Source organism: Ostrinia furnacalis, unplaced genomic scaffold (genome assembly GCF_004193835.3).
Source record: "Ostrinia furnacalis isolate ACB-3 unplaced genomic scaffold, ASM419383v2 OfSCF5921, whole genome shotgun sequence".
NCBI classification, from domain to species: Eukaryota; Metazoa; Arthropoda; class Insecta; order Lepidoptera; family Crambidae; genus Ostrinia; species Ostrinia furnacalis.
This window is the reverse complement of record NW_021136160.1, coordinates 105,791-177,879: the sequence shown is the minus strand read 5'-3', so window position 1 is coordinate 177,879 and position 72,089 is coordinate 105,791. Positions and strand designations below refer to the sequence as shown.

At 38.0% G+C, this 72,089-nt stretch overlaps 3 protein-coding genes across 8 annotated transcripts; 1 reads left to right on the top strand and 2 right to left on the bottom strand.

The window, feature by feature from the left end:
- Nucleotides 1-3,998: 3,998 nt before the first annotated feature.
- On the top strand, nucleotides 3,999-8,219 carry phtm (cytochrome P450 enzyme phantom). 2 transcript variants are annotated; one of them, XM_028316836.1, is made up of 8 exons: nucleotides 3,999-4,118; nucleotides 5,088-5,412; nucleotides 5,519-5,664; nucleotides 6,328-6,527; nucleotides 6,606-7,053; nucleotides 7,252-7,398; nucleotides 7,493-7,667; nucleotides 7,986-8,219. In XM_028316836.1, the coding sequence occupies exons 2-8, from the start codon at nucleotides 5,094-5,096 to the stop codon at nucleotides 8,165-8,167; spliced, it is 1,617 nt and encodes a 538-aa protein (XP_028172637.1). In that variant the 5' UTR covers nucleotides 3,999-4,118; nucleotides 5,088-5,093; the 3' UTR covers nucleotides 8,168-8,219. The 2 variants fall into 2 exon arrangements, with proteins under 2 accessions (XP_028172637.1, XP_028172636.1); XM_028316835.1 differs by lacking the exon at nucleotides 3,999-4,118 and adding an exon at nucleotides 4,414-4,520.
- A 1,479-nt stretch (nucleotides 8,220-9,698) lies between these two features.
- Cyp18a1 (cytochrome P450 18a1) lies at nucleotides 9,699-12,950 on the bottom strand. The gene is made up of 6 exons (XM_028316829.1): nucleotides 12,578-12,950; nucleotides 12,191-12,312; nucleotides 11,875-12,099; nucleotides 11,585-11,789; nucleotides 11,139-11,403; nucleotides 9,699-11,030 (listed from the first exon to the last, which is right to left on the bottom strand). The coding sequence occupies exons 1-6, from the start codon at nucleotides 12,948-12,950 to the stop codon at nucleotides 10,613-10,615; spliced, it is 1,608 nt and encodes a 535-aa protein (XP_028172630.1). The 3' UTR covers nucleotides 9,699-10,612.
- A 38,718-nt stretch (nucleotides 12,951-51,668) lies between these two features.
- On the bottom strand, nucleotides 51,669-55,789 carry LOC114361706 (THAP domain-containing protein 4-like). Of its 5 annotated transcripts, none has more exons than XM_028316841.1 (8): nucleotides 55,442-55,789; nucleotides 54,686-54,812; nucleotides 54,038-54,233; nucleotides 53,894-53,959; nucleotides 53,664-53,747; nucleotides 53,301-53,369; nucleotides 53,109-53,192; nucleotides 51,669-52,885 (listed from the first exon to the last, which is right to left on the bottom strand). In XM_028316841.1, the coding sequence occupies exons 2-8, from the start codon at nucleotides 54,808-54,810 to the stop codon at nucleotides 52,811-52,813; spliced, it is 699 nt and encodes a 232-aa protein (XP_028172642.1). In that variant the 5' UTR covers nucleotides 54,811-54,812; nucleotides 55,442-55,789; the 3' UTR covers nucleotides 51,669-52,810. The 5 variants fall into 5 exon arrangements, 4 of the variants coding, with proteins under 4 accessions (XP_028172642.1, XP_028172641.1, XP_028172639.1 ...); XM_028316840.1 differs by having other exon boundaries at nucleotides 53,298-53,369; nucleotides 53,897-53,959; XM_028316838.1 differs by having other exon boundaries at nucleotides 53,298-53,369; nucleotides 54,686-54,813; nucleotides 55,443-55,789.
- Nucleotides 55,790-72,089: the final 16,300 nt, after the last annotated feature.

The window sequence follows — 72,089 nt, the reverse complement described above, 5'->3', positions numbered from 1 at the left end:
TAATATCAAATTGTGTACATATTGCCACATCTTTTGGTAAGTTCATTGTTTAGTTTTAAATAAATAGGACAGTCTACAGAACCCTTTGTAAGCGTATACTAGTTTAATATCGCTACAAGGATAAAACATTTAAAACTGGTCAAATATTGAAATGAAGTAGGAAACATTGCGGTTGCTATTATAAAAATGATATTTTCTCGGTATTATCTTACTTGAGCGGATTTTGGTGTATCCTGTTGAGAACGATATCTGAACAAAAGACTACTTTGTTGTAGTAGTAGTGCTTAAAATAAAAGTAAAGCTGTAAAATAAAATTTCCAGAACAATCGTTCAACGTTATAAATTCGTATCGTATTGTATTAATGATGATGTTTTGTTTAGCTAGGTACCTACTCGTATGTCAGTTTAATGTTTCCGAAAACGCAATAAAATTTTGTGTAGCAGTAAGGAATCCGCCGATATTATTTATTTACAAATGAATAGTCCTCTCAATGCGACTCAGGATTAGGTTTAGGAGGCTGCGCGGGGCCCAAATTCCAACTAATATTTTAATAATAATGAAGTTAAAGGTTGTAATTTTTTTCTTTATCGATTCTGTTAAATATCGCAAATATTTTACTAAAATTCTGAGAATCTCAGAGTCGTTACTCAGGCTTAACGGCCGAAATCGCTTAGTGGTCGTTATCAGAGGTAGAGACTTCCTACCCTGATCGGCTCAATCGATACGGTGTCCTTTCGAGTCGTTCGAGGTGCGCCAGCGCCGGGCGTCCACCTCGCGGTAACCTTGCGTTGTGTCAGTAACACTGGTCGCGGTATAACTGTACGGTGACTGAATGAGAATAGCAAAAACTTGGCCGCTGCGACTCATGAGCAGAATTTCTTCTCCTTTTTGTCGTTTTGCCTTTTTGCGTGCTCTAGGGCGACGGTTATCCTCTGGTCTACTGAACAATAAGATAATCTGGATTCAACTGTTATCGGATTTATTCCAGGTTTTTTTTAGTCGGGCAACTGTCCTTAGGGTCGTAGTCAACCAATAGGCATTTTTAACTTAAGTGACATTTATGCATATACTTACTCGTAAGAATTCCTGAAACAGACATGGCAGTTCATTTCTTTCACGATCTTAAGTAGGTTTATTTCAAAACCTGTAATGCTATTCTTAAAGTTTCCTATATCATGTTACAGGATTTTGTTTATGTAGGTAGGTACCTAACTATAATGAAAAACATAATGCCATAGCTTTTGAAGACAGGTATGATAAGTGAAAAAACTGGAAATATGGAAAATATGATATAAATTTTGTTGGATTTACGAATATAATAAACCTTCAAATTGCATTTACCTGTTCACACATCAGATAAGAGGTTTACATTGTTCAGTACCTCTAGTACGAAAAACTTTCGAGTTCGTTTCGTTGCGTATTCAAAGTGTCATCGAAAAATTTTGTATGAAAAATTAAACAGCGCCCCCTATATTATTAATTTTTCATACAAAATTTTTCGATGACACTTTGAATACGCAAACGAAACGAACTCGAAAGTTTTTCGTACTAGAGGTACAGGAATGAATCACGCCAAATCGAGCAAAAGTAAAGGCAACTTTCCGCTCAACCTAGTCTAGTTACAAAGTATTTCATTAATGTCACCAATCAATTAAGCATAAACTCCTGTGGGTTGGATTATAATATTGTGAGTGGCGATGACGGCATGGTCGTGGGCGGTATACAAATCGTTTGTGGCAACTGCGTTGTAATTAGTAATCGGTGGCACGTGGACAAGTGGATGCTTACATTATTGGTAGTAGATCGTTACGATTGGCCCGATAAGACTGCGCGGACGATGACCGGCCTTCACTCGCGCGCCGGCTGCGCCCGCGCCGCGCTGCCAGCGACCTCGCCCGCTCGTCTCGCACTCCGCCCAACCTATTCTGCGCTAGAACCATTCAATGTTTTTTAGTTCACCAACACTACCTAACTTTAGGGTCCCTAGCTCCTTACTTTGTACCTACCTAGTGAGGGGTTGTAAAAAATAGGAATACAAATATTTAGCCTCACAGGCATTTTTTCAGACTGCTTGATGGACATAAATTGAAATCAATTGAGGATAAGCTACATTTATTTTCTTTTATTCTTTTTCTTTTCTTTTCCTACAAAGTTTACCTACAGGAAACCTACCGTGTACTTAAATGTTTCTTTTTATTTTCTTATCTTTTAACTTTACCTATACATATTTATTGCTTTGTACATTTTAAGTACTAAATGTGCAACGAACGTGTGTAACTCACACTTGACAGTTTGTGCTCGTGCAACTTTTTATACAGATATCAAAAGGATTTTTTTTTTGTTTCGGATTAATTTATCAACAGCTTAATAAAAAATAACAATTCATTAGAACGAATGACAGCACATTAAGCTAAGCACATGTGAGTGAGCAAAAGGGTATCCCCACGTAGTTGAAAAAGCAGTTATTTTGCTATAGAAATATACATAGTGCTAGTCTGAAAATTTTAAATTTCATCGTTTATTCAGTTTCTTTTATTTTCGAATAACGTTTTGAATTCATTCGCATAATGAAAAATCATACCTAGTTTTTTTTATATTTATCTGACTTAGTCGAATATCAATCCAAAACATTGAAATTGTTGGAACCATCATTTATCATTCTATTTTTATTCGGCTCATTTTTTTTAGACTTTTTTTTTACAGAATTTCTACTTTATTAGGTAACTTATACCCCTAACGTCTTACATTCGAATTCTTCAGATTTAAAAAGCGAGAAAAGAGATCCAAAGCTTTTTCGAGGAGCAAAACACATTTAGTACAGGGACCCCAGTTTTACCTTTATTAAAACCTATCTAAGTAAAAGCTCCGATGAATCACAAACCCTTTACAGAGAACCTGAACTGGTCAAACCCTTGTGGAGATAAATAGGATCATTCGTTTTCGTGCCCCAAAAAACATCTCTCCCTGAAGTACGCATACATCTTCCCATCGTTGGTAAAAGTATTGGTATCAATTTAGCTAACACGCCTTGGTTTCTGCTGACATTGTAAGTAATTATTGTCCTTCTTACTGAGGATATCAAATCTAAGGAAATAATGTCAATCAAGTAAAATATTTGGAAATGCCTGAAAAAGTCTACTGGGTGGAATTTTGTAATGCCACCTGGAGGGAAAATACACTTAATACTATAGATAGAAAATTATACTCAAAGAAAACATTCCTTTATTTTTGAAAAGAAATAGAGCTGCATTCAAAGATTTCCGATTTTTTAATCGAAAATTCTCTACCATGCCATACAATTTTTAGTAAAAAAATTAAAATAATGTAAGATTTCATGGTTTTCCTTTCATTTGATTTATCAAGTTTGTTAGAGAGATATCATTCTTATACTTCACCCTTACGATCGACTCGAAAAATGCAGGGTGTAATTTTTAACAGATTTTAGTTGGTTCGAATCCTGGGTATGGCAAGCAAATTTTTTACCCCGTATAATGCTACGCAAAAACTATGAATGACTCTCAAAATCAGTTTAAAAGACATACTAAACATCAAATCATTCGATTCAATTAACTTAATAAAATTATAAATATACAGATCTACGTATGTGGGTACTATACACATATTGAATGCTCGATAGATATCATCCAATTTGCTACAAAGGATAAAATGAATTATACTGCTCGCTGTTGACAAACGATCGAATACGTAAGCAATTTAAAATTCAAATATTCGGACTACAGTCCAGCTGAATCAAAGCAAAACTACCTGGGTTTGAAGCGAGGTTTCTCAGAATGTGCATTGTGCTTTGACAGCAATGAATGAGTGCGCTTAAGCAAAATATTCAGACGCACCTTAGTGTATCGCTTTAAGTGGAGTCACGCAACGCCATTAATCGCCCCGGCAGTATTCTGTAACGAAAAAACATAAATTTTAATGCAATTTGAAAAACAAATTCATCTTGGGTAGCGGGATACGATTTAATTTTTGGAGGAGCATAGGATAGTCCACTGTGGAGGACAGTCTGCGTGCGTCTGGCCGCTTGAGCAGTAGTCTGTGATTACATCATATTATTATCAAGGCCTACAAACAAAATTGTTGCTGGTCAAAAACTTCTAAGGTAAGACTTCTGTTTTATTTTTAGCCTGTAGTCATACAACTAACAACTTAAACACATAAGTTTATCTCTGTAGTGTAACCAATGACGTATTAGATTATAAACATAATAGTATAGTTATACCTACGCGACATGATTCTAAAAATAAAGGCCGACAAGGCTTATCATCGACCGGACCATTTGGCGCCAATATCAAATATGTCTTGTACGCAGGTAAAATTTAATATAAAGATTTTTATCGCGTTTTCAAGGTGAGGATAGGTTAATTGATTAGATTACGGTTAAACATGACTGTAATAAGCGTAATATGATACTCGCACGATGATGAAGACAATGCTTAACAAATCACGTAGCATGCTTGCAAGTAGAATTTAGTTCTTGAATAGAGAAGGAAAATATAAGACTGTAAGTACTACACTCATTTATTTACTTTAATATTACCTATTATCCTAGCTAGTACAAGGACGTAATATAGTAACAATGTTCATTGTTTGCCTCAAAATAATATGGTTACGTTCATACGTGTAGGTAACTGCTGTAAAAGTTACATCAAACAGCGAGTCCGATGACATAAGCCTAATATTTTTATTGAATTTATTTATCGCTCCGTTCACTCATGGCCACGCTCAATGTTGTTCAGTCGTATGATTGAAGTCAGTCTGAATGATTGAAGATAAAATATTATGCCACCATCACCCTCGCTATTTGACAGGCGCATTAGAAATGCCATTTATCTTTTACCTAAGATTTTCTTTCTGATCGATTTAATGTAACAACTGTACCTTTATTCACAAGGTTATTTTATGAGTATTCGTGTGTGTCTATTCCACAAAATTAGTTAACTATAATTTAATCAAGTTATAAAATAATTTTTCTCCTAAATATTCTTCTTCAAAAAATAAAATACTTATGTTGAAGCAATAACATTACAATTATAAATAATTATCATTAATCAGTTTTTTTTTCTTTTAGGGTGCCATGGATTTGTTCTTCTTATGGCTCATAACTTTGGTTTTGGGTTTTTGGATATTTCGCAAAATAAATCAATGGCGGAATCTGCCTCCAGGCCCCTGGGGTCTGCCAATTTTAGGATATTTGCCGTTCATCGACCGTCATCAACCACACTTAACTTTGACTAAATTGTCCAAGACGTACGGTCCCATATATGGAATAGGGATGGGCAACATTTATGCGGTGGTTCTGTCGGATCACAAGTTGATAAGAGATGCATTCGCCAAAGACGCTTTTTCGGGAAGAGCTCCGCTATACCTGACTCATGGTATCATGCATGGCAATGGTAAGTTACTTTAACATAAAAAGTTTCGACAACAAAATTACACAATTTATTTATTTTTTCAGTTGTTCAGTCGATATTATTCATCATTATAAATATTTTTCCGCAGGAATTATTTGCGCAGAAGGACCGTTATGGAAAGATCAAAGAAAGCAAGTTTCAGCGTGGCTTAAAAGTTTTGGTATGAGCAAGCACAGTGTATCTCGTGACAAATTGGAAAAACGAATCGCTGCTGGAGTCTACGAACTACTTGAAGTATGGAAAAGCTTTTAAATTATTAGAAATACAATGATTAACATACTTATGTGTAACTTTGTACTTCTGTAGCTAAGCATACGTTTTTGATCGTATCAAGGTCTACATTACCGGTCAAATACTAAAAATGACCTTTAACGTACTTGACGACCTTCTATTTACAGTGAACTGTACAAAAACAATAGGTACAATAAGGTATTTTAATAAACACAATTAGTTACATTCACGCTTCGTTACATTAACACAAAGAGTCTACCTGCCCGACAAGACGTAAGAAACTTTTAAATTAATGCCTCTAAAGGTGAAGGTGGATGAGAGCGATCAAATTTAAGCACAAATTCAAAGTTTTTATCATAAGCTCAAACCCACATATTTCTTGAAAGTGACCTTTTAATGTCACTGACAAATGTTGCCGTGGCACGGGCAGCAAAAGGCAAAAACACGATCTCCAACTTTTGGTTTTGTTTTGTCTCACTTTTTATTCACAACCTGTGTCTTAAACGCTGAATATCTGTATACCTACTCAGTCAGTACTGCCTACTTTAGTGTCCTTAAATTATCATGTTAACTATTTCATTTAATAAATGTCTGTTACGATTTGTTAGGTAACTTGTTATATTTTGTATTGTTATTTTTATAATTAAACCTTATTCATGATTCTAGAATGTGGAAAAATCTTCTGGATCTCCATTGGACCTAGCGCACATGCTCACAAATTCTCTTGGGAATGTCGTTAACGAAATTATATTTGGATTCAAATACCCGCCTGAAGACAAAACCTGGAATTGGTTCCGACAAATTCAAGAAGAAGGTTGCCACGAAATGGGTGTAGCTGGTATTGTTAATTTCCTGCCTTTTGTTAGGTTTGTGTTCTTATAACTACTTTCAGTCATTCTTTTATTTTTATCGCTTACATTAACAAGTTAAAATTATATTTTCAGGCATTTTTCGTCTTCAATCCGAAAAACATTTGAGGTGTTGGTACGTGGACAAGCTCAGACGCATAGACTGTATGCTAGTATCATAGCAAGGCGACGTAAAATGTTAGGTTTGGAGACACCAGCTGGAGCTGAGTATTTACCTCATGCAGATCTGTTCGACGATCACCCAGAAGGTCATATTAGATGTGTTACATACAGCAAGCACGCTTCCAATGCAGAACATTTCTTCGATCCTAACATTTTAATCCCAATGGAAGATGAGTGCATATTAGATAACTTTTTAATAGAACAGAAAAAAAGGTATGAAAATGGAGACGACAGTGCACGCTTTATGACTGATGAGCAACTGCATTACCTTTTGGCTGACATGTTTGGAGCTGGTCTTGATACTACATCGGTCACCCTATCCTGGTTTTTGCTTTACATGGCGTTATATCCGAAAGAACAGGTATCAAACATCCTTTAGTATATAATTTTGATAGTTATTGACGTTCCATCGGCAACAGTGATAACTATCCATTGCCTGTCATGTCGTCTCGTTCTATCGCAAAGAATCACCATTTCATGAGAGCGAGAGCAAAAACAGAAAAGGATAGTTAACAGTGTGGCCGTGTGTACCTGTTACAATAATTTTACCATTTCGCAGGAGCTAGTTCGAAAAGAAATTTTGGAAGTGTATCCAGAAGAAGGCGAAGTGGATGGATCAAGATTACCATATTTGATGGCAGCTATATGTGAGACGCAGCGGATTCGATCCATAGTGCCTGTCGGAATTCCTCATGGCGCTTTGCAGGTAAATAAGTAAATATTTATCACAATTAAGTAATGTTTGGAAAGTTCGTCTTTAAGGGCATAAGATTTGAATTATAATTTATGAATAATTGCAGGACACCTACCTTGGAAATTACAAAGTTCCAAAAGGAGCTATGGTGATACCGCTGCAGTGGGCCTTGCACATGGACCCCGATGTTTGGGAAAATCCAGAAGAATTCAGGCCCAGCAGATTCTTAGCGGATGATGGCAGTTTGTTGAAACCACAAGAGTTCATACCTTTCCAAACTGGTAAAATAGTGATTTGTTTACAGAGTTTTACGAAATAATTCGCTCTTGTACTTATTAAAATTTTCAGTTTATGTTTATTAAAGATTTCTTTCTATAAATTACCATGACTCAAGAGGTGTCTTTTGGAGGTTGTTAAAAAGACTAAACAATAAAATAATTGTGGCTTCAGTTAACCAAGACATTGTAAACTCAAAGAGTTTTAATTACTCTCATTAATATCTTATTACCTTCGTCCATAATCACTTCGGTTGGTCAACCAGATAGCAAACCTGTACCCGCGCAAATTACGGCTTCTCAAGTTTTGTACGTTATTTTCAGGCAAGCGAATGTGTCCAGGAGATGAGCTCTCGCGGATGCTGTCATGCGGCTTGGTGGCGCGGCTGTTCCGTCGCCGGCGCGTCCGCCTCGCGTCACAGCCGCCCACGGCAGAGCAGATGCAAGGAACAGTCGGTGTCACTCTCGCACCGCCCGTTGTGAAGTACTATTGTGATGCCATATAGTGTTGTAGATCTTATGAGTATTTCCAGATTCCAGATCAAATTATAAGTAGTTGTATTAATTTGAGATTTTGATACGTATTTTTATAGTGAATTGTCATTAAAGGTTTTAGATAAAGTAATTTTTAGTTTTTACTCATTACCCCAGTAGTATAGCCTGACCAGGAACATAAAAACCCTGGCATAGAGGCGCGTCAATTGCATTTGATAGTGCAACACTGAGTACAGTCGTACCTGTGTTAAATTAATAGGCTAACTTTATGTATCAGGATTCAGGATTACGGGCTAATTTGATATTTTCATAAATTAACGAAAAAATATTATTATAGGTAACCTGGTTTAAATAAATTAAATGAAACCATCAATCGAGCTAGTAGGATTTATTTTATTATTCATCAATAATCAAATTCAGAACTTGAATATTCAACTGCAATGTCTGCTCATGAACGCTTCAAACTCGGTACTTCTTTCCCAATTCCATAAAATTCAACACTTAGAAAGTGACAAAAAACTTTAAAATAGGTAGTTGAAACAAACCACAGCTAATTTTCATAGTGGACTGTACTATACGATAAACATGTCAGTCAATTTGACAACCTTTGTCGGAAACATTATTCAATGAAAATATTGTCCGAACCCTTAGTATTTCTCTTCGACAAATACTTTAACACATTGTGAACCACTTTTCTTTCACGACTATAAAAAGATTTTAGCAATTTAATTCACAAAATCAATTGCGCACATTTAAAATAAAGTTTGTTTACACTTTGACAGCAATAGACTGACATGCAAGGTGACATGTCAATGAAGTTTTCAGTTACTGTTGCCATTAAAAGAAATTAGTACCATTAGTTTTCCGCAACATGGCGAGGGTTTTTATGTTCCTGGTCAGGCTATACTATCTATTTGACAAGTTGTTATCTATATATATAAAAATGAAACCCGTTTCGCGTTGTCACGGCATCACGTGTGAACGGCTGAACCGATTTCGATAATTCTTTTTTTTAAATGTTTGTGGAAGTCCAAGGATGGTTCTTACGGAAAAAAATATTAAGAAAATCTCTACGCTAAGGCGGTACGAAGTTCGCCGGGTCAGCTAGTAAGAAATAATAATTAGGTATAGTACTCTTTACCTATTTATTACGAAAAGTCGGAAATGATACAGCCGGCTATGTTCTGTAGGCTGATGATGATGGTGAAATAGTACTCTTCATTAATACGTCTGGTGTCAGATTTTATGAGCCTCTATAAACATATGTAATGCTCTGCTTCTAATTTAAATTTTCACCATTCGAGTTAAGTGATCAAGATGATTCAACATGTGAAAACAGTCATTAATTTTTTGGATAATTCACACAACATTATTAATGTGAATTAGATATCTTTAACTAATATAATGAATGAAGCTACATCTCAAAATAAAAAGTTTAAAGAAAGCCAAGAAAGGGTATAAATATGTAAACAAGAAATAAGTTTGAATCAATTAATTTATTTTCAACTAAGACCTTCATTTAGTAACTAATGCATAATTATGTACAAAGCTTGGTAAATAAATGGTAATATGCCTACACTAACGGTGAGTTGAAAGTAAAAATGACTAAAGTAAACAAACTGGTGGCAAAAAAAACAGTAATAATTCAGGATAGGGGCACATATTCTCCACCTTCTCCAATGTGACATCGAGTCTAAAATCTTGAGTCACCGATATCTACTGAATCTTACAGACATGGCGACGATTCCACGAGACCGTCTTAGTCTTGACACAAGTCCTCATATCTCATTCTTCAAAACAATCATAATTCAGTATAGACTAAACTTACACAAATTAACAGGACAGTATTTATTTATTTGTAGTTAAAACCTATCAACTCACTTAAGACTAGCTGCAGGTCAATTATGTTAGGGATGTTTCAAACCAATATTTCTTTTCTCGTTCAGAAAAGCTAGATATTAAATACCATTCATTGTACAGTCATACGTACATCCTTGAAGGCATGAGATCACACTCAAAATACAACACTCAAGTAATACCTACTAATAAATAATGATCTAGAATAAACTTAATTTGGTATAGGTACTAGAGCTTAATCAACTTATAAATTACTACAAAATAACGTTTAGTGATGTGTCATTTGCGCTTGAACTAATCTAACTAAAATCTATGAACATAATACTGCAAACACACATTAATATAAACATTAATATAATCTCAACGATGGGAATTTTCAATTCGTTAACCTAAAGCTACAGTTCACATTACAAATATTGAACACTTTTTTGCACAGCCTCGACTATCGTAACAGCGATGTCTTTAATAACTTAAAACTAGACTTAAATAAATGGTTGTCGATGCGCTCTAAAACGAGTGATCAGTGAATACTGGTGGGTGGGTAGCGGCGTTGGGTGCGCGTGCACCGGAGCCTACTAGTGCGCGTGCACCGGAGCCTACTAGTGCGCGCCGACGTGGCGCAGCAGGGGGTGGTCTGGGAGGGGCGCGGGGGGCTCGGGCTCCCCTCGCGGTACAAACTTGACTCGGAATGCCTTCGGCGCTATCGTTGCCCCTACAATGCCTTCCAACGAAGGCAGGGAGTCGCCCTCATGGAGGCATACATCAAACTGATGCATGATGCTCGAAAAGAACATAAACATCTCCATGCGGGCGAGTATGTCTCCCAAGCACATTCGTCGGCCGACTCCGAAGGGCATGAAGTACTCCGGTCTTCTGATCTTGCCGCTGTCATCAATAAACCTGCTTGGATTGAACTGCTTAGGTTCTTCCCACAGGTTTGGGTCCATGTGCACGCAGTTGATGAGCGGCACGACTTGCGACCCAGCCGGGATCTTGTAGCCGTCCAGCATAACGTCCCTGTAAAGATAAGATACATTGTAAAATCCAAAAAAACATAAATATAGAGGTGAATAAATGTTTAACTTACGAAATGTTATGTTTAAGCATGATAGATAGATAGCTTACCTAGTAGGAGAGTGTGTGGTAGCCAAGGGGACGATGCTGGACATGCGAAGCGTCTCAAGAATGGTGGTCTCCGTGTATGGAAGATTTGGCATATCTTCGATATTCGGGAGACGATCCCGGCCGACGACAGCGTCAAGTTCCTCCTGTACCTTCCTCTTCACTTCTGGATTCCGCAGCATAAAAACGATCATCCACAGTAAAGAAGATTTAATCGTTTCCATGCCAGCGGAAAAAAGATCGCCCAAAATTTGCTTCAGTTGAAGTTCTGAAAAGAAAAATAAATAGTTAGAAAATGTTTGCATTTTAAAAATTTGAAATTATATGGCACAGAAAGCAATAATATTAAATTAATTCAATGATATCGTGTAAGATTCAATTCAAAATTTCCCTTAAACTTGTAACTGTAAGCTGTTTTAGACTTGATAAAATTAGTAAAATCAACTTACCGTGATCACGACCTTCAAATAATTCCCCGGCTCTGCCTTCTGATTTGGCCTTCTCGATCTCAATCAAGTAGACGTCAATCAGATCTCTAGCATTGCCCAGGTCCAAAGTCTGGCGATGTTCATCAATTAGGGTCTGGTAAAATTCAAACATCTCTGCGCGGTTCTTAGCCACCTTTTCTTTGGCTTGAGCTTTCCCCGGCAGATACTGCAAGAAAACAAAATTCTTAGTCATCTTAAAGATTCAAATTTAAATATTCAAATTTCAAGTTTTTTTTGGCATTAAAACTTACGTTGTATAGCGGCACATATTCCCCATAGTGTACCTCACCGAAGAGCCGCATGCCTTCTTCGATGAGGAAATTTAGTCTTTCGAATCTTGCGTCACCATGGCTGAATCTTACAGACATGGTGATCCCGCAGATAACATTAGACACAGCTAACGCGAGAACGGGATTGGCGTCCACTGGCGAAGCTTCGGACCGTCTCAGTGTTGACACGAGTCCTAACACCTCGTCCTACAAAAAGAAAAGTATAATTAGTTTGATTTTTTTTATTAAAAAATACAAATACTGCATTTATTATTGTATTTTTTAATTATTAACATACCAGTATTCTGCCTTCCATGATTTTTTTCCCGTTTCCCATGTATGTCATCCCGAACTCGCGCAGCTTGTCGTGCAAAAACCGACGCTGACTCTTCCAGAGTCGTCCGTCGCTGTTGATGATGCCTGCATAGAGAGGGAGGCGTTTAGTGAGAGTCAGAGTGGGAGGGCACGCCGGCCGGCGGGAGGGTCGCGCCGCCCACATGCCCATGTGCACTGTGTTATCATACCGGCGAAAATTTATACACAAACGTTATCTAACAATACTAACACAAATGCAATTCTAAGATTGAGTTTTTTTATAGTTTTTAATATCATTATGATTTCAGTTATTTCATTGTGATTATTCTGAACTTATTTTAATTAAATTTTCTATAAAAAAATTACTTACCCAGGCCATCCAAAGTGTGCATGAGCGGAGTGCTGGGCCGCCCAGTGAACTCCTCTCTTCGGAAGGCTTCCCTGATGAGCTTGTAGTCACTTAGCACAACAGTCAGTTGATTACCAAGCCGAGCGGAAAACAGTGTCCCGTAATGGCGTGCGAGTTCCAAAAAAGTCTTATGCCGCACGCCAAGAAACGGAAGGTAGCCGACAACAGGCGGGCCCCACGGGCCCGGCGGCAGCTTCCGTATCTCCCGCAAAACCAGAGCCAGGCGCAGCACCAGTAATAGAGCGCCAATGGTCAGCAGGAGAGGTGTCGACACACTGTTTAACACTTGGTACAAGCCCCACAGTATCTTGGATTCAGCGACGAAGGAGAACATTTTTAAAGTTTATAAAGTCAATGAAAACTAGAACGAGTGAAAAATATTAAAATATTTTAAAATATCTTTATAACATTAACACACGTAAGAATACGATGAAACGATCAGTTACACAGAAGTGTGTATGTCGCGTGCGACCGTCGTTTGCGCACTGAGTTGCGGCTGGATGGCCTTGCGAATAAATACGCGCCGGGGTAGTGCGCATGGCTCGCCCACTGGCGCGGGCGCACCTCTCTCCGCGGCGATTTTCCGCCGGCCGTTGCGCTACGAGTTTCGTAGCACAGCCGCCGTAGCTCGTGTTTTTTAATGATAACGACTTTAATATTTTCACAGTTTAGTCTTCATCCTGGGTTTCCATTTTTTCTAGTAACACGTGTAAGTGTAGAATGGTTCAGAAAATCGTGTTAAAGTTAAATAGGTATTGCAGTGCTGAAAGTGCAACGTAAGTTTATATTGGCAAGAATTCAAGAGTGTTTTTTGTTGTGCCTGCATTGCGCTCATCCTGAATTTTAAGCGTAGTTGTCTTTGAGAGCAACCTTAGCGTTTGTATTGATGTCAGCGTGGTTGAATTTCGGCGAGGGGTAAGAGGGGCTATCGAGGTCGCGCGGGTGCGCATGCCGATGATAAGATTAACAAATTGCGTAAGTTGAGGCAAGGTGACGGCGGGTCGACGACTCGCGAGATGGAACCTTGAGCGAACATCGGCCACTCGACCTCTAACACCCGAATTTTCAATAGAAAATGCTCATTGGTATTTTAAATTACGAGCGATTCGGACGTAGTAACAGCAGTAGGAAACTTTAAGTAATACCAGAATACAAAAGGCACACGAAAATTAATGAAGTTTGATAAACGGCTAAGGTATTTAAAAAGGTTCGTCATCTATGGTGCCGATAAACTAATTGAAATAATATTAAGTTATTAATATTGTAATGAATGAATACTTATAAGTACTTTCTATTCCAAAGTTCAGTCATGTATGTATATGTATAAAAGTTGTGCAACTAATTATTACGTTTCTGAATGAGCTATCAATCAGCAAGCACTACGACAACATATTAAAAATAAGTAATTAAATGTAATTAAATTGGTACTTTTCATAAATCATTCTTGGTTAAAGGTCAATAGATAACTACGTGGCTGCTAGTTATTTCTTATAATACATATTTTTTCCTACAATTTTATTAGTAGCTACTTACGTAAATAAATATTTATAAGTAATTAAGTACCTATTTATTAATTATACAAACAAATACTGTGAATTTTATTGAAAATATTTAATATCGACAAGGAAAATAGTTAATAAGGATTTAACATTACGGTCAAAACCTACCTACATACTAACTCGCCTACATAAGTACTTAATAGTTATGGTAAAATTAATTAAATAGAAAAATTTGGAGGGGAACATCTATGTATTATGAAAGATCTGTAGATTCTTAAACATAAGTTTATATTATGGCCACCATACCGTACAAGTGCCGTGATATTAAAAAAAATGTAAGCTTTACTAGGCTAGTTAAAACGTTGAACCTGAAATATTTTTCAGCGTTCCTTGTTTGAGAAAATAACCGATATAATCATTAAGTAATTAAAAACGAACCGTAATAACTAATTCTGAATTCATTATGGCTTATTACATTCAGTTCTAAGATAAATGCAAAGTAGCAGAAGTGAAAGATAGTGCGCATGCGCGTGGAAGTACATACCGAGAAACAGTTGGTTTCGAATAGGAAAAAAACCGTTTGACACACAAACCCTTTTTACCGAACATTGCCCATTGTAAAAGTCTGTTCGAGATACACGATGAAACGACATTCCACTGCATCAAAATAGTGTCAATGAATCTCAAAAGCTGTTTAGTTTAGAATCTTCTCGAATGAATGAAATTATTTGTTTTGTTACTTTATTGTATGATTTATTCTTACTTTGTATTGTAAAAGTAATAAGACTATAGTATAGACATTTAACGAATTCTGAAACTTAGAAAAAAGCCTAAAACTTTCAATCTACAAACCGATAAAACTTTAACACGCTCAAAAGTTTAAATACGATTTTTGTATTTCATGCTGTCTTTAAGGTTCGTGCCTATTGCATCATTGCGTGGTCATTAGTAAAATAGAAGACATAAATTCACATTGGCACGTGCTTGGCGCATGGCATGCCCTGTATGTATTTTTTTATGAAACAAATACTTAGTGGATACGCAGGATTATCCTCGGTCTCAAAAATACACACATGGGAGCGCACCCACCCTGCACGCCTCATGGTGATGTAAGTATATCACAATAATGTAACAAGGTGCAACGTAATTATTGTGGTTATTATAGTATTCAATTATTATTTAAACGTACTACGTGACGTGACCGCTAAGCGAGTACGTTCACAAAATAAGCACAATTCAAAGCTTTAACGTATATTTACATGGTCACGTGGTGTGTACATGACATACCCTTTAAATGTGCGTGGACCACGGTCTCTTCAAATAAGCACAAGGCTCCGTACACACCACGTGGTGATGAACCGAACAACTATTTAGAGACTTCTACGCAAGTTAAACACTTGGAAACCTTTAAGGTAATCTCCACGTGGCCACGTGACGTGAGCATGGCATTCCCTACACGTCCATGGGGCACAAAAGTACTTGTGCTGGCCTCTCTGAAGAGAGATACAATAAAAGACGGCCACAAGGCATCCCACACACGCCATGTAGCCATGTGAATTTAAATTAACGACCACGCTATGGCACAATGTACATAACCTTAAAAAGTCATGAAAAATATGGAAATGCAAATGGAAACCAAAAGGATAAAGATTGTTCTAGTTCCTAATATTAATCCTAATATTCCCTAACAGGGGCCGTACCATTAACTACAAACTTGCTGTAGCTGTGAACAAAATTATTAAAATGTCATCACAACTCCTTTGAAAACTAAACGCTATGATTAACAAATTAAAAAATCACTCACGGCTTAGTTTAGTTAGTCGCCTTTATGCCACGTATGTAAAAAAATCTTCACTTGGAATTTGTTAACGTCTCTTGTGAACTGCTATCCTTGATGACTGCTCGTTCCAAAAAGGACGATCTACGGGACGATCCCCGCTTTTATATGGACCGCACACCATAAACTATTTTTGACCCACCGTCAATATTAATAAAAAATCTAATACCGTATATTTTAATAACGTTAAAGCGATATTCGTTATTTTAATTCGAAGGGATATTAAATTGCACATTGATTTTAAAATAATGTGAACTGATTTAAACTAAGTATACCTATCAAAATATTCTAGTTTGAAGCCGATGATACAGTTACCTGGTATGCAAAATTTGGATCACCGACAACTTAATGCATTAGGAAATATTTCTTGAAATATACCAACAGATAGCTGAAAGTGACCGATAAAGCATTTTGTCCACACTTAGTTTATGGGTGCTGTAGTTGCGTAAATAGACAATGGCTGGAGTAGGGCCACTGCTGGGGGCATATCTTACTAAACAGCCGGCTAAAAGCTTATTTCAATAATGGCGTTTTGTAGGCTATCTGCCTTGGGCGACTTATTCGTTTCTATTGTATTTACTTCCATTATAGCGAAAGCTGCTTTGAAAGGCCCGTTTGTAGATAAACAAATAATTTCTTAACTTTAGCCCTTTGAATCGAGTTTTTCCTAAAACTAGTTAAGTTCACACAGGTATTCCGTCAGTTGCAAATATTTTCTTTTTTAAAATATTTTTAATATCAATTTGTATTTAGTCTGTTGTTACAAAGTCGGTACTTAATTTATTTTAATAGTTTTTGTTATTGATTGAATGGAAACTTGTTAGTGCATCTGCAAATTAATTAGATTTGCGATAAGAGTTCAACAATGAACGGGATAATGAGTAGTATTCAACCGGCCGGCAAACTTCAGTCGCATGTAGGCCGACAAATCTAAATTGGCATTTGGCACAATTTGGAACTACACTTTGTCTAAGCAATTTGGGCTCTCTACGACGCCAGTGGCGCCCTCAATGCAGCTCTAGCGGTGCTCGTGTGAACGGCGATACTCGGCTAAAAGTCAATGACCGTCCCTTTTATCGGCTATGCACCGATTTATTGCGCTCATTATCGTATTTGACATCTAGTTGACCAACATTTGACAATATTTGGTTGGCCTAACGATTTGTGTGGCGACTGGTTTGAACCGAATGACCGATACATTTATCCACCTAGTTAAATCGTTTAGTACACACTAATACCTACTCTTGTTTAAGTTTATTAGTCGCATATTCGGGTCAAGCAAGTTAGGGAAAACCGTTAGTGGCAGCGCAGTACCTAATTTGTGTCGATAACAGTGTGCTGTTTTTCTATGGCAAATGCCGAAAGTTTCATTTTCAACGAAAATTACCAATAAAATCAAAATATACACTAAAACAACATCAACTTTTAAAAATTAATGCATTAACAGAACTCATCGCACATCAGCGCCCTCCTTCACATTCACAAATTAAGTTGTACAGTGTCACGATTACAATGAATTAGGTTGACCCACAAACAACCTAACATAAAAAATCGTTGTCACATAATTTTACTTTAACTATTTTAATATTTAAACTTACTTTTAATCATACTGTTATTTAAATGAAAATGTTTAAAAGCATCGATCCACAGCCGATTACTCAGTAGCACTAGCGCCCTCTCTCACATTCACAGATTATGTTGTAGTACAGAGTAGGTACGGTACCTACAACTACCCACAATTAAATTATGTTCGCGCTTAAACAGTTTCAATATAGAAATGAAATAAACAATTTGCGTTGCGTATCCAATACGTATTTTTTTAAAATGTCATGTTAAATCTTCATAGTTCAGTTTGTCTACGTCCACTTCAAAATTTTATGCATTAATTTCGTAGGTACCCACATCGTAAATGTTTGGATTCCCATTTCACTAAAATGAATACTTTATCCTAATGTAAGTCTAGTTTAGGCACTTGTATTATTGAATCATCAATTGCATTAGGTACCTAGTGTTACGCTGTCACAGTATTTAATGCTGTTGTGACATTATTTGTTTAAAAGCTTTTGTCACGTACCTACCTACCCACAATTTATAAGATTAGACATGTTCTTTTTTTTCGATACGTAGTCAGAGGTGGAATTGTGTAAAGCAATCGTAATCATTTGACAGTTCATAACGTACGATTATTCTGTCAAACGCTTTGTTTAACTGACTTAATCGTACGTTATGAACTGTCAAATGATTACAATTGCTTTACACAATTCCACCTCTGATTATTATCATCTGAGGTAAATCGTTTCTCATGTTTTCAGGTTATAAAAAGCCGTACATATTTTAGCTATTATAAAGCTACTTATTAAAAATTTTGTCTATTTCTCGGAGTTGATTTGAGTTGTACTACACTCGACAGCAAATAAATCGCACCACCCGCGACGCGAACTTTATTAAAGATTTTCTTTTGACACAATAATGGTGCCCCAACAATATTGGTGTTATTTGAAAGCCCAATAAATATCCTTAAAGAAAAACACATTTAATTTCTTAATAAATGATTAACATATACCATAAATGTGACTTGAAAAAAGACCTCACTTTGGGCTCACCTCTGGGATCAATTAGACCAAATTTTATGGTTATAAAACCAAATAATGATCACACGTGTCCTCTTTAACAGATGGATAGCGATTAATCCCAACTTAACAGTTTTATAGTCATAAAAAATGGCTATAGCGTAACTACCTATTTTTTGAAGAAGTGACTCTGGATCCTTGTAAAGACACATTTTTGGGGTAAAAACCTTTTCTTTAATAAAATGAAGTTTAGAACTAGGCTTTTAAATGGTGCCAATATTGGTGGGAAGTAGGGATGCATACGTTTGAAAATGCTTGTCGCGGGTGGTGCGATTTATTTGCTGTCGAGTGTATTGGTGACATTGAGGTGTCCTCTCCCGACCAATACGGTGCAGGTATTTCCCGAAGCAACCATGCCCGGTCAACACCTGCACCATGCGATATGTGAGAGAACCACTGCTCCTCTCTACCCACTGTCGTAAACAAGGTTGTAGAGCGGCGACTGTTCGATGCCCAGCACTGGGCTCCTCCAGCCATTCTGCCCACTCATCTAACATCAAAACACGGGCCTCCTCTCGCCAGTGCTCGATTTCGCGGGGGGCAGGAGGGTTACCATCGCGCCTAGCGGCAGCGGTTCGGTAATATACCTCTGACAGCACCTTGGCCTCGAGCTCCCACGGTGGAGTGCCCGCGAGTGCACATGCTGCTTCCCTTGAGGTCGTGCGGTATGCCCGTGCAATCCTCTGTGCCATTGTTCTTTGCGGCCTCCTCAGTGTTGTGGTATTGTCGCGCCCTAATGCATCAACCCAAATGGGGGCGCCGTATAGGGCCATAGATCTAATAACCCCTGCAAAAAGGCGGCGACACCCCGTGCGTGGGCCTGTCAAATTGGGCATAATCCTACTCAAGGCACCGGATGCCCTCAGTAGCTTGGGTGCGAGAGCTTTAAAGTGGGCCTTAAAGTTCCACCGGCTGTCAAGGACCAATCCTAAGTACTTCATGGTACCCCCGACACCGATGGAGACGCCACCCACAATAAGTTCCGACCCCACTGGCGGTCTCTTCCGTGGCCCATGGAAGCAAATCGCTTCCGACTTTTCTAGTGCTACCCTAAGCCCAAGTCGCCGAATGCGACTTACAATATGCGCAGCTCCAGCTGTCGCTACAATGGCCGCCTCCCTAAAAGTATTTCCCTTTGCCGTGACTAGGGTATCGTCGGCATAGCACACAACATCCACGCCAGGCATTCCTGGGTCACGGATGGCCCAGTCGTAGCCAATGTTCCACAGGAGCGGCCCTAGGACCGACCCCTGCGGGACACCGCACTCCACTGGCCTCCTGCCCCAGCCGTCGCTTGTTGGGAAAACCACTTCTCTCTCTCGAAGGTAAGCGGTTATAATTTGCCGCAGGTATTGAGGAACCTTATGATGTTTCAGGGCCTCTTCAATACATTGGTGGGGTAGAGTATTAAAGGCATTGGCGATGTCTAGAGACACCGCCACTACACATCCCCCTCGTGCCACTTCTCTTCCGGCTAGCTCCTTTACTTGTAAAATCGCGTCGATGGTAGACCTGCCTCGCCGAAAGCCATACTGGTTATTTGCCAAGTCCGGGCCTATGTCTCCGAGATGTTTGTTGAGACGGGCAGCGATAACCCGCTCACAGAGTTTCGCTGCCTCGTCAAGAAGGACGATAGGCCTATAAGCTGACGGCGAGTCTACTGGACGTCCCTGCTTCCTGAGTAGGACGAGTTTTCCCGTTTTCCATCTCTGAGGAAAGACTCCTTCGCGTAAACACGCTGTAAGTAGAGCACGGAATCGCGGTTCTAATCCGTTATTTAGAGCCAACACTAAAGCTTTCCCAGGCACCCCATCAGGCCCGGGAGCAGTGTTTTTGGCTCGGAGTCGTAAAATTGCCGCCCCTAGTTCTCCCTCCGTTACGACGGGCGCCTCTCCTGTGCAGGATCCGGCTGCACTGTATGTGACAGGCGGCGTGAAGTCCAGCCTGGCTGGGAACAGAGCCTCGACTACGCTGCCCAGAAGGCCAGAATCCATTGTGGTGGTGATAGGGGGAGCCCAAGAGCGAAGTTTGCTCATGACGAGCTTGTAGGGCCTCCCCCACGGATCCTGGTTAAGGGTGGAGAGGAGCTCCTCCCAGGCGGCTTGTTTAGCCGCCCCTATCGCACCCCGTAGTTCCTTTTTTGCCCGCTGGTATTGTTCATATAGAGGGGCGTCCTGCGCCTCATCCCTTTGACGGCGCCTGCGATGCCGAGAGTATCTGCGTCTGGCCTCAACGCAGTCATCCCTCAACTGGGCCAGCTCCGGAGACCACCAATGCACTGCTGTGCGAGATGGTAATGCCTTGACTCTCGGCATCGCCGAGTCGCACACATGCGACATGGCTTCCCGGAACCACTCAGCTTCTCTAGACGGCTCCACTGTTTCGGGGCATCGAGCCCAGCTTTCGATTTCCGATGCTAGAATGAGGCTCTCCCTATCCAGTTTCTTGATTGCCCATCTTGGGCCGATAACTTCAGGGAGTCGGCTCGGGCTGCTAAGGGCAGGCTGAACGGGGGAGATGTCGAAGCACACATACCTGTGGTCCGACAGTGTCTCAACCCCTTCCAGAACCTCCCAGTTCCAGATTCTGCTCGCCAGGGCGGGACTTGCAAACGTGATGTCTACGACAGAACCACCCTGCATACGCACACATGTCTCTACCGTCCCGCGGTTGACAATGACCAAGCTGTTGGTGATCAGCCATTCCTCCACAAACCGACCTCGAGCGTCTGTAAAACGAGATCCCCATGCGGTGGACTTTGCATTTAAGTCCCCAGCAACAATGACACCACGGGGGCGGCTCCACCCTGATAGCAGAACACTGACTTCCGCCATGAAGGTCTCGAACTCCGCGAGTGACCTATTTGGTGAAAAATACACCCCAATGACAAGTATGTCTCCAACCAGCCCTGCCACGCATCCACGACCTCTTCTGATGTTGCCGAAAGGGGGTGAGTTTGCTGCTATGTTTGTGATAATGGCGGCCTTTTCTTCCACGTCCCCTGCCCAATCGTCACGATCATAGACGAGGTATGGCTCTGTAACTATACAGACCTGAGTCGACCACTGTGTGATGCTCTGATTAAGAAGATCTTGAGCCCTAGCACAGTGGTTGATATTCGCCTGAAGAAAGCGTACGGCCATTCTTATGCAGCGATTTCCATCTCCTCCATCGTGCCTAGCTGGGGCGTGGGCGTAGCGGCTGAGTCCATATTATTGGTCCCCCGTTTGCCCTTTCCGTCTCTGCTTTTTGGTGGAGAACAGCTCTTACTCCCCACTTTGTGCTCCGAGGGAGCACCCGCCTCAGCACATAAGGGACAGTGCGGCGCTGCAGAACAGTCCCTGCTCTGGTGACCGGGCTTTCCGCAGCGATAACATAGACCGCTGCGATCAATTTCGGCCGAGCACATGGCGCTAACATGCCCCTTCTCCAGACAGCGGTAGCATCGCTGGGGCTTCGCTGGTAGGATTCTTACCTGGGCGGACACCCATCCAACCAGGAGCCGGCCCTGCGAGATCAAATTGGCTACCGACACTGGCACCTTCACTACGGTGGCCCCAGTCCCCATGAAAGATTCTCTAATCGAGCCTACACGGATACTGTCTGTAGTACAGTTACCGACTTTGGCGATCGCGGCTGCTACCTCTTCCTTCGTCGCTGAGTCATCCAAGCCCGAAATCCGCACGTCTACGGTTCTGATGGGCCTGGAGACCCGTATGTCACTTTCTGGTAGTACCTCACGGAGTTTCTCCGCGAGGGCATCCGCTTTGCTCCCACTTGATGCCCCTGGGACCTCAAGCAACTTTGCTCCCGTTCTGGCTTTACGAAAACGAACACCAGAAATCCCTAGCTCTTCTATATTAATACGAGCCTTCGCGTCTCGGATCAAAGTGTCATACGACGCACCTCTTTCTTCTGCTCCGGGTTGCAACGTCAACATAATAGCTGCTGAGCTCGGTGGGCGGAGTTTTGGGTTCGGCCTACTCTTGGGCCTCTGGCTCTGCTGCTGCTGTTGAGGTTGCGGCTGAGCATTACGCTTCCCACGCTTTACCACAGTGGTCCATCCTTCATCCATCGACACAGGAGGGGGTGGAAGCGGACGCGGTTCCTGTACGAGTTTTGGGGCCTGACGTACGGCTCCCCTCCTTTTCTTGTCCCTCCTTGTGGTGGGGGTGAGTTCTACAGTGACAGGTTCAGACACTGTCACCGGAGTGTCTTTCGCATTCGCAGCTGTCCCAGTTTTGGCTGTTGAGGCTTTTCTGGGTGCAGGTTTAGGGGGAACTGCCTCCGAGTTATTCGCTACGACTTTGGGTGTTTTTGAGGCAGCCTTTGGAGCTGCTATAGGTACCACCACTGGGGCCGTCACTGATTTGGATGAAAGGGGTGGAAAGTCTGCCTTCTTGCGTCTGTCTGCCGCTAGTGGGGGCCGGAGACGCTCTTCCGGCATAAGCCGAGGCTGCAACGCCTCAATGCGCGCATTCACCATGGTTCCAACTTGAACCATTATGTCACGAGTCAGCTCTTCCTTGTCCGGTTGAGTTTGTGTTAGAGTGGAACCGGAATTACTGCCGGTGCTACGCTCTTTCAGGGCTTGGAATTCCTTGCGGAGTTCCTCAAGCTCCTGTTTCATCTTTTTATTGGCAGCTGTTAGCTGTCTTATCTCGTCATTTGGAGATGATCTTTCCAGAAGTGCGGCAATGGCCCCCGCAATGTTAGTAGCGGACTCTTTGAATGTCCTTTTGAAGGGGCCTGATATGTTTTCGCACCTTTTGTACGCAAATACGACGGCATCCGCGCTGGTACGAATGTGCTCCAACACTTCCTCCGTCGACAGTTGACTGGCCTTGTACTCCGCTTGGGAGCGCATCTGAATCAACTTTTTGGTCCAGATTTCCGCTTCTTCATCTGCCTCCATATATTTCGGGCGTTTACGCTCTTGCACCACCTGATCATCAGCGAACGCGCGTGATGTGCTCGCACCTGTCTTTGCCGGCCTGCCTGGCCCTCTGCGGGCTGTGTTTGGCGTTTTCGCTACTTTTGCTGGCGAAGCAACAGAGTCAGAGCCTTGTGTCTCATCTTCTTCTCTCCGCTTTTTTGCTGCTCGCTGCAGCTTAGGTCTCAACGACGACCTTGAGCAAGTGCGCGAACTAGCCTGTGAAATGGGCCGAGATGAGGCTGACGCGATCGACGCAAATGATGTGTCAGAAGCGTTGCCCTCTTGGTCAGTATCCTCTATGTAATTACGACTCGCGAAAAATCGGGAGTCGATTCCACCTTTGTTTTGGTCTGCGGCATCGCCGCATTCGTCTTTATGTACAGTGTTTGTACAAACTTCCATATTTACACTACCACTATTTACAGAACTACTATTTACAATATTTATATCGGCATTGCCGCTCTCCTTCTCCTTTAAACTATTTACATAAGCAGCCACAGAGGACTGTAGAACAGGCTTGGCCTCCCCGTATACATGAGGCCGACTACCCTGAGGGCAGCCACGGGATTCCCCAGCTTGGCTGGGACCCGCCCGGGTAACATTATTCGTTTGAGCACTGTCCATTATATAACTCTGCTTGCGGGCGCAGCTGCCCCACCTTACTCCCGGGAGCGGTAATGGCCGACGTTACTCCGCTGACCATATCGAGCCTATGAAGACCCAATATCGCTCTTCGGCCCGCTCCACACCTTGGCGTTTGAGGGTTTTAGAGACTTTTCCTTGTCTTGGCCCCAGCTTCCGTAGCCGGGACCCCCGGCCCCCCTCCGTTGGGGGGTTACGGGTTGCCCGACAGGCCCGCCGAGTTGACGTAACCTGCCGCGCAGGTGAAGAGTCAGCCGCCCGCGTGACAGAACACGCGGACGTTGCCCAGGGTGCACCACGTGGAGGTCCCTCACCATCACACCCCACTCCAGTGTGCCTACCATGAGTTTACGTTAGGTGAGCTCGCTAGCGAATACGTCAAAAAGTTCTATGAAGATTTTATTTCTTGAAAGTAGCCGCTAGGGGCGCTGCACAATATGTCATACATTTGAATGTCATTTTTTTACGCAGTCGCTAGCGAGCACACCTAACGTAAACTCATGGTAGGCACACTGAAGTATCAATCATGGTATACCTACATAAATATTAATTCGTCCTAATAAATAAGTAGGTTATTAGTAATTATTTTTCTACTTTTTAATGTAGGTTTTTTGGAGTCGGTTTTATTTTTTAAATAAACGACTTGAAAAAATCGAACACTCGACGGTTTCACCCAAAGTAGCTCAGTTGGATGAGCAGTCGCCCGGCAAGCGAAAGGTCGTGGATTCCATTCTCGCCTTAGGAAGTTCGATTTTCTCAAGTTTTTATTTAAAATTTAGTTTGAGAAGCGACTCTAATCGCTAAGAAATTTTAATTACGATTAAAAGTACTAGTGTATAAAATACTACAATATTTTAAGTGTTATTTGACGGTACATAGAGAAATGAGCTGCGTACCTAATTATATAGAAACCTCTCAAAGTCACAACACAACCTGTACCGGGTCGCAGGTAGAATGAATTAATGCGAGAGAGCATCCTCGCTAATATTGCCACTGGTAGTTTGGATGTGGTATAATAACAATATTATATTTTTTACTTATTTACTTATACAACTTGGAGTACAAGTGTGGTTGTGTTTCCCAGTCGACGAAGCACATGATGTCGTGCCCTGCGTGCCCAAACAACTGCACGCAGGAAGATTTCATGAAGGCTACTGACAACGCCACTCTTGTAGCAGAGTTTTGGGCTGACGCTGTGTAGGTTTGTTGTCGACACGACAAGAAGAAGACACATAAAAACCTTTGACCTCACAAAAGCATATGAAACCTCAACGCCAAGAATCATTAATTAAATTCCTCAGTTCCCTTTCTGAATTCAAAAAATTCCAGATAAAGCAAGAACGCTTTGGTACGAACAAAAATAAAAGTAAACTGAGTACTTGGGACGGAATTTTAAACAGGCAAAAAATACGTCTGTCCATCGAACAAAGGGAATGAAGACAAAGAACAGTGGAAACACTTTGATAATAATAAAATGAGTAAGGAACACGACGGGCACTTGTTCTTGCCTTTTTGACTTCTAAATGTCTACACTTCTTACATTATTTACAGATTTACTGATCTAAAATGTACATTATGTGATACATGTCCCGATAGATAAAAAAAATATTGGTATGGCAATTGAAGACTTTTGACTTGTCTTTCAGTACAGATTACCATTATTTTGCAAGAAGTTGTCCATTTAAAAAAGCCCTTTATTTGCCCATTTATGCCCGTTTTCACCATCAATCCCTAATTTTTAAGTGACCTGTAAAACAAACAAAATTCCTGTTATGTGTTACCATAGGGGTCACTTAAAAATTAGGGATTGATGTTGAAAACGGGCATTAGTCTCCTGAGAGCCACACAAAATCTTCTTCTTCGTCTACAACGTATCTTAAAGAAAATAAGCCTATCTAATTAAATTCAACAAGTAAACATGGAACTCCATCTCGTATAAACACTTGAGAATCCAACTCGCACTACTAATATTATTCCTCCAACCAAACTCAACTGCTATTTTCAGATTCCACACTAAATTAAGCCATAGCAATATAACTGTCAACGCATACCGAATGTTCTGACATTAAAGACGTCAAATTACCCTATCCAAATATGGTAGACTCTCCATATTGCGAGCCTAATCTGCATTTCGTTACGGCCTGTCTCGACTCATCCATAATTCACATAATAAGAACGGGGTGGTGTGGAGTCGCGGATGTAAGTACGCGACTATGTTAAATTCCTGCCAAAAGTTTGCAATTGGTGTGGGTAATTGTGGGGTAATAGGAATGAAGTTTGGATGGCTGTTAGAAAAGTAGCCAAAAATTAAAAGAGCTTATTGATATCCTGCCAAAATTAAGTCATTGATGTAAGTGATTAAGATGTAATATGGACGAAATTTGGAAAGCAGAGGTTAAAAAGAAGCTGATGCCCTTGGGGTATGTCTATGGTCAAAAGGGAACTGACATCGAATAGTGACTTATAGAGGACTTTCCCAGGGCATTCGCCGTTAAGATAAATTACTAATTGTAATTTTTTTCAAACCAGACAACTTCTATCATCATCATCATCATCATTATAGGAGGATGACCCTCTATCACGGTAGATGGGCAAATGGGTTTCAAGCAGACAGGTGGGGAAGGATTGATGCTCGCATACTTCTCCGTTAATAGCCTCTTACGAAGTATTAATAAGTACCAGATTAACAAAATAAGTATGTAACCGAGTCGACTCTGAATCACTCCCTGTCCCTCTCCCAACACCAAGGAGACAAATCAAAGGCGTTTGTATTGCGGTGCGCCTGCATACATTATTAAGCGCGTTGACAAACCGGGAAATTCGCACGACAACAAATTTTATCCCGTTTCTAAATATAATCAGACCTCCTTAATTTTGCTCCCTTAAAAGCCTTGAGAGTCGAGTCGAAACTCGTGTATCGTTTCTAATTTTAACGCGGGCAAAGTTTGTACTTTCTATTTCCATCTATCTATCGTTTGTGACTGTGCATGTCTTACTAGCATACCGAAAGCCTGGATAATGACATACGATACTATTTAGTATTTCCCACTGCTTTTAGTGATCCGTTGTGTGGACTGTGACATAGCCTTACTCAATTAGGTATTAAAAATGCGAAAGTAACACTGTCTGTCCTTTTCACATTGAAACCATTTAGAATTTCGATCTAATGATGTGTCACAACCCTGGGAAAGTATAGAATAGTTTTCATCCCGGTTTTTGAAGGCAGAACAGACGCGCGATAGTCCTTCAGTGGCAGATCGAAGTTAAGTGAAGTGAAAGAAGTGAAGTTAAAGAAGTTAAGTGAAAGAAGTGAAGTGAAAGAAGTGAAGTGAAAGAAGTGAAGTGAAAGAAGTGAAGTGAAAGAAGTGAAGTGAAAGAAATGAAGTGAAAGAAGTGAAGTGAAAGAAGTGAAGTGAAAGAAGTGAAGTGAAGCCCCGTTCGTAGTGAAGCCGCGGGCAATGGTTAGTTATCAATATCACTATAGTTTACTCCATCTATGTATAGATAGACTCACTTGACCTAGAAGTCCAGGGTTCATTCGCGTTTGTAACAAACCTTTACTCAGCGTATTTTTGTTGTGCTCCCGCTGATTGCTTTAGAGGAAATGAAATCGTCCAAGTTTCGTATTGAGTGTGGTACTTGTGATTTTGAACTTGTACGAGATTTGATTCGAGAATATAGGGAGTATAGGGATTTCGGAATTTAAGCACAAATCTATGAATGTATTCGTCATCAAAGATTTAGGATAAAATCGACGAACAGATAGATTAGAATGGTACACCATTATTAAACCTAAATACATAGAAAGGAAAAATAACTTTCTCAAAATACGCACTGAAGTATTTTACCTACGTTAGAAGATATTTATGGAATTTTTATGACTGCTTTTTGTTTTTTTACCCAATTCCCCCAGAATGAGGGTTATGTTTTATACGTTGGATTTTAAATTTCCATCTTAGTATCTTGCAAAGATTGCCTTTTGGATTGGAAAGATATTTTTAACATACATTTTTTGGAGTTAAACTTTTGGATAATTTTAATACTACTTTTAAATTATAGATAGCAAAAAAAACAAAATGGCCGCTACTCTCCTTTACCAATTCACTCCTTTCTTGTCAATGAGAATGCACTCGTCAGTTTTTACCGGGTTTTTTCTCACTCGCTGGTTTCAAACAGCCAGTAAAGGCTTTTATACCGAGAAGTTAGAGTTTCCAATACTGTCCCAATGTAAATAGGTGTGGGACATAACATAAGTAGGTACAGATGTAGCGGTTGTAAATAATACCATCAGGTGAGATACAGGCCAAGATCTTCCTTGTTGTAGATAAAAAAAAATCGTCATCTCTACCTCTAGCATGAACATTTTTCGTCTTCGAATCGTTTGTATCTTCGACAAAATTCGATACTTAGCCTTCGAATTCAACGATAGTGACGATCTCGATTGTCAGAATTAGTTTCGTGCTACCATTTCTCATACTAAGTTGACTTTACGTCACGTTCACAAGGGCGCTGTGTAGGTTTTCATACTAAATCTTTTGATGGCGATTGGAATACACAAGTGATTCGTAGTCGAAAGTTTTTCGTGCTAGATGTCATTTATGTAGTCTCCATTGCAGGAGCACGACCCTTTCTAATTCCAGCATCGTCATTTCAACCATGCTGAACATAGGCCTTCCCCAATGCTTTCCATGTTACCCGGTTGGTAGCGGCCTGCGTCCAGCGCCTTCCTGCTATCTTTATGAGGTCATCGTACCTTTTTAATTTGGCCTCAACTCCCCACTCTAGCCAAGTATGTAAGGGGGCCTGAAAGTCACATGCAAACATAAGTAAGGGAAACTACATAATAGAAAATGCATGATGTCGAATCACTTGGTGGTCGGACTCTGTTATCGAAATAAACCTTAAAAGACATTTAATTCCAGGTTTTCAATAAACAGTTTAACCAGTCAGAATTAAAATATTTATTAGTCAGAGTTAGAATTATTGTAAGCTGTATTTACCTATAAAGACACGTCATCTTTTGGTCTTGTCATCATTGCATGCATTACTTGTTTGTGTAAAGATGTGTTGTTGGTAGATCTTTATCAATAAATAAATAATAAATAAAATAATAAATACAATAATTAGACGCTTATAATGATAAATTAAGTCTGAGAATACAGAATCTGGACAAAAAACCAACAATATTCTGATCCGTCCAGTAGTCTCGTCTCTACTGGATCAATTTCCAGTGTGGTATGTAGACCGAAGCGAATCCGGTGCTAGAAAAAAACTAACTTGAAACTGTCAGACAAAAACGTCCCAGTTCCACTGAATTGCTTGATACACACTGCTAATAAGATTGGCCAATAATACGACTGGGTTCTATCGTCTTGAATGGCTTTATATGGCTTGCATGTCTTTGTTTAACTGTCTAGACACTAAACTTGCCGTCAAGCCGACATAACTTTTGAAATATTGTCAAAAGTCATAGAAAGTTTGTCGTTGACATGGCTCTTGTGAAATAAAGCCGCCGACTTGTGTGTAGAGTCCTTAAGCAAGTGTGAATTTCACTTTGCTATAGCTTGTGATACTCAGGTATGTAGCAGTCGAATGGTGAAAGAGTTTTCAAAATCAGTCCAGTAGTTTTAGAGTTTACTCGTTACAAACATACAAAAATACAAATCTTTCCTCTTTGCAATATTAGTTACTAGCTTTCCGCCCGCGGCTTCGCCCGCGTGGAATTTTGTCTGTCACAGAAAAACTTTATCGCGCGCGTCCCTGTTTCAAAAACCGGGATAAAAACTATCCTATGTTCTTTCCCGGGACTCAAACTATCTCTATGCCAAATTTCATCAAAATCGGTTGCGAGGTTTAAGCGGGAAAGCGTAACAGACAGACAGACAGACAGACAGACAGACAGAGTTACTTTCGCATTTATAATATTAGTTGGGATGATGCATTTATTTATTTATGCATTAAGTAAATGTGTTTATTCAAAACCTACTTTCAAAATAAAATGATTATCATTAGTTTCTTTTTTACTTAGAACAAAATTGTTTCTTATTATTATTTTACAGTTACCGTCACTTTTCTTATGTATTATGTTTCTCATCCTATCTCCACGTATTCTCCTTTATTTCGTAACTTAAACAACTCCATTTCAATATTCCCTTTGAAGCCATTACGTGATTCCACTCCAATTTGGCGGTCTTTCGCTAGTGTACAGTCTTCATTAAATTTGTAAGTGGGTAGTAGGTTCGAAGAACGGCAACACACATTGACCAAAATAAAGGTTAACAATGCGTTAATGTATTCAAATTATACAGGGTTATTTGTAAAACACTTAAGTCATTCATAAGTAGAAGTAGGGAAGAGCCTGAATGCTGGCAGCGCAGGACCGTTCATTGTGGAAAAATTTGGGGGAGGCTTTTGTCCAGCAGTGGACATTATTTGGCTGAAACGAACGGACGAACATTCATAAGTAACAACATTTGTTTTAAAACTTTTAAAAATTACTTACTTTTGTTTCATTGGGAAATAAAATATATATTACTGCTCTTGTTTAAAAATAAAAAAAACAAGATATTTTGTTTATGAATGGGACATAGGGCTACAATAATGTTACCTACGACATGAAAGTTCTGAAAACGAATAACTATTTTTAGTTGAGTTTGTTAAAACTCCTAAAGTAGTATTATGTTATCACTCGCAGAACAACGTTGTTGTACAATGTGGTGTCAATTTGTCTATCCCTGAGGTGATTTTTCAACATTGGATATTACCTACTTCTTTCAACAGCAGTTTTTCTTTTCAATGAGCGTTCCCAATTTTCAACCCTACTGCATAATCATAACCAGACCCATCAAATAATACCTCTATTCCCAAGGATTAGAGTACAATTTATAAATAGCTTAACATCTGTGAGTAATCCCCAGTGGTTTGTAAAGGTATTTGTATTAATTTAAAGGCATGTAAGGATGTATCTATAAAATGTATGTTTGTCGGTCTTGAGGTCTCTGGTTTTCCCTCGAGGCTTAAAATGTATCATTGTCATTTTGTTAATAAGATGTATTGTTTTTTGGAACCAAAGCTTATGTTAATTAACCTCAGGCTAAATTAGAATACAGAATTTTGATTTCACTTGTGCTAAGTTATTATCTAAATATTCTGAGAATTATCAAAGAACTTATTCGTACATCATTATGACGGAACAGATACAAGTTTCATAATAAGGATTAAGTTACATTAAAATGTAACACCAAGAAACACACATCACAAATTATAGATAAACATTTTTTCCAGCAGTTAAAGGTATGCTAATCTGTTCCTCTGTGTTTGAGGATTCCGGGAGAATCTCGCTTCCACGCTTGACTTGACCATCACTTTCCATGAGTTCCTCGTTGTGGATACAAAATCTATTTATTTCTAGTGGATTGGTTTGGCCATAATCCAAGAAGCAAAACAAAAACTACGCCCACTACACCTCCATTAATTCAGGAGCTTTGTCTCAAACACAAATTGTCTTTATTGTTTTTTAAATTCTCAATTACCATTCGCAAGCACCGACAACAATCAAGAACATTTTATGGCTCCCACTAAAAAAGTCATTGGCGAAAAATCACTCTCAACCGCAATTTCGATTTGAAATCACAAGTGGCGGTGACACAGTGTAAATAATTGCACAGGTTTATAAGGTTTTATTATAATTGTTTACTAGCAACCCGCTCCGGCTTCACATAGGTGCTAAATATAGTTAAAAATCTTCCCCTTGAATCACACTATGTATTAAAAAAAACCGCAGCAAAATCAATGGCGTACTTTTGAAGATCTAAGCATACATAAGGACAGACAGCGGAGCGATTTTGTTTTATACTAGTGATGTTTATTTTTTATGCGGAATCATGCAGGTATATAATTTTGACTGCAATCACCCTTATGTTAAGTGAGATCCAGTCCAGTCTAGGATGGTACAGGATGGAAACGATAAGTGATCTCACTCGATTATTTCTAAACTGATTACTGATCCTGAAAGTGCTTCACGTGTTTTTACAACGATGTCAATAAAAGATACCAGAATTAACTGGATCTATCCTATTCACTTTCTCGTCTTGAAGATGCCTAGATTACTTATAGTATTCAGGAAAGACAGCAGCAGGCAGCGAATTCCAGTCCCTAGCTGTTATTAGATTTCACTATTTGCACAGGCTAATAAGTTTCTTATCAGGTTTTACTAGAAATTCTTAACTTTTTTTTAATTACTGGCTAAAAAAGGTGATTTCGATACGTTGCGCTTGAGTGACGCGTTGTCCTTTACTGTGCACGAACGTGCAGTCTTCAGTGAACACACATAAGAATGTACATTTTTGACGTAAATGGCTAATGGCATTTTTTATGTTTCAGATGAATTCCAGCAGCCAGAAGTAAGGTAAGAAATAAAGCCATGTTATAATAATAACCCTATGCGCTGGACCGACCAAGTGAAATCAGCAGTGGGAGACTGACTGACTGACTGCACCAGACAGTGAGACAGACGAACAGAGAGAGATAGCGGGAGATCGTGCGGAGAGTTGTATCCGCCTCTACAACCGATGTGAACAACGCCTGAACGTGACCACGACCGCTCTGCCAAGAGCGAAACGAATTAGAAGATAATAAAAACCGTATACTTTCGGATTAAGATATTAACATTACGGGCGAATAGCCTCCAATAAACAACGAAAACAATTTCCAGTCTGTGGCTCGCACTTAAGCCCTTTATACAGTATTCAGGGCTATTCCTTAAAACTACATAGACTTATTCCAGCTATTTTTATCTCCAATAAACACTCCAAACAAATTTCCAGACTGTGGCCCGCTTAAGCCCTTAATAGGCTGTTTAAATTCCATCGTCCTGACCGATAACAAAGGCAATAAAATTGGCTCCGAAACGTCAAACGATATGGTAATGTAAGGACTGGGTATTTTACATTCGGCGCGCGCCGCCGATATTTCACACTGAGATCTGCTCAAATTCAGATAAAAGGCTCGGGAGTGTGGAGAAAGATTCCATTGTGGATTCAAAAGATGAGCCATGGTCTGGAAATATGATCGATTTGCCGAGGAACTTACCTAAAGAGGAACAATTCGCCCATGACTATTAACATAGTCGGAACTGCAAAATTGCCATTTTCATTTTATTTCATAATTTGTGCGTAAATAATACAAGCTATCATCAGGTGAAACAAAAATTATGATTTTATGCATAGTTTTTGAGATAACTACATTAAAAATGTCGGATATTGCCTAGATAGTCCGTTAACAATGCCGGATAGTTGTTCCCGACGTATTTAGCGGTGCGCGGAGGCGGGTGAGCGCGTGCGATCTCCCACTTCTGGCTATGTTAGCGGGATGAACGGACGTCGTGTTGTCATTTGTTTTTTACGGCAGTTATATTAAATATAAATAATTTTGAATGTAATACCAACTTGCATTAGCATTTCCTAACACATAACTTAAAATTGTAGGATGTACCATATCCGACATTGTTAATCTTATTTTTGTAACACTTTATGTCAGTAGTACCACATACGACGTTGTTAAGCTTTTCTTTGAAGGGGATAAATGTCAGAAGTACCATATTCGACGTTATTGAATGTTCCTTAAATAATTTAAAAGTCGGTAGCTCCACATCCGACATTATTATAACGTTCTACAAATGGGTTAAACTTTCGGTAGTAACTTATTAGCCATTGTTAGTTGTTTTGTAAAATACTAAAATGTCGCTAGTATCTTGTATGACGATGATTGACTGACTGTCTGACTGACTGTAAAATAAAATAAGCATGTTTGTTATAAATATTTTTTGTTCGCACGCATTAATTTGCAAATGTCTTTTTATGCCTTCTTTTATTTATATACTATACTTTTTTAATTCGGGCCTTACATAATTTAAATTACTTATACACTCGACATCAAATAAATCGCACCTCCCGCGACAAGCACTTTCAAACGTATGCATCCCCACTTCCCACCAATATTGGTACCGTTTAAAAGCCTAGTTCTAAACTTCATTTCATTAAAGGAAAGTTTTTTACTCCAAAAAAGTGTCTCTAGAAGGATCCAGAGTCACTTCTTCAAAAAATAGGTAGTTACGCTTGAGCCAACTTTTATGGCTATAAAACTGTTAAGTTGGGATTAATCGCTATCCATCTGTTAAGGAGGACACGTGTGATCATTATTTGGTTTTATAACCATAAAATTTGGTCTAATTGATCCCAGAGGTGAGCCCAAAGTGAGGTCATTTTTCAAGTTACATTTATGGTATATGTTAATCATTTATTAAGAAATTAAATGTGTTTTTCTTTAAGGATATTTATTGGGCTTTCAAATAACACCAATATTGCTGGGACACCATGATTGTTTCAGAAGAAAATCTTTAAAGTTCGCGTCGCGGAAGGTGCGGTTTATTTGATGTTGAGTGTAGTTTTTATAGTTATTTTTAGTTCGTCAAGAGTCTCCTATACCGGCGAGTTTTCAAGAGGAATTGATTCAAATGCAGGAATTACTTAGTGATGTATTCAATGACGATGACGAAATATTATCAGTAAAGGAAGTTAATGCTACTAGCGCCGTTAAAACATCGGTACCGTCACCACTTCCACCACCAAAGAAACTTTTATGCTCTAAGTCACATATCAACCTCGACGTGGGGTCTATGATTTGAAATGCTCCGAATAATATACGTGGCTACGTGTCTAAGCTCCATTTGCTATGGTGCACCAGTTTGGGCCAACAGAGCTACTATAGGAGCCGCTCGACGGAAATTACTCCAAAGTCAACGCCTTGCACTGATTTTTCTTTGCAAAGCTTACAGAACTGTGAGCACGAAAGCCCTGCTAGTCCTGGCTGGTGTACTGCTGGTCGACTTAAAGGTACAAAAGCGTGCCTCTATGTACTTCGCATCACGGGAAAATATAACCTCCAAGTTCTTCGATAACGCGATCGTTCTAAAATAAGCTGATTATTTGATTCCCGACAAGTCGTTGAAGAGGAATTAGTTACTGAATCGCAAAAAAGATGGGATACGTCACTCAAAGGGACGCCCTTTGAGTGACGTAATAAATGACGTAATTATATAAATTCTTCCCGAATGTACGCGAACGTATATCTAGGCGATGACTAGATATCGACCATTGCTTGTCGCAGTTCCTTAAGGGGCAAGGCAACTTTAAACTTAAGTTTCACGAATTCAAACTAGTTCCGTCTCCTTTTTGTGAGTGTTCTTCTGATGAAGTCAGTCATGAGCAGTCTGGCCATCATATCTTGTGGGAGTGTGATCTTTGGAAACATTATACGTGACATAAAGCTTAACTCAATAGCTCCGAAGCCCAGAGGTAGAGCATCACTAGGGCTATCCAAATCACCCCCATGTATGTTCCGCGATTTTTTATAGTCTTCGAGTTATGATTGTTTTAAATTTCTGTGCTTAGGCACTTTTTTGGTCACTGTGGCTCAAATAGTCAAGTTACATGGCTGATATTTTAATTATTATTAGATGAATACTAGGCCTAGCTAATTCAGAAGTATTTACATCCATAACACGAATGAAAACTAAAATCCTGTATGTTGTAAAAAAAATCATAACTCGAAAACTATCAAAAGTCACGATGATTTGGATAGCCCTAGTGATGCTCTACCTATGGACTTCGGCTTGACACTACTTTTTGGGACATCCTGTATATAATTTCTATAGATTTTTTGTGTTTTTTTCAGTAATTTTTACATACGACATACGTATAATCATAAATAAATAATTAAACAAGGACGTAAGTGGCATTTCCGACAAGTAATCACTAATTTCGTTCAAGCAACAATGTCGGTTCTGGTAGGTATGACAAATCAGCACTAGTATAACTCCGTTAAAAAGGTCACAAGTGACTTTTCTCATATTTACACATTAAATACCGGGTACTCATAATATTGTCCTAAACATAAATAACTTTCATAGTAATACTCTAAACTTTCATAACCCTGCCTAAAATAAGTACAAAAATATGAGCATTTTAAACTTTGAAACGCTCTCCTGTAAAGTTGCTGTTTTTCACATACGACATTGTTAATAGTCATGGGCGAATTTGTTCAATGTTAATATTATAAGGCTGAGTTGCATCATCTTACATTGACTTTGACAAACGTCAAAAATCTGTCAAACTCCATACAAAAAGCACCAGTTAATGTTATGGTTATATTAAGGTGGTGCAACTCAGCCTAAAAATCAAAAGAACTGAATAAGCTTTTCTAAAATAATACTAAAATGTTTGTTTGTCTAGTATTTTTTAAAATAAAATACGTGTCCTAGTTTTTAGAAGATAATTTAAAAAATCGAAACCAAAACTTCTTTATATATAATCCGTTAATACAATAAAGGTGTGATAGTAACAATCATTTTAATGGCTATAGTATTTTCCTAACACTACAATACAAAATTCCTGCTAAAAAACAGAATCAAGAAATTCCCAACAGAATTTCTCTTAAACTAAAAACTACGTGAAAACATTCCAAATCGAATTCAACTTTACCGACTTCGAAATGAATAATCCCGAACGAAATTTCAGTCTAGAATAGCTCAAGCCGGCTAGACTGTACAATAATAAAACTTTCATTGCATAGAAATACCTAAGAAAACTTCATTTAAATACAAAAGCCATTTCCATATAAATTTCGTATAAAACACCTGAACGTCTGCAGATTGTAGCTTACACTTATACGAAGACGATATTGTAGTTCACGTACTGGTACTAGATCTTACCATTTTCAATCTTATGGTTACCACAACTAGAGTTATCTTGAACGCAAAAGTTATATTGGGTTTGCTCTCACCGCAGTGGCTTTTCGCTTTTTTTCGCGATGAAATTCACACGACTTTTGACTCTAAGTTTGAGAGAGTAAAGTTTTTTGCGTGTATTGATAAGTTGGCAGATAACATGAGAGGTAGCCCTATTGAAATGTAGATATTATTGAAAATAACACACGCTCCAGTTGATAACCGAATAGAAAACATTACTGGTGGGTTTTTCATTTCATCCTCGCGTCGGTTCTTTTGATATCTTTTGTCTTTCCTTTTTTATCTTTATCTTTGCGATTTCTTCGATTGGACGGCGTGAGTTGTCGGTCTGATAAGATAATTATTGGTTGTGTTTATTTCTTGTTAGGTTGGTTAGATGATTAGTAATAAGAAATATATTTGTTGCGTATTTCTTTGGGAATTATATTTTGTTTACTCCTTAATCAGAAATAAGGCAGTAGAGGAATTAAGTGGTAAATCATCTTTGCTAGTTTTTGGAGGCTTTTGTCTATTCCAACATCAATAACACTAAGCCGTGTGGTGACGGCAGAGCAGAATACATTGTCACCAACCCCTACTCTTCCCGCGGGTGTCGTAAGAGGCGACTTAGGGACTACACATTAAACAGAGAATGGGCAGCAGCGCTCTCTGAAAAACATCAAACTTTTAAACTGCAATCTCCAACCCGCCTGCCTAGCGTGGAGATTATGGCAAAACCCTCCACTATAGTGGAGGAGGCTCATAGTCCAGCAGTGGACTGTAAAGGGCTGTTGATGATGAACACTAAAAAAGCTATTTGTAGGCAATAAAATATCATTTTTTTAACAGGAGATTAGAAATAGTGCTATATTACAACTCACACCGATAAAACGCAGCATAAATCCATAGGTTCCTAATCTATATCTATAAAAGCGAAAGGTCACTGACTGACTCACTCAATCATCACGAAATCTCAGAAACTGCAAGTGTTAGGAGTCTCTGCATAGGGGTTCCTTTTAGAACGTAGGTGCTCACTAATACGGGATTTTTTAAAATTCAACTCCTAAGGGGGTAAAACGGGGTCCACGCGTATGAAGTCGCGGCCAGCCGCTAGTAGCATTATAAATGAAGCTAGTGTAGAGTCTATTTGTTTTTCGATATTATTATCAACTACAATGGACTTTGAAGAAAAGTACACCAAAAATAAGTTGTTAAACAACTTGAAAAGAAAAATAAGAAGGTAAAAGTTTGTATGAGGAACCCATTTCGCATGTAAGAGATATAAAAGTTCATATTTATTATGATTTTTGTAAGAAATAAAGGGTCGTACGAAACTTGGATATTTTCAATGTTAAGAGAACAAAATGCAATAACGACTTTTTTGTACGACACTGAATTTTAGGCAAGCGAGGTCAGAAACATACCTGTTTGGTGGACCGAAGACCTTGTAAAAATCACGGGAAACATCTGGATGCGGGCACCACAGGACTGGAAGTTGTGGAAATCTGTGATGGAGGCTTTTGATATAATCGATGAGACCATAGACAGAACTTAGTAGCTGGAAGAGATTCTTTTCTAGCGAAAAGTTTGCTTAAATTGTGCCATTTCAATTTTATATTTCTTTCAATTGTCAGTTTTGTGTTTTATGCAATTTAGATCTATGTAGAGAATTTTTTTACAAAGTAATACACAAAAAATATTGTGCCTTTCAATTTTATATTTCTTTCAATCTACCAGTTTTGTGTTGTGCAATAAGTATATACCTAGCTAAAATTTAAACTGAAGCAATATGTACAATACAGCAACTACGAGAAAGCTTATAAATTCGAATGCTCTGTAAGATTTTGTAAGCTTAAGTCAAAGCATTACGACGTCAGCAGTCTAGTTCGGAGGTTCTACTAGAATTTACTGTAGCTTTTTATGTTTCAGATCCTGTAAGAACGAAATATTATAACGAATATAGTTTTTTGGTTTTGTAAGCAACTTTAAGGCTGAGTTGCACCACCTAACTTTGACCATGACTATAACGATAACCGGTGTTTTTTGTATGGAGTTTGATAGATTTTTGACGTTTGTCAAAGTTAAAATAAGATGGTGCAACCCAGCCTAAGAGTTGTATTATTATTCTTTTGCCTTAATTTAGAGTTGCTACTTAAACTAAAATATAAATAATTTGAAAAAATCGAACTGCCTAAGGTGGGAATTAACGAAAAATAACTAACTTTGCAATTAAATTAACAAGTAAAAAATTGCATAAAAATTCATAAATTAAATTACGAATTCATATTCTGGATTTAACTTTTTTATGTTCTGCAAGATCCTCTCTTCTCTACTAACGCCCAAACATTACTATGAGGTCTCACAGTGCGCGTGGACACAGAGTGTGACACACGAACTAATCACAGAGCTCTTTTCAACGCTGTGCGTTCGATTTGCTGCTTCACTTAAGCAAGCATCGTTTTTAAATACAGGCGTAAGTAAATGAGACGTACCATGTTAGTTTTCCCTTCCTTGCGATAAGACAAACACATTGTCTCACGAACAATAAGGGGCTCTTATAAGAGTTCCTTTTTAGGACCGGAACCCTAAAAATTCACGGTATTTACTTGTAAATATGAGTAACATTTTACTTGAAAAGCTAAAATTTCAAACAAAAACACGATTATAAGTAAATGATTCTCTCTTTTTAAATATTTACAAAACCATCATACGGTTGGTGTACTACGAAATTATGAGTACTACGAGCGTGCTACGGATATCGTAGCTTCGTAGCGGAAGTTGTAGCAAGCTCGTACCAGATTTTATAAATGCTGCTTTATTTTTTACGTTAGCGAAAAAACAATTGCTTTTCATGGGAAATTGAATTTCCATTTTATGTTGATAGTTAGGTACGTGAATGCTAAAGAACAAAAAACTCCAAAAACTTTTTAATTCACTTTCCTACACCCGAGTTTTATTTCGAATTTTATTGTTTGAATACTATTGCTTTTTTGGGGCGCTCTAATTCGGGTGAGCTTAAAGGTGTAGCTTTCAAAGCTCTGTTTAAGCTTTAAATTGAAAAGGTGTTTGGTTGAGAAATTACTTGGAGAAAGTGCCTTGATCAAGGTTTCTCAGAACTGATGCAGTTATCAAAAACATAGAAGGATCGTGAATGATCTGAAAAGAGTGATCGGATGATCTGGAAATCTTGCGAAAAACTGAGCATAATGATATTCCTATTTCATTCTCTAACAGAAAACAATGGAGAAAATTGATGTAAAGGTTAAAAAAATACTATCTTTACTCCATTTTTTTAAAGACGCGGCTAAGCCACTTTTTGACCGAGGTGTAGGGTATGTTGAGGACACAGTCATGCATTTACACAAACACTATATGCTATGATGAGACTAGGAGCTTTCCATAAGATTCGATAACTTTTTAGACTTCAAAAAATATGAACTCTTGGCGTTACTTCCCCCGGGATAAACTTGACCTTCACTAGTTGGGTTTTTATTGGCGGTCAACTTGTATAAGTAGATCTTGGCTACACAGGAGTTGTAGCAGTGAAAACGAAAGGTGGGAAAAGTCCCGTTATTTCAACAAAAATGTTTTTGGTGGAATTTCTCTTTCTATGTTTTCATAGTTCTCTTTCCCTGCCTTTGTGATGAACTTTAATAATTATTTTGACCTTAATCACCTTTGCGTTGTTAAAAGATGAGTTTCAAGTTTCGATGAAATTTTACGATAAGATCATAACAATTTGGCTTTGGATAAAGTTTAAACTGTTTGTTTTATTCAGGTTTTGTCGTAGTAAGATCGTTAGTAGCACGTTAAGGATTTTTGGAAATCTTTTGTATTATAACGATCGAATCACGATGAGTAGTGATAATAAATTGAAATAAATACTTAATAGATTAATTGAAGTAGATTTTAAACTCCATGAAAGGTTGTTTTGTTCAAGTTTAAGAAAAACATTATTTAATAAATAACTAGTTCTTGTCTAGATTTTCATAATCTATAAGAAAGAAAACTACCTCATTAATAAAGCCTAATTGATTATTACTTGATTTCTAGGAGTTTTTTTGCTTAAAGAATAAACAAAAGAAATATTTTTTTTTCTACTGAAACAATATCAGTTTTTACAGTCATGACGGTCATTCACAGAATGCAAATTCATAACTTAAAAATTACAGTAGGTACCTACTACATCTCACAAAATAAACCACTAGTCAAAAAAGTCATATGGCCGTTTTCACCATCAATCCCTAATTTTTAAGTGGCCCCTATGATAACACTTAACAGGAATTTTTATATGGGTCACTTAAAAATTAGGGATTGATGGTGAAAACGGATATTAATGTCTGCAAATAGGTTTTTAAAAAGCACTCTTACATGTGCCAATAATACTTGAACCCTACCACTGCTCCAGGACAATAAACGGTACCAAATGAACTCAGGTATTTCAGGGCTTATCTGTAGTTTGCTAACTAAACAAATCCGTTTGTAGCGAAAGACAACAGTTGTACGGGTACACCAATTAACTGTTGTTGGGCTAGTTAGCGATGCCGTCAGTGCAGTTAGTTTAACTGTACGGCGACGGAATGACGTAGGGCTTTACTGGTTTTAGTGGTAACTCAAATATGTATAGCAAAATAGAAATAAGTGGATTTAGGGATCACTGGTACAACATTTCTTTAATGACACTAATGCCCGTGCCCCGTATTCACAAACTACTATGAGGTTTCACAGTGCGCGTGGACGTACAGGGTGACATACGAATCAATCACAGAGCTCTAGTCAACGCTGTGCGTGCGATTTTCTGATTCACTTAAGCAAGCATTGTTTTTGAATACGGGCGTAAGACTAAATAATATTTTTACTAAATCTTCTTAGTTAAATATAGGAAAGGTTGTTGGAAACCTTTGAAGGAGGATTTTGTACAGCTGTGGACGGAATTTGGTTGACACGACGAAGTCAAACATGTTGTTTGCTTCTGGAAGAGGGAGAGAATAGAACAAACTTCCAATCTTTTTACCCGACCGCGCCAGAAGGAGGGTTATGTTTTTTTTTTTGTGAATGTTGCTTAGCTACTAGGCTACTAAGGTACTACAAACATGCGATCAGGCTTCCCCAATTTACCCAGGGTGGAGAGTGCAGACTAAACTTTTAATTTTCATGTGATAAATTGAAAAGGAGTGGAGTGGAACCAAATAGCCGATGATGATGACATTGATGACGTCATGATCATTGGATCATCGTCAACAGTTTGAAGTCGATAGTAACACATAAGAGCAATGCATGCATGGAAGCGCTGGATGCAGGTTGCTACCAATTGATCAACGTGGAAAGCATTAGGGGAGGCCTATGTTCAGCAGTGGACGTCCTATGGCTGAAATGATGATGATGATGATGAAGAGCAATGCATTTATATTTTTATAGAAATTATCATTATTGTATTCATTAGTTACGTAAAAGAAATACATAAAACTGAACAAAAGAACGAATAAAACGCTTTAATAACCAACACTTATCGTAACCTTTAGCTTAAGCGTCCTCGAATCGCGGTCTACATTGATAGAGACGAAACATAGAAGTATCCTGGTTCAATGATTAATTTGTAATTATTATACTTTGATTTGAATAAAATAAAAACCCGAGTCTTCAGATAAGCTCAGGCGCTAACTCCAATAAGCATCTAGAAGATATGCTGCTATTTAGCTAACAAAATGGATAATACAAAATGAATCAACAGTATTTTCTTTAAACTATGTAGTTTTGTCCTGCAACTCTTGGTTAAAGAGAGTCATTTTGATTAAGAAGGCACTATTTTGAAACTAAACCTTCCGCAAGAGTTACCAGGTTGTCGGTCCACCGAGTGGGAGGTCTGCCTAAAGTTCGTCAGACACTATTCTTAAGGACTCTATCACATCAAGCCTGCCAACAAACTGGTGCCAGTGGCTTTATTTCAAAAGAATCATGTCAGCGACTTACTAGTCGTCGCGTGGAAAGCAGCCTTCTATGACTTTTGAGGGTGGCGCGCTTTGAAAGAAAGAAAGAAAAATCTTTATTTGATAACCTTAATACATTTACATCATTATAATAAATTACAAACATTACATCAAAGGAGAAAGCTCTGAATAAGGAAACGCTTTATGAGAGGCAGAAAGAGAGAGAAAAAACATGTTGTCAAAAAGGTCACCCACTTAGTATCATCTTGACCCGTCTGCCAAGACACTTATTTTCAGTGGGCGCCTTGTTACACTTCTACGTTTTTACTGTACTCAGTCTACGACTATCATTTGCAAAACTCAGCTGCTTTTTGCCCACATTAAAACTTGCAGCCCGCCTGGAAAGCAGCCAAACAACATTGATTTTAAATTTTTAACCCGCCGCGTGAAACGCAAGTGGAATTGATGAGAATTTTAATATTTCATTTTGCACTCGGATGCAGTTTTTACGTATTCTATTTTGGCGACCGAATGGTTAAAATACGTAGTTTTGTCACGCGCCATTTTGAATGTTTTTGTTGGAACAGCTTGCTAGAATAGTAAGAACATTGATTTGGTGGGAACTTTAGAATAACAAATATTTTTATTGATATTGTTTTAAGCTAAATTGGGACTGCAGATAAACTCAGTAATGGAATTTTATCTGACCCAATTCCACGAGCAAATTGGTTAAAGTTTAATAGTACAAATTAATTTTTCACTTGAATTAAAGCTTAATATTAAATTGTATTAGTGTTATGGTTTCGAAGTAAGGCTGAGTTGCACCATCTTACTTTAACTTTGACAAACGTCAAAAATCTGTCAAACTCCATACAAAAAGCACCGGTTATCGTCAAAGTTACCGTTAAAGTTAGGTGGTGCAACTCAGCCTAAGTAAACTATTTATAATTTACCTATTAATTAAAAGCTAGAACATTAATAACTATAAAAGCAATAAGTTGTCATTAAATAAATACTGAAAGCTTAATTACTGATAGTAATAATATCATGAAGAGATAAAATAAAATAGTTAAACCAAAAGCAATTTAGGATGAATCTCTCAAAAATCCAAAATTACTCTTCCGTAATTTTCATCATAAAAACATCTCATTCAAAAACTAAACCTAATTTCCTTTGACCAAACACACCTCACTAAAATCTCTACAAAAAGTCGCAACGACCGCACGTTTGAACCAAAAATATTATACAAATCGCCAAAATACTGGACACAAAAATTCCAGTAACAAGATTAACAAAAAAGCAACTAGTCAGGACCGAATAGAATCTAGTATTCAGGCCCGTATGAAAGAGTCTTTTGTGCATCCAAAAAGTGGGTCATCCTGCACCTCGGGTCCACATGCGAGCAAGATAATGGGCCATTTTTTGCAGATTTTTTGCTAAACATTTTGTCAAAGCACAATGCTTTGTATGCACAATCTCCTATTTGTTTTTTTAATAAACATTTAAGAGTATAGAATTTCTTTAACATTTATATTGCTCTGTGCGCGAACTGTCTATTATGAGTTTGAGATGATAGTAGAAAAGTGGAACATAATATCGAAACATTTTTATGTCTAAATATACAGAGACTTTAAAAAATAATGAGACTCTTACCCCCGAACAAAAAATGAGCTAATGGTCTTAGACGAGAAATTTTAGGACAGATTTTTTCACATACAATAATTTTGATTATTTTTTTACGAATCTTTGCATCAAAACTTTTTTCTAACTAAGGTAAAAAACAAATCATTATGCAAAACGTAATTTCGTCAATCTCCTAAACAATGAAACCAGTAATTATGTAAAACAGCAGCGAGTCCTTGGACCTGATACATCGCCAAATTATATGACTATAAGATAACACAAAATGGGCAGTCTCCAGAAATTATAGCCCATTGAAAAATGTTGAAAAGGAAAATGCGAACAAGATATAAAGCCCCTCGGAAATATCGAGAGCAGTTAGTGGTAATAAAATTACAGTAATAATCTCCTAGAATAATGGCGGCTTTAATAAATTGAGATGGCGTAATCAAGTTTGTTTTTGGGCGGATCCATTTAATTTGTTTATCTGAAATGTTTTTGTTAGGTATTTTAAAGGCTGTGTAACACGTTTCTATGTTTACAGTTTTATGGTGCGATCAGTTTCAATGATGGAAAAGGATTATTGATTTTGAATTCATTTCATCATTATCATTAGGTCATCGTTTTGACTTCTCCTGCAAGACTAGCGGCTAGGGAGGCCCAACGTTCGCATATTTAATTTTGTCCAGTAGGCTCTTTCGACATCCATGGGTCAACACAAAACCAGAGTTGTTGCCACATTCAATTCATTCAATATTTTATTGATATTATTTTTCATTTTCTGTATGAAGCCTTGAATGAAATGTTTTTTATTTAAAAGTTAATCAATATTTTTTTTCGGTCTTTAAAATTGAACTTCAATTTTAAATGGGCAGGTTTTAGGCACTTTCCCTGTCCAGCACTGCACGCCATCTGTTGACCACCCGTTCCGCGCCCAGTTTCCAATTAGCGGGCGGCTTTGTGTCCTGCATGATTGTCGCCCTTGCCCTGATAGAATGGCGTTGGTACTGACAACACGCTCCTACATTTTTGGCGTGGCCTAGTTTTGGCAAGCATCATGTATTCATTAGACGTTTTCTATTTCACTTGACATCTCTATTAAGTTTGTTTATTGCAGCCAAATGATATCACTGCTGGACTTTAAGGATATTCACAATAATCCTGCGCTGCCCGCATTGAGGAGCTTAAATTACCGCGGCCTTAAGTGGCAGTAAGACTAGGCGCAGACCACCAATGTTTAGTTGGCCGATAGTGGGCCCGATTTTAATTTGTACGAAGAATCGGTCGATACCTACCAAATCGGTGTAATGTGCACACTTTCATACATCTCCGTACTGATTAACAGACCGATCCAACTATCGGCCAACTAAAAATCGGAGGTATGTGGCTAGGCTACAGCGTTGCCAGACGTCCCGATTTTGGAGGGACGTCCCGATTTTTAAATCAAATTAAAATGTCCCGCGCGGGACAGGCTCTGTCCCGCTTTTCGGAGAGAGACACTCACTTCACCAGACTATTGTTTGAAACGCCATATTATTCTAAAAAATAAAACTTTTTTAATTTTTTTCTTTTTTTATTCTAAAGGCGAATTTAACGATAGAGTAAATCTGATTTAAAATATTATTTTTTTGTTGAAATACATTTTCTATGGCTACTTTTGCTATCTATTGTCACGTAAACGTAATTTTAAGTCAAATAAAAAGATAAATATTTGAAAACCTTTGATTATATACGTTTTTTTTACTTTGTCCCGCTTTTGACGGAAGAATCCCGCTATTTTCACTCAAAAAGTACCAAAGTCCCGACTTGGCGAAAAAAAAAACTGGCAACGCTGCTAGGCTAACACATTAGCTCGTAGAACTGACAGCCGTTGGGGCAGAAAACACGTTTGACTCATAACAATAAACGGGTATCACATAGCAATACTAATAGATGAGATACTACGCAGACAAATACTTAAGCTGGGTTGCACCATCTTACTTTAACTTTGATAAACGTCAAAAATCTGTCAAACTCCATGTGTTTGTCAACAAAAAACACTGGTTAACGTTATACTTACTGTTAAAATCAATAAGGACAACAAGGTGGTGCAACTCAGCCTTAATGTAGGTATTAAATGTAAACGATCATACACAAATAAAGATTCCACCTTCGGCCTGATCATCACTTACCATCAGGTGAGATACAGGCCAAGAGCTTCCTCGTTGATGATAAAAAAAAATGAAATTGTTTTTAAAAGATTAAAGATCAGACCTGCCTACCTGAAAAATATTTGACGTTATTAGTAGTATCACCACAAATCTTTAATACCCCAAAGGACAATGACCAAAAATGTATGGAGTGTGGTCCAAATGTCCACCACTAACGAGACCTATGTAGTAAAATAGTCTACTAAATACTGATTCATTATAACTAAACAGCAATCAAAAATATGTTGTCAGTAAAAAGTTATGACTGAAAGAAAAGTCTGTTTTTTACCTTTTCATCCGAAAAATGTTCTTGATATCATTCTATCCATTGCACATTTTGGACTAATCTACGCATGTTATGTCATGTCGCATATGGCGCGGCGCTATAGACGAATTTTATTAAATATTATACTAGCTGTGCCTACGACTTTGTACGCGTGAAAATAGTTTGAATAATATTTCCCATTTTTACATCATTTGTCTTTACTGCTCCGCCCCTATTGGTTGTAGGGTGATGTTATTTATCCTAAAACCATCCTTGATAAATGGGCTATCTAGAACAAAAATATTTTTTCAAATCGGACCAGTAGTTCCTGAGATTAGCGCGTAAACTACTACAATTTTTCAAACAGTCATATTTCTTTACTGACAGCTTATTTTTTTTTCGTCCCATACTGAAAGTTAATCTCTATTTAATAGACTATAAGCCAATATAGGTCTCATTAGTGGTGGACATTTGGACCACTTTTGGTCATTGTCCTTTTTCAACCCCGTTGTTACCCATATTTTATACACTAAACAATATCCCGCAAAACCCGATTTACGATATAGCTCAATCAATCCAGCTCGTAGCTCGAGTGCGGCACGTACGTAATTCGTACGTATTACGTGTACGTATCGTACGTATAACGTGTACACGTAACTGTATCGGCCAGTAATAGCGGCGCGCGCCACAGATGCGGTTCGACACAGCTGCCTTTGAAAAGGGTGACCATTATTTGCAGTTTTTAAGGATATTTGATCATCGTCATTTCATCAAAATATGTATATCAGTTTAATGTTAGACACCACTAAGGAGCGACAAAAATGCATTATTTATCTTCGGCTTAATTTATCTGTCTGATGCTAGTAGATTTTTCTAGGGGTGGTTAATACATTGCAGCTGCTAGTGATGGTTCTACGTTTTCCAATACTTTTTGACTGATTTAAAAATAAGCTTACGATTTTTAAGTTGTATCGCAGTGACCAATAGTAAGAACTCATGTAGCCCAGAGCTAAAAAAGAGGTGAAAAAACTTTTCATATGATACAAAATATAGTTCTAAGCGTCAATAATATGTAGTTATGTTATGTTATCAAAAGCTGACATTATGATTCAACTTCCAGTTTCAGATGTAGGCAAGAAAACTCTTTCTTTTTTCACGACGTGAATCCAATCAAAATTAGTGTATAGTAGTGAAGTCCTTCAAAAATCCTTTCAAAATCCGAACTCACAGTCGCCCCACTAGAAACGCAATTTGCATTGATATAGATTCGCAACATATACGCTGTCTGTAGTCGTTCAGTGGGCCAGCATATTGCTGATTACGCTTTCAATTCCTAACACCTGGGGCTTCCGAATTAGTTCCGATATTGGTACGGCTTTGGTGTTAGTTTCCCACATGACTGCAATGTCAGAGTTACAGTTCAGTTTCAATCTATGACCATTATGTCATAGTTATAGTGATATAGTCAGTCAGTCGTCAGCCTTACGTATAGATGGACTATAACTACCAACCTTAACTTCGACCTCCTCCTATGTTCTTCTGATTAATTTCGTTGCGGGTCCGATGACAGTTTAACTTTCCTCGGAACAAACTTGACCTTCACTGGTTGTGTTTTTATTGGCGGTCAATCTGTAGATCCTGGCTACACAGGAGTTGCAGCGGTGGAAACGAGAGGTGGAAATGGTCCCGTATAGATGGACTATATAGAGAGAACCATCTAAGTTTAAATATTTTTTTTAATTTTAAATGTATAATTCAAATCCAAATTCTTCATAAGTAGGCTCTTTTCAAGGCACTTACCTAAACATCAAATATACCTAGTTTTTCACAACATATCAGCTGGTGCTGAGAAAGTGGCGGAAGAAACTCAGTCAACTTTATTATAGGTAACTTTTTAATACTTTCCAACCAAAATGTCACATAATGCAACCCTAAGAAGGCCCATTAAAAGTGAACAGGCACCTTCTGGGCAAACTTACCATATATTGCAATGGTGAACTTGATATCAAAAGGAGTCAAGGAATAAAAATAATCGTACGGGACGCCTGGGCTATAAGAAAGAAAAAATTAAACTGTCATAGATACTAAAAACTGAGTTTATTTTTAACATAATAACGATGTAGACAGTAAAAATCCTATCCCAAAGTGCCTAAACCGCAAAACCTAAAGACCCAGTCGTAAATCCGAAAATTCCATCAGCAAAATGAATGCAGGCGAACGAGAAGCAACATTCCCGTCACTACAATCCCGCAAACCGAATTCCGGTCGTATCGCCGCCATGCGGGCCCGATGCCTCCACTGATATGGCCAGTGTGGTGAGCGTTGTAACTGGCTAGTCCATTCGGAAGATAAACTTTTTTCGCTTTTTCCTTTTTTCTTGCTTTTGCTACATGGCCAATGCAGAAAACGTGGTACTCGTACTAGCCAGTAGTTATGGAAGATTTTTTTTTATCTATTTTCGTAGGCCAACGATGCCACTAGAAATGGCCAGCGCAGTGAGCGTTGTACCTGGCCAGTGTATTCGGAAAAAGAATTTAAGTATTTACTCGTACTTTCCTTGATTTCATCGTAATGACAGTGAGAGATATGTCTGCCTGGTTAGTAGATTTTAATTTATTTTTTCTTTTTTTCTTGCTTTCGCCTTATGGTTACTGGTGAACTTTATTATAACCGACCGGTCGATTTCACGGATTTTCCATTTGGTATTAATCTCTTTTCTCCATTTTTCTTTTCTTTTCTTTTGCGGACCGCCAATGCCACCGCTGCATGCTCGGAACAATAACTAAAGCATGGAAGCCAGGCTAAAATAACAACTAAACTCCATATCTTCATCTCTTTTTACTTATGGTATTGACAGTGTATAAGAAAGAGACATGTCTAATGTTTTGTTTCGTTACCATGCAGGTTGTCACTACTTGTGAATTTGCTAGTGATGGGAATAAATTAATATATTTTATCGATAAATTATGGTACCTGAAAGTACTGCTGCTGTGGTGTAGCGTACATTAGGCCACGGCAATACTATCATACAGTATTGTAACTTCATATAAACGGACGAAAAGCGAGTTTTCCTTCCAAAATTCAAATCTCGGTATGCGCTCGACATGCAAAAGTCGGGGTGTCGCGAATGTGCCACAGTAATAAAATTTTTTTTACCAGTAAGGCGGTTATCACACTGCGCCGCGCTCCGCCGCGGAGCGCGGGGCGACAGATTTAATCATTGTATGCAAGTACCTCAGTTTGTATAGAAAACACGCGCGGCACTTCACACTGACAACGCGTCCGCGCGCGTGATTTTTTATATGAAAATCACGCGCGCCTATGTGCTTTTTCTATAAAAATAAAAGTACCTATTTAAACAGGGTGTTAGGTAAATGGGTTCATAAGCCGATACTAACCCATGTTAACATATTATGCATGTGGCATGGCGAAGTCAGTGATATGATCATTTTTTTTTTAATTTTCACACAAAATAAAATTTATAAAATCAGATTTGTATGAAAATTTAAATTATTAAAATGTTGATATCAACTTTCTGACTTCACCACACCATGTATAATAATATGCTTCATGTTAACATGGGCTAGTGTCCGCCTATTTTTATTTTATACCCATTTACATAACATCCTGCATAATATAGTCCAGTAGAATTAGCTTTTAAATCGGAAATAATTCCTACAAAAGATTTCATTGTTTTAATGGCTTCATTGGTTGCCCATTAAGACTCTCCTAAGTTTTCGACTTCGACGGAGTTGTGCTTAAGTGGTGGGGGCCCCCGAAAGAGGCATTTTTTCGGTTTTCCGGTTATACCGCGTAAAGGACTTACCCTATCAAAAAGTGGTCTTCATGACGGTTGAAGGGCACTTAATCCTGCATTGAATAAGACCAAATTTATATGTTTTGGACAAACCGTTCTCGCGCTTAAGTTCGGCAAAGTAGAAAATATATGTATAATTAATGACCCTCTCCACGTCCAATGGTTTGTTACCCACAGGCTTCCAAGTCTTGAAAAGGGCCACCTCAACCAGTGTAACCCTATCAAGGCTTACGAGCTTGATGCGCCTATCCTTGTTCGTCCCAGCCGTTCCTTAACTGCAGTTGCTGCACCTCTTCCTGGCACTCACCTGAACGACTCTGTGTTACCTACTGTGGCTGCCCCTCTTCCTTGTATCCTCCTGCATGACTACGTTGCCTAGCCGTATGCCTAGTCTAAGGTTCGACGCATGTGGGTAACAAGCCATTGGACGTGGAGAGGGTCATTAATTATACGTATATTTTCTACTTTGCCGAACTTTAGCGCGAGAACGGTTTGTCCAAAACATATTAATTTGGTCTTATTCAATGCAGGATTAAGTGCCCTTTAACCGACATGAAGACCACTTTTCGATAGGGTAAGTCCTTTACGCGGTATAACCGGAAAACCGAAAAAACGCAGCTTTCGGGGGCCCCCACCACTTAAGCACAACTCCGTCGAAGTCGAAAACTTAGGAGAGTCTTAATGGGCAACCAATGAAGCCATTAAAGCAAAAAAATCTTTTGTAGGAATTATTTCCGATTTAATCAATTTTTGTGTTTAATTCTACTGGCCTAATAATCAAGCATTTTGTTGTTGTCATACGGTTACGGTACATTTATTTAAAAAATATGGCCGAGTTGGAATACTGTATAGATAGTATTACCGTGATTAGGCTCTCGATCGTGGGTTCAGAAATAAAACACAATATTAAAAAGATAATTTAATTGTTCATAAACAAAGCATATACCTATTACAAACCGTGGCAGTTATGCACTATAATGTGTTTACGTATCATTGACCTTTAAATATAATTGTCTTTGTTAAATGTGTGCGAATTTTTTCGGTAGGTACAGTCAAATTTTTAGTTATATAATGTATCCTAAGTTTAAAATATTTTTGTGCTATGGACTTTACAAGAAGATTTCTGTGATCATCATAGAAAGATTGTTCTAATGAATGATCTTTTAATTCACGAAAAATTTCTGACGACAATACATTTGCTGAAACTTTATTAATCATCTCTAATAATGTTTTTGGTTGACCGAGAGATTTTGAACCAATATGCATTTGATATTCTCTTAAAATTTTTTCGGAAAGTTGACAGATCTTGGTTAAGCCGGATGTTGGTTTAAATAGGCCTCCTCTATTTTTTATAGATATCAAAGATCTTTCAGGAATACTCTCCGTGTTCTCAAGACTTTCTATGCATTTTTAGGGTTCCGTACCTCATAAGGAAAAAACGGAACTCTTATAGGATCACTTTGTTCGCATTGTAAAGATTTTTTTAATTTCCTTCGGATAAAGCCCGCTATGTATTCTACGACATTTTTAGAATATTCCGTAAGAGACGATGGGTACAAAATGTAGTCGTGTTCTTTCAAATGATCAAAAGTATCATGTGATTCAGGTTCTAAACGACGTCTACAATTGGTGCTGTCGTTAATAGCTTTTTTGTAGTCAGAACTACAGTTTAAAACGGGTGTGGCAATACATTTTCAAAGTGTTCCCGGACAAACGAGTATGCCTTTGGTGATAAATAATGTAATGTGACTGCGAATTTTTTAATTTCAATACCATACTGTCTGGTAAGAACTTCGTCGCATTGTTTCTGAAGAAATCTTTTGATTACATCATTCTTATTTAAGCTATCTAACATATTAATATACTCGGTTTCGATATTGTCCTGTCTCAATTTGTCTATTACGATTGTGTAAAGATCTTCATTTTTTTTTTAAAGTCGACAAATTCGTTTTGTTAACGTGTTTATTTTACGTAGACGGCGATCCGAAACATTTTTTAAATCTTGAACTCGTTTCTCTAATAGTTTTATCTTTTTTTCAGCGGATGATTCATCTCTTATCTGAAGACGAACATTTTCGTTTTACTATTGACACTATCCCAGTGTTAATTTCCATTAGTGGTTTCTAAAACAAGTTAAAAAAGTAATTAGAATAAGTTGCCGCCGAGGGTGACAAATAAAGAAATCCTAGGATAAATAAAGAAAAGATGTAAAAACGTTTAGAAAAATAATTTAAGTTTAAACACTTTTAAGAAGTAGGATTTAGAAATGAGCATGTGGCTCGCGATAAACTAATCAATACAACGCGGTCAAAGCGTCGAGTAATAAAATGAACTGTAGATACGTACTCTTTTTTCTTGTCCTTCTAATTCACGAAGAGCTCTTTGGGTTACAGCAGATGGAATACATTGAACGTGTCCATGTTCAGAAGTCTGAAAATAATATTTTATTTGTTTTTATAAAATTGAATAATGTTGCTATTACTTTTATAAACTTAATAATCAATAGTAGTAAAGAATTGAGATAATTGTACATACTACCGTAATATTTCCTTGTCCTTGTACAGCAGATGGAATACTGTGAATGTCATTGTGTCCTCGTTCTGAACTCTGGAAATTATTTAAACATTGGAAATGTTTCTTTTTTGTGATATTTTGTTTATTTTAGTGTGTTAAAATCAGATAATTACAATTGATGGGTGAGACTCGCGATAAACAAATCAATAAATGATACAACGCGGCCAACGCATCGAGTAATAAAATAAATTGTAGGTACTATAGCCAACAGTATTAACTGCCCATTGAAAGTCATGTCATCTCGTTTTATCGCAAAGAATTGCCATTTGATTAGAGCGAGAGCAAAAACGGAAATGGATAGTTAACAGTGTGGGCGTGTGTACGTACTCTATTTTCTTGTCCTTCTAATGCTTGAAGAGCTCTTCGGGTTACAGCAGATGGAAAACATTGAACGTGTCCATGCTCAGAAGTCTGAAAATAACATTTTATTAAACAAAATTGAATAAGGTTGCTATTACTTTTTTTTTATGTGACATGAGGCAAACGAGCAGACGGATCACCTGATAGTATAAACTTAATAATTCATTGTAGCAAAGAATTGTAAAAATTGTACATACTACCGTATTAATTCCTTGTCCTTGTACAGCAGATGGAATACTGTGAATGAGTCCTCGTTCTGAACTCTGAAAATTATGAAAATATTGGAAATGTTTCTATTTTGTGTTATTATGTTTATTTTAGTGTATTAATGAGATAATTACAATTGAATCAGCTTCGGACAAATTAATTGAAGGCACAGCTTGAAATTTTAACCGCCTTTTAGTAGAATATTCACTGTGCAAATAATTGTCGGGCGAGAAGTGCTTGGAACAGATCCTGCTGTAGGTCTTCCACTTCCAGTCAGGTCTCCCGACTCGTCTTATCCACTCTACTTTGATCTTTTCAACCTTTGGGAATCTGTAATATTATAAACTTTTATTTATCATATTGCAAGTAAATATTAAACATATAAAAAAAATAAGTTCAATTTTTACTTTTCTTAAATTAACTAGTAACAATGTATACTTAAAAAATACAATGAAATAAAAATTAACACTAGTACCACACAAAAAGAAAGAGAGATAATATAGAATATATTTTCTACATTATCGTCTATCGTGGGTCAAACCTTAGAAAAGTAACGACGTCTATAAAGAACTTCAAAGCCTAACTAAAGTATCGATATCTAATGTGACCACATCACTAGATGAAAAACTAACCTAGAAAATTTATTTAGGATTTTTAACAAAAGGTGGACAAAAACTGTTTAGGCTTTCAATTAAAAAGTACGACAAGAAATAAGTAACATTTATACATAGTTTACCGGTATTTCCAGTATAATTTAATAAAAAAAAAGATCAAAAACTTACGAATGAAAGTGAATTTTTTCACCACTGTTTTCTTTTCTTCCCGAATGTGAATCGCAGCCGTCAATCACACAAGACATATTTTTATGATATAAAACACATCTTAAAGAACGACCAGGAACGACCATACCACGGTAATACTATCTATACAGTATTCCAACTCGGCCATATTTTTGAAATAAATGTCAACAACCGCGCGGTATGTCACCGTATGACAACATGCGATAGGGCTGCCCACTTGCAGACCCTATTTTCATTACATCTGCCTACTTAGAATTTCTATCTAGTTTTGTGGATGTATTTTGCGATTGTAATTTTTTAATTTATTTTGACAAACAAAATACTTTGTGAATGTAATAGGATAAAAATGCATTTTGTTTTGTGATTAGTAGATTTAATTAAAAAAATATATTTGTGTTAAGATTTAGTAAACGAATCTTATGAATTTGCGACCGAAAATGTATGCGCCTCGTGGACACTAGCCCATTTTAACATGTGCATATAAATGGTATGGTGAGGTCAGAAAATTGATATCATCATACACCCTGTATAAATAGGTACTTGTAAATATTTTTATAAAAAAAAACACTTACTGTTTCAAAAACAACACATCGACCGTTTATTGCTGTGGCACATTCGCGACACCCCCGACTTTTGCATGTCGAGCGCATACCGAGATTTGAATTTCGAAGGAAAGCTCGCGTTTCGTCCGTCTATATGAAGTTACAATACTGTATGATAATATTACCGTGACCATACACTTTCTTTTGCGCAAATTCCTTAGAAAATATTTTTTTTAATAACACGAGCCGTAAACACAACCACGGTGACACATCAGTACTTTAATTCGGCCAAGTGAGCAAGTTGAGTGAAACTGAAACATAGAACGTCAAAACGTGATTTTGAATTTGGTAGTATGCTGAATAAGTCCAATGACATAAAATTGTAATGAGTCCACTGAATGCTAGTGACAACCTGCAAATTATGAGAACTATGTTCAGTTTGCGGTCTCATTCTCTCCTACGCAAAATCGTGTAAAGAGCGAGTGCATCAGGTATACGTTTTTAGTTGCTATTTTAGCCTGGCTTCCATGCTTTAGTTATTGTTCCGAGGCTGCATGTTATATGGCCTGTCATGTGTGACAACAACTTATAACAAGTAGTAGATGTTGAATATTTTTGGCTGTTCTATTTTTTTTGTCTGTCTTTTTAGGCCAGATGCATCTGTCAGCGTTAGGAACTATCCCCACTAATCTAGTGGAACCTCTTACAAACAATTAAGTTCGACTTTACAGAAACATTGATCATACGAACCTTAACGTCGAACTCCTCCTATGTTCTTTTGATTAATTTCGTTGCGGGTCCAATGACAGTGTAACTTTCCCCCGGGACAAACTTGACCTTCATTGTTTGGGTTTTTATTGGCGGTCAAGCTGTAGATCCTGGCTATACAGGAGTTGCAGCGGTGGGAACGAGAGGTGGGAATAGTCCCGTTTACAGAAACATCCAGTCAGCCATCCAATTCAAACGCAGCACAACACTATCTCGGCGCGGTCAAGCATTCGCCGCGTTGCATTTCCGTCAGCGGCGGCTGACGAATTAATTTGTTGTCACACATGACGTACTGCACAGATAGAGCGAGGGTAGTTAGACATGAGATAGTTTGAGTTACAACGCAATACAGATAGCATAAGAATTTAGACATTGTGGCTTAGTAGTAAGTGAAATTTAGGTTCCACCGAGCATATATGTTGTCATAATATTATTATTATGACGTACTTACTGCTCGCATATTAAACATAGGATAGCTTGAGCTACACACTCTGTGGAGTCTTTAGATGCTGTGATGGGTATGATTTTTTTACATATTTTTTAAGCATGAACAAATAATTATGAGTATTATAACCCACGAGAAGATAAACATTGTAGCTTCTATGTTAGTTGTGATTGTAAGATTTTTCCACATACTTTTTAGGTATGACCAATTGACCACTTAATGTATTATGACGTAATGCAGACCAAGGGTTAGGCATGAGATGTTTAAGCTACAACGTAATACAGACACTGTGGCGTCTGTGCAGTTGTAATACGAGTACCTAAATCAGATTTTGCTACATCATTCTTAAGTCGACGACTGTTGCTATTTTTACATTTGTCTATCTTTGTCTGATAATGCTGACGATTGTAGTCTGTACCCATCTTACTGGGGTATTGGATATTTCACTTCTCCCACTTAAATTCGGAATATTGCTTCAGTTTGAATGAGAAAGTTAACCTTACTATACGCTAGATTTGAGTTTGGCTAGAGTCTAGTTAAAAAAACTCGTGCTTTTTATCGCTATTTAATTTTGTTATTTACCTCAAAAGCAAAGCAAAAGAGCTAACATATTCATAATACACTCTCAAAAATACGTCCACACAAAGAACGAAACTTTATAATAAAATGTCTTTTTTCTCAAACTGCTTGCATACACTGCGCCATCTAAAATGCATAGGAAAAATCCCGGAAATGATAAAAAAGAGTAATCTCGCTCTGCTGCAATATGGGTCATCCAATGGGAATGGGAATGAAATGCACAATTGAGAATACAGAATTTCGAGTTACAAAAGTTTAGATAGTCCATGAAATGGTTTGACCAGCTGTCGCGGGTTTGAATGGCGATTGTAACAATTTGTATATACTGACAGTTTATGTTGTAATAGTGCTTTGGATCAAAAGTGTAATGGTAGATGTAAAATATGATTTTTAGTAGCATTGAACTCAGTAAGTTATTCAATTGATTTGGTTAACAAAGGCGTTACAGTTTCATAGTTTCAATAGAAATGGAGCAATCGAGTTTTGACTATTTATATATTACAATTTACATATTTATTCCCATGCATATTCGTATTTTTGTTATTTTAACTCTCTATCTGCAACATTTATTTAAAACGAACTGAAAACATAATATGGCATTTACCCTCAGTATGTAGGATACCTATTTCAATTGTTCAAATCATAAGAAAAATTTATTTCATAAAAAAATGTCAAACATTTTTTAACTGAGATTACATTTTTGGAAGAGGCAAGCGCGTAAGTCAGATTAATCCATATTTGTTTAAAAGGTCATCGAGCTTTTGAATCATTACGATTGTGTTGTAAATTCAAAAATCCCTGTAACCAGTATGTAGACATGACGGAAAAATAGAGCTTTCCTTTTTCGAATAAACTCTTTTAGTTTTCGTTTTTCATTGACAGACTTAAAAACTGGGGCATAACGCATTAATTCGGGACGCTGCGACGCGGCACAATGTGCGCCCGCCGCATATGAATTTCGGTTTAGGTCCGTGCCTCGTTTACGTAGGATTTTTACAAAATCAAACTATTATTTAGGTATGTATTATTTGTTTGTGAGGAATAGATTGATGTTTGTTACTCTTTCTCGGAAAAAAATACTGATTTTCATTTACATTAAGGCTGAGCTGCACCACCTAACTTTGACCGTGACTTTTACGTTAACCGGCGTTTTTTGTATGGAGTTTGAAAGGTTTTTGACGTGTGTCAAAGTTAAAGTAAGATGGTGCAACCTAGCCTAAATGTCTATACATCAGAATAACATGCCGATATTAAGGCCAGGTTGCTGCACCATCTTACTTTGACTTTTACAAAGGTCGAAAATCTGTCAAACTCCATACAAAAAGCACCGGTTAACGTTAAAGTTACGTGGTGCAACTCAGCCTTAGTCGATAAAATATGTGTATCATGTGACAAATTGAATTACACGCGGGCGAAGAGTAGTTTTTAAAATATTGATTGTTTCGGATGGGACTTGAATCCCTGATCTTTTGTTTGTCCAACAATTACTCTGAATTCCCAAGCATAGACATTTCCATAAATCTTTAAATACAAGCATCCATCCCCCAATTCATGACTTAAGAAAAAGTTAGATTGTAGGTACCTACCTGAATGCGGGCAGCGCAGGATCAGGCGTTGTGGAATTCCTTGAGGGAAGTCCTTGTCCAGCAGTAGAAGAACGAATAAACGAACTCAAAATAAAATAAAGTCTTTCTCATTTTAATGACTGTTGGTCAGTGCAAACGTAGCACCGTGCGATCGCCCGTTGCATCAAATTAGGGGCACGGAGCGTGTCTAGCGTCTACATGTAACGTGTCAGAGCTGGATTTGATTAGCTGGTGTTACAAGTTATTACCAGTCTGCATCAGCAGAGCTTGACGTCTTAGGTATTAAATGATGCAATCCTATCCTACTAATATAATTGTAAAATTAAATATGAAAGTTTGTAAGGATCCAAATGACAATGATATCTTAAAATGATGCGTTAGGGCTCATTCCCACGGCAATCCAGTTTTGCGGGATCCAGTGATGCAGGATCGTGTAAACTTTAATAGGAAAACACGTATACTACTAAACGGAATCCTGCAATAAACGGGATGTCTCAGAGGGAACGAGTCCCCTAAGGAAGTAGGCACATCTCGTTTTTTGCAAGAAAGTGTTTTTAAACGACCATCCCGCATAAAAACGATCCGATCAGAGTGAGTCGAATTTCAAAGGTTAGTTTGGTCACACGACCAGTTCAGTTTTGCGGGAACATGTATACTGGATCCAAAAAGACTCAAATGACTGTTGGTCAGTGCAAACGCAGCACCGTGCGATCGCCCGTTGCATCAAATTAGGGGCACGGAGCGTGTCTAGCGTCTACATGTAACGTGTCAGAGCTGGATTTGATTAGCTGGTGTTACAAGTTATTACCAGGCTGCATCAGCAGAGCTTGACGTATTCTGTTTGATATATCGTGTAAGATTAGCCTTGTTGCAATGGTAGGTATACCTATGTGAATATCAGCCCTTATCCATCAGGCTGGCTGAGTGCAAATCCTTCATTTGCCTCTAGTAAATAATAAAGAGCTCCTACAGAACACGAGTCTTTATTATTTAGGTACCAGAGTTGAAGAGACTAAATGATCACCGTAAAGTGATGAAAAAAAGCGCAAACACAAACGCAGCAACTTTGTAATAATTTAGATTTTAGAGATATTTCACCACCACACTACAAAATTATAATGAATCTATTCCTTATAATCATATAACAACGCGCAGTTTGATGATCCAATCTCAGATAAGATCATATCACACTTATCAACCCAGAAAGGAATCAACGCTGTATCGTCTTTCGCCGCTATGTCAACCGCGAGGCGAGGCGTTTACGTAACGGTGCGAGTAAGTCGTGTGCGATGCATTACGGTTCATTGTAGTTTCATACAAAGAATACTGACCACCTCGAGTTGATAGGATTACGATCCGTTTCCGGGTTAATAAGTGAGCTTCGTCCTTTATACTCCCCCGTAACACCCATTAACACTTATGAAGATACACTGCCAATTTAGCTTCAAAATGTACCAACCTATTAAATTTAACTACAGTGTTGCTAACACACAGTCTAGTGTTAACAGAACTATGTATAATGTTGCCTTAAGTTATTTTAGTTGTGTAGTGATGTTCTTTGCACTTATAAAAGTTTGTCAAAACTATCGATAGATTTCATATTTAACTGCATTTAAATTAAACAATATCTCTTGCCTATCTAGCGAATATTTCATATTTATTGTCTGGTTTTTGAAGATAGGCGGCTTATTGAGTACGAAATCATAATTGCTGACTAGGCAAGATTTATTTATTTAGTTGAAAAATACAAAATATTCTATGTGCCCTGCCCATTGCCACTTCAGCTTGCTAATCCGGCCGATGGTTCGGCAAGGTTCTGGAATGGAGGCCGCGTACCGGAAAACGCAGCGTGGGACGTCCACCTACAAGGTGGACCGACGACATCGTAAAGGTAGAAGGGAAGCGCTGGACGCAGGCCGCTACCAATCGATCAACGTTGAAAGCATTGAGGGAGGCCTATGTTCAGCAGTGGACGTCCTATGGCTGAAATGATGATGATGATGATACAAAATATTATAGTTAATAACCGGTTCGACTTATTACATTAACTACTTAGTCGAGGCTTACTAGAACCTGGAGTCTGATAAAAGTCCAATGACGGGAGAGCATTTTAGTACGAACAGCGCGACTTTACAACCCTCAAATAAACACACTTATTAATTGAATCGAGTCAAATGATACTTTTCATCCGGCATCATATCGATATCTATGATTAGTAATTTATCGACCATTTCCCATCACTAGTATAATGTCCAATTAAGAAGCTGTATCCGGTGTCCTGCTGTGAAATAACTTGATATCTCGGACGTTTTATCCGCCACCCTGGCAATAATGTCTAGGCTATAACCGCCTATTTCAGAAAATTTCTATTTTTGAGTTTTTGTTTCATAAATATGACAGAAAATCTATTTAAAAACATATTTTATGTATTTTATTATTTGTCTTTAATTACATTACCTGATTAAGATGTAAGAATCTAACTTAGCACAAGCAAAACAATGCTATTCTAACTACTGTCCTCCAGGTTATCGTTATAGGTAAGAGATAGTTTTATAGCGATAAGACCACCTTTCTCCGTTTCTTTTGTATCTTTCTTATTTTTTCTTTTTTTGTCTTGCGTGGTATGCACAGTAGGTATAGGTATGTTTTATCTATTTATAATTTTATCTCGTAACATGATTCTCAAAATATACAAATCCACTCACTATTTTCAGCCACAGCACCTCGTTGAATAGCATCATTAAGGTCCAGCTCAGCATAACTTTTAGAACTCGAGCATTAATAAATTTGCCTGAATACAGCCTGATTGAGGTGTCTTGGTTTTCAAAGGGGCTGATTATGGAACCACTCGTTTTAGATCGGACGTTACAGAAGTTACTGAATCTGCATAAAGTAGATTAGGAGCGATTGTGAAATGAGTATAAAATGTTAAAGAATTAAGACCCATTAAAATATAATATTATCTTAAATCCCAACTAATATTATAAATGCGAAAGTAACTCTGTCTGTCTGTCTGTCTGTCTGTCTGTCTGTCTGTCTGTTACGCTTTCCCGTTTAAACCTCGCAACCGATTTTGATGAAATTTGGCATAGAGATAGTTTGAGTCCCTGGAAAGAACATAGGATAGTTTTTATCCCGGTTTTTGAAACAGGGACGCGCGCGATAAAGTTTTTCTGTGACAGACAAAATTCCACGCGGGCGAAGCCGCGGGCGGAAAGCTAGTTCTTTATAATGAATCCACGATAGCCGAACGGTGACGGGGTCGGACTGGCCGCCGAAATCCCACCGCCGCTCGACTATTGTGGTGAGCCCACTCGTAACACAAGCATTTTATTATTTAGCTTACCACGAGAGGCTAACGGGACTATTAGTAATTTGTGCAATACAAATTACCAGTGATAACTTATGGCTCGGAAACGTGGCCTCTCACTATAGGCCTTATACAGAAGCTCAAAGTTGCACAGCGTGCTATGGAGAGGGCTATGCTTGGTGTTTCTTTGCGAGATCGAATCAAAAATGAGGAGATCCGTAAACGAACCAAAGTCGCTGACATAGCCCGACGTATTAGCAAGCTGAAGTGGCAATGGGCAGGGCACATAGTACGCAGAACTGACGGCCGATGGGGCAGAAAGGTTCTGGAATGGAGGCCGCGTACCGGAAAACGCAGCGTGGGACGTCCACCTACAAGGTGGACCGACGACATCGTAAAGGTAGCAGGGAAGCGCTGGACGCAGGCCGCTACCAATCGATCAATATGGAAAGCATTGGGGGAGGCCTATGTTCAGCAGTGGACGTCCTGTGGCTGAAATGATGATGATGATGATGATGAAATTACTAATAATCTTTAAAAAAACTTCACTGGCTGTGGTACGGGGCACATAGCTCGTATAACTGATGGCCGTTGGAACAGAAAAGTTCTCGAGAGGCGACCATGGGCCGAAAGACATAGTTTGGGCAGACCCCTCACTACTTGGACTGACAATCTGGTGAAGGTCGTGGGAAACACCTGGATGCGGGCAGCGCAGCGCCTTGGGTGGCCTTTGTCCAGCAGTGGACGTCATTTGGCTGAAACGAAAAGGACTTAAGCGGGCAAGAATTTTATTTTAACGTAATCTCATTCGAATTGACAAACCCGAAACAATTACTGCACTCTTGTGGCCTGGACATCTTGGAACGCATCCAGGAGATGTATTCATAAAGCACTGGAATTCTAGTTCGCATACGAATCTGCTTTAATCGTGAATTCGTACATTTTGTGATTTCGTATGCGTATTTGGAATTCGAATGCTACCAAAATACGGACTGTGGTACGAACGGGCGCATTGTAATGCAAGGAAATATTTGGTTTTCACCAACTTATTTCAGTTGTAGAATCTGAGGGAATTTGGTTAACACAGAACAGTTTGGTTTTTCCAAAGAATGAAGGCAAAAATTAGGGAAAAAACTTAAATAAAGTAGGTATATTTCGTATTTACGAACTGTCTTTCCCAAGGGATCGATATTTGAAGAAAGCAGAAAGATTTTTTTCACCAATGATGTTAAAAAAATTCCGACTAGGTAGGAAGTGAAACTTGCATCAGAAGCATTTTTTTATTTGAGGTCATATTTTTAAAACGGGTAAACTTTTACTAAAATCATTTTTTTTTTCTACAGCTATGTAAATAAAGAATGTAAAACAATGTGTGGATCCAGAAAAATTTAGAAAATTCCATAACGTCGTTTATAAAACCTTTACTTTAACGAGTAACAAATACCGGTCGTTATGCCAAATCAAATAAATGCAGTAGGACTACTTCACAGCTCCTTTTATCTTTCAAACACAAGGAAAATCTATTCTAAAAACTCACGCGATTTTGCAACAAAACTTTTATAACGGTAAACAGATATTTACCCTCCCGCGCTTTTCAACGCTGTGCGTTCGATTTGCTGCTTCACTTAAGCAAGCATCGTTTGTAAATACGGGCGTAAGAAGTTACTACTTATTCGTACGTTATGTCGCTTCCCATATTACTTTCAAATTGTTTTGCCTTTGACGTATTCCGACTACAGTTTTCCGAGAACACAAATATAGTACAATTACGTAACATAACAGATAGAGCTCTGAAAGTACAGTTTAGTTATATCTTTAGAGCTGCACAATATTGCTACTGCTAGAAAACTGCACCCAATTTAGTAAACTAGCAGCCGCCCGCGACTTCTTACGCGTGGTACCCGTTTCACCCCTTTAGGAGTTGAATTTTCAAAATCCCTACACCTACCTACGTTCGTACGTGAGCACCTACGTTCTAAAAGAAACACTCGTCCCCCATGCAAAATTTGAGACTCCTAGCACTTGTAGTTTCTGAGATTTTGTGATGAGTGAGTGAATCAATCAGTGACTTTTCGCTTTTATAGATATACTCGTAGATTATTTAACTTTATCCTACACTATTTTTAAAATCATTCTAAGTGAAGAAATACTTTCTGTTTGCGCAATAAAAATCATTTAAACCAAACAAAATACTTGTACCAGAACCATTCAAACCAATTTTACTGCTAGACGTCTCTACAATGTAGTTCGCGTTAATCGGCCTAGATGGCGCCGAGCTTACTTAGCTCGCGGTATCATTTGCATTTTTCTGTTTTTATGAATGAACTACATTTTTGATTTTATTTTATTTATGAAGATAGCCGAACCTAAATTTTTGCATGTGAGCATTGCCTTTATCGCATGTTAAAGGTTATTGCTCGCTAGTTATTTCCATTTGTCCTCCTTCTGCTAAAGTGTTGTACTCGTATGTCAAAAATCTTAATCTTTGACTAGAAAGTTACTTACAACTGAAAAACTAGGTACACTGAAAAAAAAAATATATATTTGGTTATAACCAAACTAAGTCTAGCTCACTACAGAATTATTTGTTTAATTTACACAACATTTTGTTCCTCATAACCAAAGTGTACGGTGGTCACTTTTGTTGTGTAAGCAGTAATCAAACATTATTTGCATTTATAAATGCTGACACTTGCCTTGTTAAAAATATGTAGTTATAAAATAGTATGGTGAAGTCAGAATTTCGAAAGATCGTTGCAGATCCAATGACAGTAAAAGTTTTCCTGGGAAAAACTCGACTTTTCCTGGTTGGATTTTATTTGGTGGTCCAATCTATAGATCCTGGACAGGGACTAGGGACATTAGGACCTAGAGGTGGGAAAGTCCCGTTCTTAAAATTTTCGAGGAATACTTAAAATCAAAAAGATTGTTAGACAAGCTTATTACAAAGATGACGAGCAAAAACAAAGGGGTCGCGGCAAACTGATTTCAACCATTAGCTTCGGAGCCCAGCTATTCATTTGCGAAAATAAAATATTCATTTCGCTTTTCAAACGGTCTCGTGACATTTTCCCTTGGGGAAACTTTGGAATTGATGTCACCTCGATAACGGGTTCTTAAATACGAATATTTTTATGGGCCGCTGTTTTTGCTTCTTTAAGTTTTGTGAATCACTTGACTTGTCCCCAGACTACATTCAGGCTTTTTTATCGGCACATCGTTGATTGTATTTATTTAAATGTTTGTTCCGTACTGTGATTCACGCCCGTATTCACAAACGATGCTTGCTTATGTGAAACAGCAAATGGAACGCACAGCGTTAAATACAGTTTTGTGATTGGTTCGTGTGTCACCGTGATATTTTTTCTTTGTTTCTTTCTTTCAAACTATCCGATAAAAATTCGGCTGTCTATGGGACTCTTGAGACACTTGTTACGAGCTGTGAGAATGCTGTTTCTCCTAGGTTTTATTATAATACGTCAATTCAATTACCTAATACGAGTATTATAAGCTATTGAATACCCGAAGAATCCCTTTTGTGTATTTTATAATAATTATGTTAATTTTTAAGCAATGGAATCAAGTATGATCATAATTGGCATTATAATTAAAAGTACACAGGGGTTGTAAGTACCTATAAATTTCATAATAATTTTCAAGCTATCGGCAAGTATTTATTAACAGTGTATTACGGTCCTAAATTTAAGCCTTAATCTGTACCAGGGCGTGGTGATTAGCCAAATTTATGGTTAACGCGTTTTCCAACTTGGAGACAGCCAGAACATTTCGACTTAGCAAAATGGCTGACTGTGAGTTTTGAATTTAAGTTATTTAAAATACAGTTTAGTGTAATCGTGCTTTAACATAGTTTACGTCTTCCAGCGACTTAATTAATGCTCGTTTTCACCATCAATGCCTAATCTTAAGTGACCCTTATGGTTACCTTAATATGAATTTTGTTTTCATAGGGGTCACTTAAAAATTAGGGATTGATGGTGAAAATAGGCATTAGTCCACTTTTAACTTAGTACATCTTATTTTTCTTATTAATAAATGAAACAGAAAATCAACAAATATCTTCTCTAGAATCTTACAGTGAGCCAAGTCACTGGAAGACTCTTAAATTGGACTCTATTTTTTAGTCGACTTCGAAAAGACGAGGATTCTTTAATCGTCTGTACTTTGTCCCATGTTTTAGTTATGATCGCAGATTTATTATAAAAAAACGAATATTTTTATCGATACTAATATTATAAATGCGAAAGTAACTCCGTCTATCAGTCTGTCCGTCTGTCTTGCATTCACGCCTAAACCACTGAACCGATTCTGATAAAATTTGGCATAGAGATAGTGTAAGTCCCGGGAAAGGACATAGGATAGTTTTTATCTCGGTTATTGAAACAGGGACGCGCGCGATTAAGTTTTTCTAGTTAGTTTTAAATAAATATAAAGTTAACTTTGAAAAGGAAACTTGTCTTTATTGTTATTTTCATATTTATGATCCGCAAGTGACGTCACAGCTTTACTTAACCTCTCATCTCCGATTATCTTCCATAATCCGGCACTTCGCGACTTCTTTGTTTCCTGAGCATGTCAACCACTAAGGGTGGAGGCAAACGAATGTGACTGTTGTTAGTGCAACAGTTGGGCATAAAGAATAAATGGTGAAAATATTAAATTTACATTAGCAAGGTAAAGTGGTACAAGGCACATAGCAAACAGTACTGATGGCTGATGTGGCAACAAGGTTCTAGAATGGAGGTGCAGTGTGTAACGTCTACTCACAAGTTGAACAGACATTACCTTACCAGAAAGATGCTGGATGCAGGCCACTATCAACCGGCCAATCTGAAAATCATGAGGGGAGATATTATGTTCAGCTGTAGACGACCTGATGCTAAAATCATGATGAAGATAATAAAAGGTCTTAGTGCTCTGCGCATACGGAGCTTATTTTATCATCCGAATATCCTGATCAGCGGTTATGAACTACTTAGTTGTGTACCTTTATGCTCCAGTGGTGGACCTTTATGCTTGTTCGTTCGTTTCTGCCGAAAGACGTCTACTGCTGGACAAAGGCCTCCCCCAAGAATTTTCACAAAGACCGGTCCTGCGCCGCTCGCATCCAGGCACCTCCCGCGACCTTCAACAGATCGTCGGTCCACCTAGTGGGAGGCCTGCCCACGCTACGTCTTCCGGCTCGTGGTCGCCCTTATGCTTACGGCATTAAGATTATAGCTTGCTACTTCTGTTCTCTTCTATGCTCCCTTGCATAGCATACGTACATCCTAAGTGTGAATATAAAGGCCACGTACAGGGTTTACGACATAAGTAAAGGGAAGGAACGACGAAAAATAAAATCTTAAGTGCTTTCTTCGCTAATCCGGGAACGGGGACGATCGGTAATAAGCCCCTTCGTAGGGGCCGGTTGTACGGGGAGCCGTTAACTAATGACTTATCGCAACGAGTTTAAGTTAGTGTTATTGGAATGTATGGTCTTAATGGAAGGTTGACTAATGGGATGAATTATATTTGATTGGGAATATATTTTTGTAAAACTGGACCTGTCGCCGTAGCTTCTTTGGTAAGAACCTAAGTTCTTAGGGGGGAGGATGTTGGCGACAGATCTGGTAACACCGATGCTAGGCTATGTCTTTGGACTGCAGCCTGAAAACGGTGTTAGCCATCTTGTTTTTCTACATCTTTTTTCGATACGATAGTTTTCTGTTTTCTGTTTTCTGTTCAAAATTGTAAGCATTTCATTTCTGTAGCTAACAGGCCTCTTTACGCGAGATAAGAATCAAGAATACCTAAGCCCATTTTGATAATAATACAAATTAAGTTCCTGGTAGAAAAAAAAGCCTAACTTATGTTAATTGCAAATAAAAAAACCTATAATGACAACTGCAACATACACGTCAAACTGTATTAAAATATTTTGTCTGTTTTCTTCATAAAATGGTGGTAAACATTAGCTTTTTATTTTTTTAGCTACAGCAAACTATTCTTATTTTCCCTCTTAACCATCGCTTCGCAAACCAGCGTTAAGTCTCCAGTAGCGCCGGTCTTACACTACGATAAAACTTTATGATCCGTATTGTCCGCTCAATGGAAGGAAAAATAACGCTACACACTAAACTTCATAGCAGACTTATCAACTCGGAAAAGGATCAACACCGTATCGCCTTTCGCGCGCTGTCAAACGCGAGGCGAGGCATTTAATTAAAATTTTTGATAAGTTTGCGTTGCAGTATGGAGTTTCATACATTTAACCGCCTCTGGGGTCTACTGGTAAGACCACCTGCTTCAGACGCAGAGGCCCCGGGTTCGATTCCCAGTGGGGGCAGATTTTTCTGTTCGGTTTGGCAAACCAAACTAAGTTCTAAGTTTGGTGGGGCTCGTTCTAAGTCCGCCTGGCTAGCTATCACCATCTTACCTAAGTCTGTCGCCATAACAACAATGTTAACAGCATTGTTGTGTTCTGGCAGTTAGAGGTAAGATAGTCAGTTGACCGTGGTTGAGGATTCCGGGTGAAGCTCGCTTCCACCTTCGCCTGATATTCACTTACCATCAGGTGAGATACAGGCCAAGAGCTTCCTCGTTGTGGATTAAAAAATACAAAGAATACTGACCGTCTGGAGTTGATACGGTTACGATCCCTTTCCGGGTTGATAAATGTGTGACAACCTTTAGAGTAAACGCCGAGTGAGAATTTCCTTCCAAAACTTTTTTGCCTACTCAATAGATCCCCATAAAGATAAAACGTTGATTTTATTACTACCTAGTTGTTGACTTTTCGAGTGTTTGTTATTGATTTGTTGGAACGACCTTGTTGGACTCAATTCGGAAGGTTTCATTGTTGTTCACATCTAAATAAGTTGAGGAACTTTTACTAAGGGAAGTAGTACACTCAATACTTACTCATTTATTGCTTCTATGATGAACATAGAACAATTGAACATAGAACACCCTCCTTTTTTGAAGTTGGTTAAAAACTATTAAACGTAACATTAATTAGGACTTAAATAAGATGAGACTATCTCTAGACTTGCTGATATGGTGTTGAAGCTTCTCAAAACAGTTCTGTGGAGTGCCTTAATGAACTTTTTTATGAAAAACTAGCGCTTCCCTAGTCAGCATCTCACCTTTCTATCAGAAAAGTGATGATCAGGCCGAAAAGCTGGAAGCAATCTTCATCCGGAATTTTCAACCACATACGATTAGCAATATTATGTTCATCACGAAATTACACTTCATTTAAGCGATGATATTAACCATTTTATAAACTTGTGATACCGTTGAAATGGACACATTGCCACTTCGTTCGTTCGTTTCAGCCAAATGACGTCCACTGCTGGACAAAGGCCTCCCACAAGGTTTTCCACAATGAATGGTCCTGCGCTAGTAAAAATCTTATCTTAATATAATTGATAAAATAATCCTACATAGGTATTTCCCACTCAGAGTATCACATAGTATTCCGAAACTAGAAAAACATGTTATTTATCTTACAAACACTAAGCGAAATTAATCTTTCTGTCCTTCATTTATCATAACGTGAGATAGGAAAAGTGTAAAGATACTTGTATCTGCGAAAAGATTTCCACGCATGACCGCACCTCTAAGGCCGCTATTTATGTTCGGGTGTAAAGATAGTGGAAGGAAAAAGCATAGAGAAAAATAAAAGTATTAAATCACTCATCCAAATAAACTACATTACTACAAGTTAACAAAAGTAACCGGTATAGCCCACAGAATTACCACCGGGGAACCAGACGCAGGTCACTGTACATCAGGTGCGATTGCAGTCAAATACCTGTTTTATACTGCAGAAAAAAAAGAATCGCTAAACTCAAGTGGCAGCAGGCGGGTCACATAGCTCGTAAAGCTGATGGCCGTTGGGGCACAAACGTTTTCGAGTGGTGATCACAGACAGGAAAATGTAATGCAAGGAGCCCTACTGCAAAAATAATGGAAACAAACCCGGGAAAAACTATCCTATTTCTTTCCCTGGTCCTAAACTATCTCTATACCATATTGTCATCTAAATTGATTCAGTGGTTTGAGCGTGAAGGAGTAACAAACATCTTCACAAACTTTCACATTTTAGTAGGAAGTGTAGTATTAGTAGTAGATTTTTAAGCTATTTCTATGCTTTTCTCGTCGTATCATCTCTGTTCATAGGTCGATTCCTTCGGATATGTGTTAAATAAATATTTAGGGTTCTAAGAATAAAAACATTACTCTTTTAGAAATCGCTAAAATATACGCGACATTAAATAAAAGGTCATTGATATTTAAGCATTTATAGTTTAAATAAATACACAAGAAAAAAATATTTTACAAAATCGTTAGATAGTTAATTAGATACTAATTAATTACTAATTGGTGATTTAAATTATAATGTACCAGCTTCTGTCACCAATTTCATCTGCGTTTTCGGTAAGACAGCAGTAATAATATAAATTACCTACTTACATTGGTATGTATTTCTTGTGATATAATTATTTTATAAGCTCTTACTAAAACAGCAGAGAGCGATTAAAGATTCTAATGCCCGTATTCACAAACTTTCTATGAGGTCTCACAGTGTGTGACACACGAACCAATCACAGAGCTCTATTTAACGCTGTGCGTTCGATTTGCTGCTTCACTTAAGCAAAGCATCATATGTGAAATTATGAACTTTTAAAACACGCTTATTGCCGGACAACATCATAAAATTACGTAAAAACGAGTGAAAATTCCATTTTTTCACAATTACATAACAATCTTCATAAACGTCGGAAGAGTGGTCGAGGGTAATTGAAACAAGTTCAAAAAGAACTCAAGTATTTCACCAAAGGAAGGGTTGAAAAAATGCCTCGGGAATATTACTGGGTCGTTTTTATGGAAGTTAATGAAAGGATGTTATGTTGGTGTTTTATTTAATTTTTTGGGAAAACTTCTGAGTTTACGCCTCAGTGCGTGGTACAAAGTATTTTTTAATTGTAATTGTTACCCTTTCCAAATTATGAGATTGCTTGGATCTTCCTCATTTGTAAAGATGATTTCATGCTTCAGAAAATACGTTAAGACTTTAAACCGGTTGAGTTATATCCAACTTAATTACTAGGATAAGATAGAGTCTACGATCAAACTGAAAAAAAAATATAATTCATAATACTTTATTGCTTCATTTGGTGAGAAGGTCTTAAGCTAATACATACGTATACATCCTCAAATGAACCCTAACAGGGTATTACAATATTCGGTTATTAATAAAATTATCACTAAAATTTAAAAAGAAATACTAAAAATAAATTATGCATGCTTAACAATTTCATAATCCAATTCATAACATTTAAATTCCAGTTCATTATTTAATGTCAATACTAATAATCATGTTAAAATTAATAATAAGTTCAAAATAATAATATTAATAGAAATAGTATTACACTAATAGTCAGTGGTTACAATTTGTCGTCATAATACTCCTTTAAGCAATAATATGCCTTACTTAATAACAATTCTTTTAATATTTGTTCGAAGTTTTTACCTTGTTTTAATTTAGTTACTGCTTACACTTACTCGACTGGCGAACTGAGTGTTAACCTATAACCAAGCTTGGTTTATCTCACTTCAAAACAGTATGTTTAATTAACACAACATTTGGTTCATCATAACCAAAGTTAGTAGTAACCTCTAGTTCGCACGTAACTTATTTTCGTAAGTAGTCACTAAACCATTTTTTTCAGTGCAGCATCCTATACCTTTTACTACCTTTGAAGAGCCATTCCAGAACCAGATAGATTTTGAAAGCTCATTACTATGTTTTTGCTTATTAGGATAACTAAAATCACGAAAGGTTTATCCCAAACAGGTCCCAAACATTAACTTATTACAGGTCAGTGACTGACGTGTAGTCGGCGTGATTAAGTACATACTACCTAGAGTTTATACCCATACTATTTACTCTTAATTGAACCGAAATTGCCCAAAATTCAGCGCAAACTGCATAATGACTTTCGGAACTAGTCGCGTCGAAACTTATTCAATTTGCGATAATTCAAGTTCCGACACCACTGCCACCTGTCGGTTGATTAAACTGATGTATAGTTAGATAGATAAACGTTTATTTGCGTTACAGAAAACACGATATAGGCGGAAAGTAGTT

What these genes read in the sequence shown, in the direction of transcription:
- LOC114361706 (XM_028316838.1), bottom strand. Translation starts at nt 54,810, where the DNA reads ATGGTCGTTCCTGGTCGTTCTTTAAGATGTGTTTTATATCATAAAAAT. An exon ending in GACAAGGAATTAATACGGTA is followed by an intron (nt 53,748 to 53,893) that starts GTATGTACAATT and finishes TGTTATTTTCAG; the next exon opens with ACTTCTGAGCATGGACACGT. An exon ending in TAGAAGGACAAGAAAAAAGA is followed by an intron (nt 52,886 to 53,108) that starts GTACGTATCTAC and finishes AACTTGTTTTAG; the next exon opens with AAACCACTAATGGAAATTAA.
- Cyp18a1 (XM_028316829.1), bottom strand. Translation starts at nt 12,950, where the DNA reads ATGTTCTCCTTCGTCGCTGAATCCAAGATACTGTGGGGCTTGTACCAA. An exon ending in AATATGTGCCGCTATACAAC is followed by an intron (nt 11,790 to 11,874) that starts GTAAGTTTTAAT and finishes GTTTTCTTGCAG; the next exon opens with TATCTGCCGGGGAAAGCTCA. An exon ending in ATTTGAAGGTCGTGATCACG is followed by an intron (nt 11,404 to 11,584) that starts GTAAGTTGATTT and finishes TTTTCTTTTCAG; the next exon opens with AACTTCAACTGAAGCAAATT.
- phtm (XM_028316836.1), top strand. Translation starts at nt 5,094, where the DNA reads ATGGATTTGTTCTTCTTATGGCTCATAACTTTGGTTTTGGGTTTTTGG. An exon ending in CGTTATATCCGAAAGAACAG is followed by an intron (nt 7,054 to 7,251) that starts GTATCAAACATC and finishes ACCATTTCGCAG; the next exon opens with GAGCTAGTTCGAAAAGAAAT. An exon ending in TTCCTCATGGCGCTTTGCAG is followed by an intron (nt 7,399 to 7,492) that starts GTAAATAAGTAA and finishes GAATAATTGCAG; the next exon opens with GACACCTACCTTGGAAATTA.